The 72,089-nt window shown below is 38.3% G+C and overlaps 1 protein-coding gene across 1 annotated transcript; it reads left to right on the top strand.

Moving 5' to 3' along the window:
- The first annotated feature begins 54,763 nt into the window (after positions 1–54,763).
- OPRM1 (opioid receptor mu 1) lies at positions 54,764–71,108 on the top strand. Its single transcript, XM_026680291.2, has 3 exons — positions 54,764–54,972; positions 66,704–67,056; positions 70,449–71,108. Exons 1-3 carry the CDS (start codon positions 54,764–54,766, stop codon positions 70,973–70,975), a joined length of 1,089 nt encoding a protein of 362 aa, XP_026536076.1. The 3' UTR covers positions 70,976–71,108.
- The last annotated feature ends 981 nt before the right edge of the window (positions 71,109–72,089 follow it).

The following is a 72,089-nucleotide window of genomic DNA, read 5'->3' as shown; positions in this document are numbered from 1 at the left end:
GTGGCGGTGGCATGCACACGCATATTCAGTGGGGCTCTTCCAGGCAACCTCTTGCATGGTGGCAGAAGTGGCTCTGCATGCCACTTCCAGCACGCATGCCATAGGTTTGCCATCATGGATATAATTTAACAATTCTTAACTACTTTTACACATTAAGAATTGGCCATTGAATATGGTTCAGTTCTTCCATTCAGGAAAAAATGCTTTGTTTACAATGCATCAAGAATAAAACTCATGGGAGCTTTCATTGAGGAAAAAGTATTCTAACATTATCTTGCAAAAGTGTATACTGCTGAGTAGGCATTTGGTGGAAAGTTTATCTAGTTGTTTAAGTTGGCCTAGAGATAGAATTTCTCAGGGGTGCTGAGTTAGCAGTAAGGTGGATAGTTTAACCTATTCTTGTGAACTAGATGATATTACAAGAGAACATGAATTTCTACAGTAAGAGTAGAGGAAGCTAGATATTATCCAATGTCCAAAATGTCTAAAGATGGGGAGGATGATATGTTGTATTATTATATTAAAACCCTTTTTCATTTGTTCTTTTGGAAAGAAAGTTTTGCTCACTCCTTTTCTATTCTCTAATTATTCTTGACAGTGAATCATAAAGAAAAAGACAATATCTTGGAAACTTCTCTGTTTTATAAGTAGAAAGAATTGTCATTCCTTCCATAAATAATGGGCTGTGGATTATGGTTGGGCCAGAGGTGGTATTCAGCAGGTTCTGACCAGTTCTGGAGAACCGGTAACTGAAATTTTGAGTAGTTCGGAGAATACCACCTCTGACTGGCTCCACCCCCATCTATTCTCTGCCTCCTGAGTCCCAGCTGATCGGCTGGGTTTTCTTTTGTTGCCCTGAACAGGAGAACAGAGCTGGAAAGCAGGTTAGTGGGGTTGAGAGGGAATGAGATTTTTCAGTAACCTTCCTCCAGGAGTAGGGAGGGAATGGAGATTTTACAGTATCCTTCCCCTGCCATGCCCACCAAGCCATGCCATGCCCACCAAGCCACGCCACACCCACCAAGTCACGCTCACATAACCGGTAGTAAAAAACTTTGAATCCCCACTGGGTTGGTACTGATTCTGTTCTAATGGTGCTTGTGAGATGTCATGTTTGTATGAGCAATCATCTACTACTTGGACTCAGAGATCTCATTGTCAGAATATATTCATGAACTGGAATAGAGCTTAGTAACACGGTCAGCCAATGAGAGCTAAATTGAGGGCTGAAATTTAAAGAAATAATCTGGGGTTGGTTTATCTCTGTTCTGTGCTCAGCTCCAAAGTGAACGAGAAACTAACTTGTTTGGTTGCCTGCTAAACTAAAATAAAACTGATGTCTATTTCTGAGCTCCTGAGTTGCTGTTCTGCTCTGAATTGTAACATGTCTGCTTGTTTGCTCCATGTTGGAGAAATCTACAACTGGTATTGTAAAATTTTCTTTATATGTTTATAAAGAAGTTAAATGAAGCTTCAGTCATCTGTGTTTCCTTTTCTGGTGCTGAATTTATGCTGCAATACTCTGAACACTCATAATTTAAGGCAATCTTCAACCAGATAGGTTTTATGACTAAAAGTCTCAGGGACTTTCTATCCAGTTGAATTAACTGTATTGGGAGCTCCAAAGCATATAGACAGGAAGTTTGATTTGGAAAAACAGGATTTAAAAAGGACCTAGGAAGTGTGCATTTTCTTTTCTAGTATCTGAAGGCTGGAATGAGATTCCCTCTTGAGTTCTGGAATGCTCCCACCCTGGGGGCTTTAAAAAACTGATTCTTTCCCAGGCTTTAGATCAGGCTGCTGGAGTTAATTCTGGCTGTGTTTCATATGTTCTGTATTGTTGGCTGGATTTACCATTTTGTTTCCTGTTTTTTATACGATAATGGGTTGCCACAAAGAAGAGGCAACCCCAAACACCTGAAAGCAGGACAGGAAGCAATGGATGGAAACTAATTAAGCAGAGAAGCAACCTAGAACTCAGGAATTGGATTGGAGATGGGTTGTGCCTAAGTCAAATGAATAAATTAACAAATATAATTCATGCATCCATTCCCCAACTCCCTTTTTGTGTAGCACTGTCTCATATTTCAAAATATCACATTTCTTATCATTGAAATCAGTGAGAAAAAAATCCATGCATTAAATGAATATAGGGAGAAGTAGGGATAATAATACCATTCTTTATGGCTGCTTCACTCTTTGGGAAGAAAACCTAGATCCACTCATCTATCTTCATTTTGTAAATAAAGTGTGCAAGAAAGAAACACAGAAGCCTTGCAAAATACAATTTAGTTTTTAGTGGAAAATGAAATAGGTGGAGTGTAATGCAGCTTTGAATATCTTTCTTTCTTTCTTTCTTTCTTTCTTTCTTTCAAATTTAACTTTAAATGGCAGGACCAATTAGGAAAAATATTATAAAAATGAATTCAGTAAATCCACTGTAAGATTTATACAAATAAAACAAATATTATGCCATCTTTTGAGAGACAAAGTAACAATGGAAGAAATATGGCATTATATGAAGATATGAGCATTATATTTACTATATATGTAATTTTGGAAGATCAGTATATACATTTTGTATGTATGCATGTATGTGTATAGGTATGTGTAGGTATGTGCATGTAAGTGTATACACATACCCAAGATACACACACACACACACACACACACACACACACACACTCCTACACACACATACCTATGGACTAGATAATAAAAATAACTAGACCAGTGTAGAATATTACATTTAAAGAAGAGTCATTGCTGTTTGGGATGGAGACATAGTATTTTGTGTATCACCTGCAATGGAGTGGAATATTAAACATTCAATAAATCAACAAAAATTCTGCATACTGGACATTATTATCATTTGCAGGTGGTTACATCCTTTTGTATGATCTGCAACTGTTCATTGTAGAAGATATAATACTTTAATTAAGCATATGGTTGGCATTTCAGCAGGCAGAGCCCATAAATCCCCCACTTAAAGCTAAGTTTGAATTAAAAGTTCATAATGCTTCTAAACATCCAGATGAATGATCAAATATATAAGTTTCCACTTATGCCTCCAGAGTTCACTGGGGCTAGTTCCTCAAAGGGTTGTTAAGCCTCCAATTCCCCCAAAGCCCCAAAGCAAAAAGGCCATTTTAGATATGGAGAGTTCAAGCAGTTCCCACAATCACATCTGCACAAAGATTATTGTTTTTCTTGAAGTCTTGCTCCTTTTCTATCACTTTATTTTGGCTGTATTTTGTTTTGAACTTTTGTCCCTTTGAACATACTTTCAAAAAAGGCATACTTTCAAAAGCTGGTCATGTTGCTGCCACATTTTGGCCACATGACCTGGGGATACTTTGGGGCTGCAAAATGGAAAGATGAAACAAGTCATGATTGGCCTTACCTGTGACATACATGAAAAGCACAATCAGCTTTCCAAGGTGCTGAATGTGAACTATGCAGGTTTGTAAATGGGATTTTAAATTCCTCACATGTGCAGTGGTCTCTAAGAAAAATATTATCCCTTCATAATTAGGAGGAAATTATTATTTGCGGCTGGTTCAGCATGGGAGGAAGGAACTTGTAATCCCCTTTCCTCAGACCTATATAATCAGAATATTGTTTTCTTCCAGACACATAGCTATTTATCAAAAGCAACCAAGCAAGCAATCAATCTAAGAAGAAATTCTGTACTCTAATCCATAAAATAGGGTCAAGAATGTCATGTATCATCTCTTTTCTCCACATCTCTTTGTCTCCCTGAAATACTCTGCAGAACTCCATATTCAATTTAAATTCTCCTATTTTTGACTTCAGTCTACTTCATTTGGGACATTTACTTCATTGTACAGGTATTATGCAATCTTTATAATTACAGTGTCCCTATCTTCCTCTGCTTAGGTAGGCTGAATACCTAAAGGTTCAATATTCTGAGTAACTTTTATAGAAAGTTAGCACCCACCCCTTTCCTAGAAGAATGAAATATTTTAAGAAATATTAAAAAGGCAGAGTATTATATTTCCCCAAAAAGAGAAATAAAAATCTTAAGGCAGACAGAAACTCAGACCTTCAGTTTCCAGCCCAATCGGATATTTGGTGCCCATTGAGAAGGACTGGGCCAGCCTATCTACAAAACAAAAGACCTTCAGTTCCAGGGTGATGGGATTAAGACATGACCCTCCAAGACATAATAGGATTATCTAGCAGCAGGACTCACTGCATTACAAAAATCACCTGGGGACATTACATCACCCTCTAGGCTTCAACCAAACTTGATTCAGGCAAACATGACCTCACATGGCCCTATGGGAGTGTGACTACAGCCAATATAATACATTTCTTGCACAGGAACAGGAAGCTCAAGGGCAAGGCCCAAGAGATGGTATAAATAACCCTCACTCTCTACTCCATGTGTTCAGCTACACCAAGACTTCAAACCCATGTAGTCTTGTTCATCAATAAACCATCTTTCCAATCAGCCTCCATGTTTCCATTGTCTTTCTCCCAACTTGGAACTGAACCCAGATGAATATTTCTTCCAACACTTTAAAAGACCTATCACAATTTCATTCTTTGCTCTGGTAACAATTTTTTTTAGGCTGGCTTACTTACTTCATTAGGAAATAGGAATGGGCCCAAGCTTAACGGTAGAATTCTGCATTATAAACAGAAAATCTAAAAAGTTCTCTTTGTAATCTTCCTAAGTTTCCATGGATCTAAAAAGGACTGAGAATAACAAAAACTGTCATCAGATAAAGTAGATAAGGAACCTTCATAAAAAATATAATCAAAATCTGTTTATATCCTGCATAACTGGATAGAAGCATTCCTGTCAAACAGACAACAAATGGTCAAAATTGGGAGCGTCCTATCAAATTCTGTGCCTGTCAACAAACTTATGTAATGCAATTCTTCTGTAATATGGTACCCATAACCATGGCAAGTTTCCAAGGTCTGTTGCAAATACGCTTTCCTACTGTGAGAACATGCCTTAGATTATCATACGTGAGTTTTCTATCATGCTGAGACCATTGCAGTGTTTGTGATGCCCTCAATTCAGTGTCACTGTGTTGGAAAGATGCTGTTACCTTATGCGAATCTCTCTAGGTACTATTATATTCTTTAATAGGTAAGAATCTTGTTTGGTGAGCTCCACAGCTAAAACACCATTACAAGAAGATAGTGGAGAAAAACACAGTTCTTTTATTTAATCGCTTATGCAGGTAATATTTCTCATATAAGCCCAAATGTATCTTATAAAGTTTGATCCAAGAAGGGCCGAAAAGTTCAAGAAATGGATGATCTTTCAAAGTCAATACTATCCTCTGTGAGGCTTTCTCCCACTGTGTGATTTATACTATAAAATCTAAAGCATTCAGCCCTAATGATAGGCTGAGGCTTGTGATGCTATGACAAGGGTTTTATAACTCTCAGATATTTGGACTTTATGGGCTTCACAAGAGCAACAAGCATTTTCAGAAGGCTGTGTGGCTTTGCAAGTAAAGTAGGTAGGGAAAAAAAATGCCTGTCCTCTTTTTCTGAACCATTTGTAGCTAGCCCTCTCTCAAACTTTTCTAACAATAAAACTCCTCATGTCAGAAAATTCTGGAGCATGTCCAACAGCAGTAGTGCTCATAACTCACTGTTGTGAAGCAAAAAAATCTTTCAGATAAAACTATCCTGGAACTTTCCATTGAAACACTGTGAACTGCAGCAAGCAGATGGTAAAAAAAAAAATCCCACCCTTGTTTCCAATGTGATGTTATATTGTAGGTGTATCTTTGCACGTTCCTTTCAACTATTGCTGAAGGGAGAATAGAGTTAGCAATGAAATGGGAAATCTTTGGAGGCAAGACGTCTGGTTTGATTCCCCTTTTGTTTTTCTCATTCCTTAAATTATTTGTTGTAATGAAACAGATAATTGGTAAGAGTACTAGTAATTTTTCTTGTCTTTTAATGACCCCGTAATTCCTTGCGGACCCCTTGGGTGGAGTTGAGGCAACTAAATGGAGCTGAGTGTTTATTGGCTGGATGCCCTTCCTGTCGCCGATGCAGAGTTTGCAGCCAATATTTATTCATTTTGCCCAGAGAGAGAGAAATATCTGCTGCTACCTAGGATCAAACTCACAGCCTCCTGATTGTGAGACAAGAGCTCCACCCTTAGGCCACTGCATCATGGTAAGAGTAATATATGATTAATATCATATAAGACGAGTAATATATGATTAATATTGTCTCTGTGGGAATTAGCCCAGCATTATCCAAAGTTGTCCAGATGTCTGTCAAAAACTCACTCAAAAAATGTAATTAATGATGATTATACCAATGCCTGGTACGTCAAACAAGGACTGCCAAATATACCTGTCACTTTATTATGAATGATTATCCAACTTATTTATTCTGAGTTTAAAAATGTAGAGATCTCTTTGAGAATAATTTTAAAATATTGAGAAAGCCATTGTTATTTTAGTCAATGAAATAGAGATTTCATCCTGGGTTTAATACCCATAATAAATGGCTTTCAGCCAGACTAATGAAAAAAATAAGCAGGGAAAAAGGTTGTCAGATATAGTATTTTCCCCCAGCTGCATATCCTCAGATAACCCAACTACCATTTTCAGAAGTCTCAGACAATGTCCAGTTTGGATGAGGAATGTTGAAAACTGCAGTCCGTACATCTGGAGGTTGGTCAAACTGAAGACATTTATGTTTAAGTGACCCTTAGACATTTATATGGAAGAATGCTCTATGTAAATAGAACTGACAACACTGTTCATAAAAAATAAGCTATACTGTACTTTCACAGTTTCATCCTGAGTGCATCCAAAAAGAGCACTTTAATTTTAATGGAATAATGTCGTGAATTTATTTCCAGAACTAAAATGATGGCTTCCCTACTGAGCATTGCTAGGTATACCTCCAATTTAGGAGAAATACCATAGTTTGGGAATCAAAATGTGCAGCTTCAATTCTACACCATACTGTACTCATAGTCCTTTCTTGGACAGCTTAGTTGTCTCAAGAATAAAATTTCCGTCTTCCCCATAAGTCTGATTTCCAAAGTACAAACCACATATTTAAGTGTAGATTTATGGGAAACAGCTTCTAAAATCAGAATACAGTTTTATGGGGAGAACTGTATTTTGAACTACCATCTTCTAAAACGTGAACATTCATTGAATAATTGGAGATTTTACTTCTAAGTGCATTGACTTCATAGTTAAAAAAATATTTTGAGATCACTTTTATGAAAGTGGAAAGGAGACAGAGAAAGAAGAGGGGAGAGAGAGATTAATTGAAGGCTGAAATAACAGAAAAGCTGCTTAAATTTTTAAAATAGAAAACAATAGATGGATGTAAAGATATTTTTTTGCTATCTAATGGTAATCTTTGCAGGCCAGATATGATATGCCTAGCCACAACTGCATAAAAAGTGTAGTAACCAAACTAGTTCTAGGACATTAAATCTTGCCTCTTTATATTGTTTGTCAGCATTCTGAAGAAGAAAAAAATTAGAGACAAAGCAATCCATTTGTGTCTCAGTAAAATACAGCATTAATAAAAAGTATGTGGTGAGTGGAAAAAATAGATTATTGCATAGGATATGTTAAATGAATTGTCCTTTTTTATGAAGCGATATATTTTAAACAATCTTTCCTAGTATATGATGTCTTCCATATGGGTTGGGAATAAAACTCCCCTCAGCCATGCTGGCTAATGCTGGCTGGGAAATTTGAAAAGTGTTGGGTTGATCTGGGTTATTTTATGTCTTCCATTCTGCACATTGCTAAAGGTCAAAACTTATCAGGAAAATTTTTGTGTCTGTTTTTTTTTCTGCAGATATTGATTGCAACTGTCCACATGATTATGTTAGGAAGTGCTTGACTGATAGTTTGCTGCAATTACTTCTCATTCCACCCTGTGTAAAATGTGACAGGGAGTTGGTGCTGTATTAACACAGGCCAGTTTGTAATAACTACTAATTCCTACCCTGTTTCTCCAACAATATGGCCTCCCCCAATAGGAAGTCCCAGCATGTTTTATAGGCATGAAATTAAATTAAGCCCCTCCCCCCAAATTAAGGCCTATATTAAAACATGCGAAATGGCGGGGGGGAAATGGCGGGGGGGCTTGCCGTTAGGAAGCACTTTTGTTGCACACCCGGATATGGTGTTGACCCCGATACAAAGTGCCCCACCAACGCCGAGATCAACATCCAAGCTGTCACCGCCCACCCGCCCGAAGATGCAAGTGGGGGGAATTAAGTCACCCCCGAAAAGACGGCCTAGCCATTTTTTCGGGGCTCAAAAAAAAATAAGACCCGGCCTTATTATATGAGAAACACGGTAAGTCAGTTGAGTTCCATATGGGATGTGAGCTCAGTAAGAAGTTGATAAAAAAGTGAAATCTTTGTAAGATAAGTACTAGTAAAAATGAAATCTTCTGTTGCTATGAGAACAGCGAATGTTTTTACTTATTCTACAGTTTCTGGATTGATAGAAAATTTCACAGCAGCTTTTTAAAGTCACTTCTTTTTGGAAAAAGTCCCTTATATCATACTTGCTTGTTTAAAACTTTAGAGGTGAAGCAGGTAGGAAAGTAACAGATTTTTCAAACTACACTGAAAAGTGCCCTTTGCAATTTATAAACTGATTATTTTGTTCAAAACAAGGAACAAACTAAATGCATAGAAACTCTCCTGATTCCAGCATGTTTGGCAAAAAAAAATTGAACCAAATATACTATGAAGATCATCAAGGTCTATGTTATTTTCCTTTCTCTTTCCTTTAAAGGCTTTTGTTGGTGTAGCAGTAAACACGCTATATTTCATCGGCTTAGACCAGGGTTGTCAAACTCACACGTTGTCACAGTGTCGTCATGTGACATATCATGACTTTTTTCCCCTTCTCTAAACTGGGTGTGGGCCTGGCCAGCGCATGGCACATCCAGCCCACGGACCACGAGTTCAACAGCCCCTGGATTGGATTCAGATGGAACACTTTAAGAAAATTTAACCAACAATAAAGATTGAAGTCCGTTTTAGGTAGGTAGAAAGATTGTTTCAAAGAGTTTCAACAAGTTTCCTAGTCTCGACATTTAAGGTTAGTAGTATAGGAGTACAGATGGCATTTTACTGAATACTTATTTAAAAATGCAAACCTTACCCATACTCACTACTTTAAAACAGCAAACACTGTATAAATGAGAAGAAGAATAAGCCATTGAATGAACAAATCCTTGAACAGGGGTTCTGAATCAGAACTAACAACCACTTAAGGCTGATGATTGTGATATGGATATATTAGCACAGAATGAAGTAGAGACATATCAACATTTGGCTAATTTCAAAAGCTGTTTGCAAGCAAGCAGTTCACACTTCTGATTGTGAACTGATACTCTATTCCTGCCTTTGTCGCGTGCTCAGAAATGCAGAAAGAGACAAAGAGAAAGGGGAAAGTATGTTGTATACCTTTTTATTTTGGGCCTGCCCATCAGTGAATTTGGTCCTACTCCACACAAAATGTCACACAGACACCCAAAAAATACACTAATCTGAAAGGTAATCTGGAAAAACAACAACCCTGAAATGTCCTTAACAACTCGTAAATGTTTTTTTGTTTAAGATCGCCCTGTGTTTTAGACTTCCAAAATCATGATGTCTGACATTGTATTTAAAATGTACTAAGAAAGCACAGTAGGTGCACAATATAATGGCTTGTTAAGTGGTGCTAGCCTTTGGGAACATCTTACACCTGTGCTACAGACTCTGCACCAGTTGCCAATTGGTTTCCAAGTGGAATATATAATGTTGGTTTTAACCTATAATACGGCTGGATGCTGAGCTACCCGCAGATGCCTTCTCCAACAAAATCAACCCTTCACCATGTCCTGGCAAGGTGAGAGGAATGTTGATGGTCACTTATTTCTGAAAAATCAGGAGATGTCATTTTTTCATCACAGTACTTGTGCATTGGAGAAGCCTTGCTCTGATTTTAATAGCCTTCTGGAAGATACTCAAAGCAGCTTTTTTTTTCCTGGAGGGCTTTCTTAGTTTAATGGAATGATGCAATTCTACCCGGTCATTTGATGTTGCTTTGGCTGTTTTTAGAATGGATGTTGATTTTCTTTTCTCTAATTACTTACTTTGATTATGAGGAATGCTTTATGATGTTTGATTATGTGGTTTGCCTGCTTGAGTTTTGTGACTGCAGTGGCATAAAATCTCACAACTTCTGTTTAAAATCCATTTACTTATACAATATGTAATTTTTATTTTATGTACACTGAGAGCATATGCACCAAGACAAATTCCTTGTGTGTCCAATCACACTTGGCCAATGAAGAATTTCATTCTATTCTATTATATATTTGTATTTACCTTTTTTAAATTAATAAACAAAACAACAGCAATACAAATAGTTAAAAACAATCCCAATAACAATCAAAATGCAGTGCAGCAGAGGTCCAAATTCATCTTTTACAGACAAACAGCAAATAGCTAACCAATGGAACTCACCTAATCACCCAATCCCAGTATTTGGGAAAAGTTGGGTCTTTCAAGCATTGCAGGTAAGCAGCAGGGTCAGGGCCATCCAAATCTTGAAAGGATGTGGTATAAATACTGTATCACAAATTTTATGCCATGACCGAGAGGGCAGTAGGATGGTACTGCTAAATGGGAGGGGGGATGTATTTGTATGTGAGAAAGACCTTGGGCAAAGAGATGCTGTCTAAGGAAAGATCGATTAGGTAAGACAGGGTACATCATGTAGCTGCATAACAGGTGGAAAAAGAGGCTCAGGAGGGATCCTCCATAAATTCTCAGCCTGCAAAAGAAATAGCAAGATATTGGTACTTTCAGATTTGCAGAATTCTGTTAATGAAGCCTTACTTTATCTGGTCTATTTCCCATCTGGGAGAGGAAATGGGTAGATTGACAGGCCCTGAGCATCCCCACTCTGTCAGCGTTGGATAAGCAGAGACAATCACAAAGAAGAGTCCCAGAAGCTGAGTTTGTGACAGGCAGGGCTTTATAGATGACAGTACCTGGAATTTGTGCCAGTAATTCACCAGGGGCCTGTTCAACCCACAGAGCAATGATATTACATGGGCATACTTTAAGTGCATTATGTAGGGAAGCAGTGGTGGTATTCTACCGATTCGGCACGGTTTTGATGTACCAGTAGCGCCAAAGAGCAGCGGAGACCGAACCAGTTCTCTATGATGCTCTGCTGTTGGGCCTGCTCACCCGCCTGGGTTCCCATACTGATCTTTATCAGAGGTGGGATTCTACCAGTTCACACCTATTCGTTAGAACTGGTTGTTAACATTCTAAGCAGTTTGGAGAACCGGTTGTTAGAAGAAATTACTGGCCTAATCCTGTAAGGAAGTCAGGAAGGAAACATTCTGGTGTTGCTTACAGAAACTACCTCTCCGTTAACCCTTATTACATTCTTGGCAGGACTAGACTTCCTGTCTCAGGAAGTTCTCTGGAGTTTTTTCCCCCTCCTTTGCTGGTTCTTTGCTTGTGTAGAGTGACCATTCAAAGTTACAGTGGTACTGAAAAAAAGTGACTTATGACCATTTTTCACACTTATGACTGTTGCAGCATCCCCACAGTCATGAGAGACCAGGCGAGGAAATGCGTGCCTCGATGTGAGCAATATTGAATTGGCCATGCCCAGCCAATAACATGACCACCAAGCCACGCCCACCAACTAAGCCATGCCCACAGAACCGGTTGTTAAAAAATTTGACTCCCACCCCTGATCTTTATGTCCTGCTTTTGAAGCACAGCTGCTTTGCGCAGCACAGCTGATTGCCGTGCGTCAGCTGCTGAAGTGACAGGGAGAGTGCAGGATTGCAGGTGGTGAGTCGGAAAACCTCTGCGCCTGCACAAAGTGCACATTTGGCACACGCACAGTGTGTGCACACACGCAAAGCACGTGTGCACACACAAAGCGCACCCACAAAGCCATACCCACCAAACCAGCAGTAAACTTTTTCGAAATGCACCATCCAAGTATTAACTCTGACCAATTCTGACTAATTTTCTAGATCAACTAAGAACTGTTAGCTATTATCACTTACCATGTGAAATCAGAGCATTTCTTCCACTCCCCTAATAACAATGATTTATGTACATTTTCATGAAAGACCTAATTCACTCACAAAATAATGTTGGTAAAAGCCTATTAACAAAAGCCCTAATTACTGATTTTACTTAGGACAGTATAAAATGCCATTTGAACAAAATAATACTTTGACTAACCAGTTGTTGCTATGATTCTGAAATTATTGCTAGGAAAGCCATTAATTCCTTTTTTTAAAAAAATGTTTTGAAATAGAATGATTGAAGCAGACGTTGGTGAAAGAAAAGAATTATGGAGCTTGTCAGAGTAGTTTGCAAATCTTCAACAATATCTACTTCGTTAATGCAGTATCTCAGTGTGCATTTATAACTCTGTAGGGAAGCTGGTTTCCAGGATTGGCCTAGAAATTAGGCTATGGTTTTCATCAAATCAAAGCTTGGAGGGCTGTGGAGTAAAATGGAAAAATAAAATAATTTTTTTAAAAAAACATATTGGAAGGAAGCAATGGTAAACCATTTCTGCCCTATGCCAAACACACACACACACACACAAGTTGGTTGTAATCAAGGCACTTGTGCTATTTGATTTGGGAAAGGTGTTACAAAGCCTTATAACACATTTTTTTAAGCCAACCCAAAACATCTGAAAAAAGATTTCCAAACATGTTTTTTTTTTTTTTTGGTGGCATCAGCTCATTGTATCATACCAGCATAGTACCAACAATCTGTTGCTAAGATGTGAAGGTTTCCATAGCAATACCTGAACCACTTAGCCACTCTGCCAAACAGAATTTTCTCTTTCTCTATTAACTTTTCCCTTTTTCTTTTTTGCCCATTCTCTTACATTCTGTCTCTCCTTTTAGACATGCATATACACACAAAAACACTCCCCACCCATTACAGTGTTATTAGATGAAGAAGAACCAAAAACACAGCAGAGCTGATTACAACCTCTAGTTTGTTGACTAGGACACATCTGCAAATCCAATTACTGTAGTGAAAGTTCTGATTAGTGGGTTATAAAATAGGGATTTAATTCATCCCTGGGAATAATATGCAGTTGTTTGATATGGAGTCTGACTTCCAATAGAGATTGGGTTGATTATATATATTATGCTTGCCAAATAGCAACAACCACAGTCTTTAAAATCAGAAAGCACATCTAGTTTTTCTGCAATGAAAATAGGTTGCTGGGAAACCCTGATGTTCTCTTATTGCTCTCAGTGCTTCGTTGTCCCTGGACAGCTTCAGAATGTCCTCTCACTTCTTGCAGCATGTCCTGTGAACAAATGCAGAGCTAGCATGATTACTGCCTGTTGGGTTTGACATTGTAATTACAGTATTGTGAACAGAGCCATGCAAAACGTATGAAAGGTGATTGCCCTTGTATCTCCTGCTTTGTAATCATTTCCGCCTCATAAGATTGTAATACAATCTGCAAAAAAGAAAGCTTCAGACCTTGCTTACAATTGCACTGGCTGATCTCCAGATTGGTAATCCAAGTGAGCAGCCGTCCCGTCTTGAGTGAAAGCTAAAACAGTCTGGCAATTCAGTCATGTGTTTTGGGAATATGAGGCTCTCTCTATTTGTGATTTCCATAGAAGAGGAACCAATGATAGTCTTCCATCCAATGCTATTTCTTTTGGCTGGCAACAACTCTTCGGCTCTGATTCTTTCTCAGGCTATCTATTCCTTTTCATCCAAAGTACCTGAACCTGAATCTGCTTGCAATCTAGAAATAGAATTAAAATGACCAGCACACGATGTCAGTGCACACTTGCACTGAGCTTCATATGATGGATTACCCTCTTCAAATCCTTTGTTCCAATTCATGAAAGACTGAGTCACAGCAGCAAAAAGTGCAAAAGACAAGTAGGTTTATTAATACTCTAGAATTGCCTTTCTACTTTCTAACACCTTCAAACCATGTTGAAGGACCAAATATAAACTTCGTAGGAACACCCAAGCCACAAATAAGTTTCACATCTAAAAATTCTGCTTATCATGCAACAGCTGAAGCTAGAATAATTTTTTTTAACCAAACTAAAAAGATACTAGTTTACTCAACAGCATTCCCCATAATCCAGAAATTTTGTCATTTACTTTGACCAAATTTACTTTGGTCAAAGGGAGTCTGACATAAAATAATTGATATTTAAAATAGGATGATTTTTCTCCGATTTTCTGAGAATGTGATAAGAGATGGAAGCAAAGTATTTTCCTCCCCTTTTCAGAAAAGGGGCTCACCTTGAATTCAGATCAAGTAAAGATGGCATTTTGAGGTACAAACATTGAAGGGCTTCCATAAGAGGTGAGAACCAAATTCAAATATCCCCGCTCAATTGTCCTGAAATATTCAGTATTTTCCAAATATTGCTCAGCAGTACAGTAGCTTAAACAAGCAAGGTATAGTAGAAAAATGTATCATAATGTTTATGTGAGGAAAATAATGTATAATATAGTAGAAAAAAGTGTTAGCCAAACATGGAGAGCCACAACTAGGAAGGCACAGTAATGGGATAAAACTCGCAGTAATGGGGAAAAGATGTGGCCATCTATTAGGAACTGCTGTTACTGTTTTGGTCCAGTGCTAAACCTACCTGTCTCTCCTGATCAGCTGTATCCAAAATTGGAAAACAACTCAGCAAAATAAGCTGTGGATTATGGATAATTGGCAGGAGTAATGTTGCCCATCATCCATAAACTTCTTTCAGTGCAGCTATATTTGATATACTAGTATTATGAGGAAACTTGGAAAAAGTTTATCCTGAAAAACAAAGGCAGCAGAGCGATAGCAGTGGTTTGTAAAAATGGCAAATAAATATTCAAGAGGGTAGGAGCAGAAGTCATGGGTGTAAAATGTAATTAAGCAGTGGAAGAAGATATAATAATAGTAAATGTTCTGAAACAGAATAAGGATTCTTAGATGATGGATTCAAGCATGATTGGAAAGTTGTTATACAGACCTACATATATTCATAACTATCTTGCTACTTTCTTTCAGGCCTGGTAGAGGAAGGAAGGAAGCAATAGTATTCCCAGGAAATGGAAGGTCTGAACTTTTTTTCCTTTCTGTTCCATGTCCATTTTTCCTAAGATTCACTTTTGATATGACCAATAAATTTTGATCTTGGATTGCTACTATATCCTTCATTAATTCTTTCAAATTTTCCATCATAAACAATCAAATCCAATGCCCTTTTAAATTTAGCTTCACTCTTTCATCATGTGTACTTATGAATACATTTACAATATGCTTAAAAAGCATGTATTCAGGCCCAGAATAAGCATGTTTTTCTAAGCAGATATTCACCAAATAGTTTCATTCACTTTTGGCTCTCCAAATGGCCCAATCAGTATTTCTACCCATTCATCCATGTTTCCTAACTGAATAAACATTTTCCGTAGATTACATTCATTCAGGGAGTTCTGGATTTTTCCCCAAAAATAATTTCTGGCTGGTGGGGGAAGGGAGAGAGGTTTGTTATCACTAACATTGCATGTTATTGGAATGTAACATTTAATTATTTTCAAACTATGGATTCTTATTTTCAGGCACAACCAGAACTTACCTCAATGGTTTCTTACAAACATTTTAGCCGTTTCATTCATAATAACTCTATACATTCAATTCCGTTCATGTATTCATTAGCTGCACTCCATAAGATCACACATCTTCACTCAATGAAACACACCAATTTTTCTTGCATTTGTTCATTCATACATTTTACCAGTCTGGTCATAATCTTCCACATGCCAGACACCAGATGGCCCCATAAATACTGACTATTGCTGCTCATCATGGCTTTGGCCAATGAAGGCTTTCACATAATGCATTTATGAAGGCAACAGCTTTGGTCATCCCCATGCCACATGCAGCATTTTCTACTAACAATAACGATATGACCGTCCAATTTTGGCCCATTTGGACAGCATACCACAAGTACAACCAAATTTCATTTATACTCCAAGCTTATTTATGCTGTTCTATGACAGCTAGGATTTCTAATGCAGAAGCTACCTTGCAAGCCAACATGCTGTTGCTTATATCCCACCAGTTCAGAAACATATGTAATGTACTGACATACACTCAGGATAACTCAGTCATCTGTTTTTGTTGGAGATATCCTATCATCATCCTGAAGCATAGATTGTACATGGGTCAGGGAGTTGGGCTACTCATAAGTGAGCAACTTGCACTGTAGAAAGTGCAGTTTCCAAGGCTACAGGAGTTCTGTCCATCTTTCTCACTGGCCAGTCTCTGATTTGCTTGGTAAACCAGCTATTTTCAGTGAGCTATGAGATAGGAGAGGAATGATACATCTAACATGGTTGTGTATGGCTGCCCTTGTATGTTTTCTGCATGTATGTCTAATGCAGCAGTCTCCCAATGTTTGGGGCACCAAGGACCTAATCTGTGGAGAAAGGTTTTTTTGCAGACCAGAAGGGGTGTGGTTTTCTGTGTTGCAGGCTGCAGTTTCATTGTTTGCATGGCCCAGTTTCAGGGGAATGGGGAACGGGGACCTCTGGTCTAATGTACACAAAACAAAGGTACACCCACAAATTCCACATGTGTGTAGCTCTCAAAGAACCTGATATTGTTATTAGATTGTCAAAGTCCTTCTGATTCTACAAATACTGCCAGATACAGGATTGAGGGATCAAATCTTGCTGTACATTGCATGCTTTAAATCAGAGGTCTCCAAACTTGGCAACTTTAAGACTTGTGGACTTCAACTCCCAGAATTCTCCAGCCAGCAAAGCTGAAGTTGAAGCTGAGTCAAAGTCCACAAGTCTTAAAGTTGCCAAGTTTGGAGACCCCTGCTTTAAATGCTTGCATTCAACAGTAAATGCAGGGATATTGATTTGTGGTTGAGTTTCTGGTTTTAGGTTTTAAAAGATGGTCATAAGCCTTCTTATAAAAAATGGTCACCTCCATTATGATGGTTGTATACATTTGATTAATAAAATAAATGTTGCACAATGGAAACATTTCTTCCAAACAACAATAATTCATTCTACCAAGTTAGGATTAGCACATTCCAACACATTGCTTGATAATTCTTTAATTTAACTTTGAGGCAGGTCTTTTTTTTTTTGGTCAAATAAATTTCTTGTTTCAGGATGCTCTTATATGTACCGAAAAATTATGGTTACAATTTGCTCTTGAAATGACTTGAGAGAACCATGTGTCTCTATCTTTCTGTGTATGTCCCTGTTCTAAATATTCTAAGCATATATTTAGGAACAGTGGCTAAATATTTTCACCATAAAGTGCATAATACAGTATGTCTATTTGTATCCGATTTCAATATGCGATAACATTTGTTTAATGATTATTTTTAGGCATCAAACCAAGTTTGACAGTGTTCGTAATGAGTTTTAATGAATCTAGAATGACAGTGTCTCATTCTAGCATGCTAAAAAGATACACAGGTAGTCCCGGGGGATTAATTGGGGCAGAAATGTTGGTTGAAAATTGTGACAGTCATGAATTGAGGCAGCTATATGACTAAATCCGGTTTTAAAGTATTTTTATGATCATCATTAATAGCAATAGCACTTAGAACAGCACTTCCACCAAAAACATTTTGGAAGCTGTAGAATGCAGCTTCCGAGATCTGCAAGTGGGCATCGAATACCTCCCAGAGGCTACCATACGAGAAAGAAAGCTAGAAATAAGTTCCCTGAAAATGGGCTCCAGCTTTAGTCCAAAAGCTCAGAAACCAAAACCTTTGGTCCCAGTGACCGACCTGGATTGGAACCTGCAAAAGCACTCAGACTTCTATACCACTTCACAGTGCTTTTTAGCCTCCTCTAAGTAGTTTGCAGACTCAGCCTATTGCTACCAACAATCTGCATCCTCATTTTACCGACCTCAGAAGGATGGAAGGCTGAGTCATCATAGTGTCAGTGAGGATTGAACTGCTGGCAGTCGTCAGAATTACACTGCAATACTGCATTCTAACCGCTGCACCACCATGGCTCTTAAGCCAATCGCACAGTTGTAAATGCAAAACCATTCTTCTAAATTGCCATTTTTTTGCTGGAAACTGGTAAAAAAAATGCCAGAAACTGTCAAAAAAACCATTGTAGCTCATAATCACATGACTATGGGACACTGCCACCAGTCATAAATGTGAGCCAATTGCCATGTGATTATGAGGGGGAGGTATGACATTTTATTACAGCCAGAAGTATTTTGTAGGCTGATAAGTACCCATTACAAGGACATTGTAACTCTGAACAGTTGCTAAATGACCAGTCATAAGTTGAGGACTACCTGCATGCTTTTATCTCATATCATTGCCGGGTGCTGTTGTTAGGAAATTTTAAGAAGCAGAGGGGCAGCCTTCCTTTTGAGCTGCCAAAAATTCCCATTCTTGATAGAGTATTGTGTATAACACAGCCTGTTCTTATCTCCTAAGCTAGTGTGCTGTATTCTGGTTTGCTAGAACATCCTGTTTCTTCTTTTCCATGGAAGTATCTTTTTATGTCAACACTAACCAGCATTATTTTCACGGTTAGTAGGAATGATTAATGTAGCATGGTACAGCTAAGGTTGTTAATAACCTAGAACTACTGTTTCATTGAAAAGCATTAGATGAAACAGAAGACAGACTGGAAAACAGAAGTATATTTGCTGGGCATAATCCCAGAGGATTATGATATAGAAAATGCATATTTAGTTTTACATATAATGACAGCAGCAAGGATTAGCTATGCAAAATTCTGGAAAAATGAGAATACCCCACCAGATGAGGAGGTAATCAGGAAAAGTCTAGAATGTGCTGAGATGGACAGATTACCTTTAAAAATAAAATAAAAAAGAACACTCAGAATACTATTTGACATGGAATAGGTTTTACGAGTAGTTAAAAACAAGGGATAGAAGTTAGAGGGGAAAAAATGATGAACGATCTTATTAAAAACAGAGATGGTATATAACTATAATCACTATAAGTACTAGAAATATGAATGAGCTAAACACAAAGAATGGGAATTGTACTGTATGGGAACTATCATAGCATTATTAGAGCTGTTAATTTATGTGTTATTATAATTATTAGTATTATTATTAGTAAGTGGGACAATATTTTTTACAGTATTAGCTATGTTTTTTGTTTTTTTGTAAATAACATACCCGGACAAAATGTTGTATTCAAAAAATGTTTATGAATAAAATCTAAAAAGAAAAGAAACAAAAGAAAAGCATTAAGTGAAAGTCTCAACTGACCAAAAGTATGATGAGCAATGTCTGTCAATATTAGTGGCCCCTTCTGGTTCCCTGTTCTTGTCGGAGTTACCATTTAATGCGCTTCTGATTTGAAAGTATTAGCCGGAAACATCACCATTGCTCAGGGAATGTTCATGGGGGCTTTTTGCGATGTCCCAGAATATATCAGAAATATAACAAAACCCAAAACGTAACTAAAAGTCCTTTAATGCCTTCAACTTGGCTTCACCATTTAATTGTTCACCGTGGAGGAGTAAACTATTTTCAAAATAACATTTCAAAGGAAAGAAACACAGTTCAAATTCAAAGAGCCAATAACGAAGCAAAAACCAAAAACAAACTGCACTGCATAAAGTTCCACGACAGACCAGGATAGATAATTGCCAACCTCAGGAAGATAACCAGGGACAGTCTGTTGGAAGAACGCAAACCAAGATAAACTTTCTATAGGAATAAAACACTAATTTGTCTCCAGCGTCTGTTAGCACGCAGGTCCAACCTTTTATGCAGATCTCACACCTGCAACCCATAAAGAGGATCATGGCCCTCTCCTCCTGAGTAGACCACATTTTACCCTGATCCTCTCCTCCCTGCATGCCCTAGGATGGCTAGGGGATGGGCCTGGGTCCTCCTCTGACTGCTCAGTTGGCCTCTGCAGTTCCCCAGCCTCCTCCACCACCTCTGGAGCCACACTTCCACTCCCTGTTGGCTGTTCCTCCTCTTCCTCAGAGTCAGTCTCCACCAGGGGTATGACATTCTTTTTATGTCCCTGTCAAGGAGCTAGACTAGAGCAAATGTCAGGAGCTTGCCCTGCCACAGAGCAGCAGTCAGGTCTCAAACACAGGCTTGCTAACCTCCAACCCAGCATCTTTATGTGAAGTGGTGATCACTAGAGATAAGAAAAATTGCAGTATCTAGCAAATCATTGTATGAAACGATATTTATTTTGTTGTTTTAGAGAAAACATATGGATTATATAATGTTTTGCATAAATATGGAGCTGAAGGCTGATTATCAAATGGAATAAAGCTAGGGTATTATTTAAGGAGAGGATGCATGAGACTAAATCAAATACTTATTAAATGATTGTGCATGAGCACAAAGAAAGACATGAAATACATTTTTGATTATATAATGCATTTATGGAGAAATGAATAAGAAATGCTTGTATTGATGGTACAGAGCATTGATTAAAGATAAAAAATGTGTTTCTATTTTTTTACCTAGTTATCGCCATGTTGTTTTGTGAAAACTGAAATGAATTGCAGTGAACTTTAGGCAGATTGGTCAAATTAAGGAAAGGATCTTAAAATGTATACATTAAAGACTAAGGTAGTTGTGCTTGACAGAAAAAAAAATGCAAATTATGTATAAATAGTGAAAGCAAATAGATGAATTAGTGCATGTTGATAGACTGTTTACTAAAGATGGGAAGATTTAAAGGCGTTTGTTTTGAAGTTTGTAGATTGTCAGTAGATAGTGCATAGATTGTTGAGAGCAATGTCTGTCTGTCAGAATAACCAACTGGCTATAAAAGCAGGCTTCTCCCCGGGAGAAAGTTGGGTATGTTGGGAGAAACTTAATAGAAATGTAATGCAGTGGAAATGAGTCACTTATTGAGTTGCCAATCCTGAGAAGAGATAGGAACAATAATAAATGAATGTCGAATGAAAATAGATTGAATACAAAAATAAGTATCCAGTTTCAAAGAAGAACGCTATAATGGTTTGATCATAAATGATTTTCAAATAGAAAAAGCAACATAGGAAAGAAGAAAGAATTGGTCCAAAGAAAAGAGACAAGACAAAGAAAGTCATTGTTGGATGGACTTGATAAGATCCTCAAAAAGAAAGATTTGAGAAGTTTAAAGGACAAAAGGCAGGGTATGAAGTAGTTATGGACATAATGAAAGCAAAAAATACTTGAATGAACTGAACTAATGAATTGAACTAATGAATGGTGTTGATGTAAACTTGTTTTAGATACGTTTCCTTTTCTTTTACTTACTCATTTGTTATCTTTAGCATGAAGCTACATGTTCAAAGGGAATCACATGGTGGATGTGTCCGTCTGTCTCCCTTTCTCTCTCTTTCTTCAAAAAGACCAGTATTGTTGCTAAGTTGGTATCAAACATCTTTCCTGTTCATTACTACCCATTGTAGAAATGTAGAACCTAGAACTAAGGAGAAATTTCCTGACTGTTAGAACAATAAATCAGTGGGAAACCTTGCCTCTAGAAGCTGTAGAAAGTTTTTAAGAAGAAATTGGACAACCATTTGTCTGCAATGGTATAGGACAGTGGGCGGTTAACCTTTTTGGCATCAAGAGCCCAAAGCGCACGCATGTGCACAAACCCCCAAAATGCAAAGCATGTGTGCCTCCCGTGCATGCACCCGGCCCTCGCGCACACAGGGCAGAGACCCCAAGACCAGCTGACTGGCAGGAGGCATGCATGCATCAGTGGCGGAGCTGAGCTGGGGCAAAGGCTTGCATGCCTGCAGAGACGGCTCTGCGTGCCACCTCTGGCATGAGTGCCATAGATTCGCCATCATGGGCATAGGATATCCTGTTTGAGCAGGGGATTCCAGTCACTAGTCCGGGTTTAATAGTCCTCCAAGGTGTCTTGCAATTTGTTATTATAACAGAATAATAAGGCTGCTGGATTCTGTTGTTGATCTCTCCAACACTTCAGAATTAGCTGAAAGCTAGATTCAAGTGATGCCATGTGGGTGTGGCTGAGTGTGAGTGTGTCTCAATGGCATAACGTTCTCTATGGAGTGGTTCTGCTAACATTGCCATTTACATCCAGCTAAATATGAGCCAGCAGTGTGCAGCAGCAGCCACCAAAAAAGCTAATGCAATCCTAAGTTGCATTATCATAGGGATACAATCAAGATCAAGTGAGGTATTAATACCACTCTATAAAGCCTTAGTAAGACCACACCTAGAGTACTGCATCCAGTTTTGGTCACCACACTAAAAAAAAAAGATGTGGTGACTCTAGAAAAAGTAGAGAGAGGAGCAACCAGGATGATTAGGGGACTGGAGGCTAAAACATACAATGAACGGTTGTAGGAACTGGGCTTGGCTAGTCTAGTAAAGGGAAGGACCAGGGGAGACATGATAGTGGTCTTCCAATATTTGAGAGGCTGCCACAGAGAGGAAGGGGTCAAGCTATTTACTAAAGTGCCTGTAGGCCAGACAAGGAATAATGGATGGAAACTGAACAAGGAGAGATTTAACCTGGAAATAAGGAGAAACTTTCTGACAGTTAGAACAATTAACCAATGGAACAGAAGTTGCCCTCGGAAGTTGTGGGAGCGCCATCACTTGAGACCTTCAAGAAGAGATTGGACTGCCATCTGTCAGAAATGGTGTAGGGTCTCCTGCTTGGGCAGGGGGTTGGACTAGATGACCTACAAGGTCCCTTCCAACTTTGATTATTTGTTATCTGTACACAAACCTGCTTCAAAACTGGAAGTTTGTTTCTGGGTTCACTTGGAAAATAGTCCAAATCAAGGATTGCTTAGGCAGCATTTCTTAAAGTGTGGTCCAAAGATCCCCGAGACTCCCCCCCAAAAAACCCTCTCAGGTCAGGGGTCCTGAAAATCAAAATCATTTGCCAAATGTTGAGAGCATTTGCAAAAATTTAGAACAATGATATTCTTCTCATTATTTTTCTATTTGTTAAAAAATACAGGATTTTTTTCCGTGAAAAATATTTATGTTAATATCGAATATCTATCTAATATCTATTATTTTATATTTCAATCAATATTTCTACAGATGCCTAGGTTTAATTTTTAAGATTGTAAATATTGATACATATATAACTAATACAAACAAAAGCTGTTGAAGGTGTCCTCCGTAATTTTTAAAAGTGGGAAGAAATCCTGGGACCAAAAAATTTAAGGAATAATGGTCTGAGGAGTAAGCTGTCCTGTCTTATTCCTAATCAATGAACATGGATTGGGAAAACATTTATACCTGAAGAAAACATTAAAAAAATGGCTACCAATGTTGTGTTGTTTATCAAAATAGGAGGGAAATTTCAGGACTTAATGAATTTTAGAACTGGATAAAGCATGCTTGATTCTATAGAAACTAATACATGGATTTTTGAGCAATATTGCTTTAAATATTTTTTTAACTACAGGGTTCTTTTATCACACTGTAATTATATTTATAAAGAAGCTGCATTACTAGTAAGGGGTGGACATGTTAAAATGCATGGAAATTGATAGAGAAGTTTTCAAAGTATGCGCTTTTAAATTCTAGCTTTAAAATACCCATACCTTTTTTGCTTTGAAGCATAATATAATAAAATATGAAACATAAATGAATCTTATGTGAGAAACATCTTTGTTAAATTTCAGACAGATGGGTTTTGTGCAAAGGGAAGCAGTGATGGCTATATCTAATTATTTCTCTTCATAAATGGACTGGAGCTGACTGTCAGGAGTTCAGGAAGAGAGAGCAATGCAAGTTATTAACTCACTTCCATTATTCGCAAACCAAAATGAATCTTTAAGCCAGCTAAGCAGATAAAGAGAGTCATAAAAGAGTGGCTGCGGTTTTTTTTTAATTTTTTTAACAACTTCTAGGGAAGGGCAGTGCAAACAACCTGTTAAGGAAATGGTCAAATTAAACAAAGCCTCTCAAGTTCTCTCTACTTCCCATCACCACAGTCAGCATCAAATTCTGTGATTAGGAAAACTTCAAGAAGCCTGATTAGAAAGATTCTTTGGATGTGATGGCGGTCCTGTCAATCATGGAATCCAATGCTCCTTCTTTCCACCAACGCAGGTTGGTCTTCTGCATAGCTGTCAAACCATCATGGAAGGAAGACTTCTGGGAGAATTTGAAATAGGAGGTAGGGCAGAAAGAGCTTTCAATTCTCCCTTAGGAAATTAAAAATTTGCCCTGATCTATATATATATATAAAAGTGAAATACCCCTCATGCATCGTCACAAAATCTCCAGAACTGTAAAGCCTACAAACTTGAAATTTGGCATGTATGTTCCTCTTGGCTTCTAGGTGCTCACTAAGAAAGGATTTTTTGAAATGACCATCAGATCATTAGTGTTGCATATATTATTATTATTATTATTATTATTAACAGACTCTGATCAGTGGTGGGATTCAAAATTTTTTACTACCGGTTCTGTAGGCATGGCTTGATGGGCGTAGCAGGGGAAGGATACCGTAAAATCTCCTATCAGAGGTGGTATTTGCCAGTTCTCCAAACTATTCAAAATTTCCACTACCGGTTCTCCAGAACTGGTCAGAACCTGCTGAATACAATCTCTGGTTCTGATGCTAAGAGTTCTACTCCCCCTCCCCACCTGAAAAGAAATCTGTTCCAAATGCAAAACACAAGCAGAGAAGAGGAGTTTCAGTTTCAGTTTTAGTTTCACAGCACCAAACAGCTTTAGTACAGAACAGTTGAGCCAAGCCATGCCCAGGCTCCTTGCTGTCTCCTTCTTGCTCACATAGTAAATATTGTTTCAGTTTCCAAACAGCACTCAACTCTCTCACACACTGACAGGATGCTAACCAGATGAACATCAATGGATGCTGGTAGGCAGAGGCAGAATTTTTTCCCTTATTTTCCTCCCAAAAACTAAGCCCGACCACATAGTTTCATCGCAAAGCACAGGTATTGAGCTAGTCTGTAAATAAATGGGGGGAGAATATTGGATCTTTGTATATTCTGTCCAGGTGTTGGGGGTAAGCAGAGAAGGAAAACCATAGTCTAACTCTAACCCATAATCTAGGGTACATAAGACACTTTCAGCAGAAGGAAAACAGTAAAGCTTATCCCATCTGGTTATAATTCAAAGCTGTTAATAACATTAGCAACAATCTACAACAAAACTTTGGGGCAAAACAAAACTTTGACCAATAAAAATATGTTCTATAAAACACACAAAGCAAAATTATCCCCTAAGATCAATAATTCTTAGCAACTATTTGGGGTGTAGCTTACATATATTGTAGCAAAATATTGCTACTTTTAGAAAAATGAATTTATCTTGATTGTTTAACAGATAAGAGGACCTGACAAATTGAAATAAAAAGGGGAGGGAGTCATCTACTGATAGCAAATGTCCCTGTAGAACTGACAGTACAAAAGAACGTGGGCTATGATTTGTATAGCACCCAGGCCATAAGGGCAATATTGGGTTTCATATGGGGTTTTCCTATATTTCCCTTCCAAAGCTGTGGGGTGGCATTAAATTAGCTAGAGATTAGAAAATGGAAAAAGGTAAAGGAAATCCCTGTGGATTTTACTCAGCTAGTTGTTGCCAACTGTAGGGGTGGTACTCATCTCCGTTTCAAGACCATTGAGCTAGCACTGTCCAAAGACATTCCTGTGATCATGTGGCAACATGGAGTACTGTTACCTTCCCATCGTGGTGGTACCTATTTATCTACTTGCACTTGAATGCTTTCAAACTGCTAGGTTGGCTGGAGCTGGGATGAAGACGAGAACTCTCCCCATCACATAGGTCTCAAACCTTTCCAACCAACAAATCCAACATCTTAACTGCTGGGCTACCATACTACTACTTAGCTAGAGATAAGTCTCTGCTGAATCTGGGGGTTGTAATATGAAATAAATGTGAAGTTGGTTTAAATACTAAGTTTTGGTACAGAATATAGCCAAAACATGAGTCGACTCATAAAACATTTTGTATACTTTTATAGTTGACAATAGAAAGAAAGGGGGGAGTTTCAAAGAGCAGGTAATAGTGTGGAATCGAAAGTACATTCCATTCATATTTTCTTCAAAGACTGATTAGATGGTTGAAGCTTCTGCCATGAAAAAATCTAATTGGAGAGCATGATTGATAACTCTTGGCTATGGATGTTTTTTGTTGGATGATACACCCAGAGGAGTGGGGGGAAAAGCAGGATCAAGGGTGACAGTGAATTACATATCTCAGAGTTGGCTACGCCCAGGTTAGTGCCAGATGTAGAATGGTAGCTTCAAATAAATCCTCTTTAGTTTTGGGAGTGTGGCTCGAGGCTCATGATTTAATTGGAGTAACTGCCAGAACCCTGACAACATGTATAAATTGAATGAATCAATAAACAAATATTTTGTTCAGCACCGGGCAGGTTCAGATGAAGATGTCTCAGCCTCCTTTTCAGCGTTAGCTATCTGCTTCAGACATAATCAGAAAACAGGGCTCACTGAAAATTACAAAGACTTGTGTTGACCACTTATGCCTGTGGACATCTTCTCTTTGATTTCTACACACTTTTCAGCCCTGGGATAATCAATGTATGTCAAAGACTCAGAAGTTGTGCCAGAGATTGTAGCTGGGAGGTTGAACTATCAGGTCTTTGCTAAATGGGAGTTTGGTTCTTAAGGGATCCTTGGTACTGTCTGAGTTTGATGGTTTTCTTGCAGACATTTCATTACTCATACTAGATTACATCATCAGTGCTAGGACTGATGATGCTACCTAGTTTAGATAATGAGATATCTGCAAGAAAGCATCCAAACTCAGAGAGCATAAAGGACTCCTCATTTCAATCCTGAGCTACAAATATTCTTCTTTATTAGTTCGGTTCTATCCCAGTCCATTTGTATGCTGTTTGGTCCATCCCTCCAGAACCACCCTTACCTTATTATCCTTTTCAAGGAGAAGCCATCCCATAGAAGCCATTTAGCTTATTCTCCTTTTCAAGGAGAAGTCATCCCGTATTAAAGTTTTTCATCTTTTTTTGTGTAACTCTGGAAGTCTCTTTTTTTTCTGCCTAGAATTAAAATGGGAAAACGTAGAAAAATTCAAAACAATTACAACATCAGCTCCCTAAATGTGACAGGAAAATTATGCAACAGAAGCTTAATCTGGAAACACATAATGCTTCTGCATCCAGTAATCGATTCAAAATCATTTAAGTCAATGCCATTAAGTCATTATGTAAAATCCATATCCTGGGTACTTTGAATGCAGCAATGTACACTTCTCAATTTTTAAAATAAGTGAATGCTTTTCACTCAGATCCAGACTGTTTGCTGTCAATATGCAATAATGTGAAATACAATAAGATATTTGTGTGTCATTCCCTTCAATTTCCTTGCCTTCTTTACAGGGGTGGGATTCATTTTTTTAACAACCGGTTCTGTGGGCGTGGCTTAGTTGGTGGGCATGGCTTGGTGGTCATGTTATTGGCTGGGCATGGCCAGCTCAATATCACTCACATCGAGGCACGCATGTCCTCACCTTGCCTCTCATGACTGTGGGGATGTTGCAAGTGTGAAAAATGGTCATAAGTCACTTTTTTCAGTGCCATTGTAACTTTGAATGGTCACTCCACACAAGCAAAGTACCAGCAAAGAAGGGGGAAAAACTCCAGAGACGTTCCTTAGACAGGAAATCTAGTCCTGCCAAGAATGTAATAAGGGTTAATGGAGAGGCAGTTTATGTATGCAACACCAGAATATTTCCTTCCTGCCTTCCTTACAGGATTAGGCCAGTAATTTTTTCTAACAACTGGTTCTCCGAACTGCTTCGAATGTTAACAACCGGTTCTAGCGAATAGGTGCGAACTGGTAGAATCCCACCCCTGCTTCTTTATTCTTAAAATGTTTACACGGGCCTTTATATTGATTATCCAATTTTTCCAAGCCACTGTCAGGATCTCATACACCCATCCCCCATGCCTTAGCATAGTTTGCTTTTCCTAGTCTTATAATCAGTAAGATTAAATCAAGAAGAAAGGAAGGCAGTGGTTGTAACACCACACATTATTCAGCAAGGCAGTAACAGGAAGTGAAAGAAAGCAGGAGAGAGAAAGGATGGCAGAATATCATCTTCTTCTGCCCTTAGTAAGTCCCAAGACATAGTAACAGATATTGACTAAATTGTTTTCTATTTATCATCCTGTGGTATTATCTGGGTCTTCTGATGGAATGGCTGAAATAAGGGCATCATTCTATTTGCATCCCACTTAGTCCGTCTTCCTTCCTCCTGTTCAGCTTTAGCGTATTGGGCAAAGAATTGTGTAACAGCATCTTTAGTGGACTTGACACCTCCAGCCTTGCCCAGCCAAATCATAAATCCATGAGATACAGAGCAAAAATTGGTTTCAATCCTGCAGTAAAAGTTTATTACTAAGCAACTTAAATGAAAGAGATTCCTCACTTCAAATACAGCTTGCAGCAACTGATGCTGTGTTCATTGTGATGGTTAGGATTTTCTTTACTTGCAGAGGCCAGGTAGGTGCTCCATGGAAATTTTCAGGAACTTATTAGGATGCAGGAGAAGTTATATATTCATATAAATAGAAGTCTTTATGAAAAAGGGTATTTGTTTTGTAATTTTCTGGCCATTCTCTTATATATTAACATTGAGAAAGCCCTCTAATGGTGAAGCCTAGATAATTAAAGGAGGACATTAAATGTTTAAAAAGAAGAAAAAGAGAATCCAGAGACCTGCAAAGTTAGCCTCACTAATATCTGGGAAGGCTGTAGAGCAGATCATAAAGAGATAAATCTGTCAGGGCTTTGAAAATAGAGTCATCATTAATTACTAGGAAGCCGCAGAGTAACTTATCTCTATTTAATCAGATATGAATAATACTGTGGCAATAGTACATCCTGAATTTCATGAAGCATTTGACAAAGGTATCCATGACATTCCTATTAGCAAATTATTAAAGATCGCAAAAGGAGCTCATTTGACCCTGGGGACGCTCCAGCCGTCGTAAATGTGAATCAGTTGTCAAGCAGCCACATGTAAATCACATGACCAGGGGGATGCTGCAACGGTCAGGTGTGAAAAATGGTCATAAGTCATTTGTCAGGTTTCCAAGTGATGAAATCCATTTTAAAAAGAAAAGAACAAAGTCCATCTTCCAAAACAAATTATTTTATTTAGGAAAGCATCAAATTGGCAAAGTCCATGGTAATTCCGGATCTGACACAACTCGGAAATACCCCACAATATTAGAAGTTATAAACAACCCCCAAAAGTCACATTCTCCAATAGAAGTAATTCAATGTTGCTTGATGTCATAAATCTCCACCTCCAGAGACCCAAGCACAGACAGCTCATTTCCCACGGGAAGAAAGATCACCTAGCCAAAACAACTCTCTTTATCTCCACTCCTTCCCACTTAGGAATGTGGCAAGCCAGAAACCCTTCCCCCCATGACTGCCACAGAGAAAGTAAGAAAAAGAATATATACTAAGCCTAACTAAAATGGCTACACATATGTCAATTTCAGGCTTGACATCATTTTTTTTTCAGTGCCATTGGAACTACAAATGGTGCTCATCAGTGGTAGTTTGTTAAAGAAAGGGCAAGTGTCAAATGAGGTACCTCAAGGTTTAATCCTAGCCCTGTTCTTTTTAATGTTTTTAACAATGACTAGGATGAAGTGGAGGGAAGGCTGATTGTACTTGTGAGTGACACAAAAATGGATCAAATAGCTAATATCATATGGGACAGAAATAAAAACAAAGAGGTTGATGATCTAGACAGGTGATATCAATCAGCTGAAAGAAGCGAATTTTAAGAAAAATGCCAAGTTCATCACTTAAGAAACAAAAATTAAATAGATAGAATTGGAATGGGTGACCCTTTTGGAAAGTAGTTAACTTCAAACTGGTTATCAGTATAATGTACCAAGGGGGAAAGATAAAATTTAAGCTGCATTACCAAAAGTATGATTTTCAAAGCATGGCAAACCATAGTTCCTCTTTAGTCTGAGTTTAGTCTGAGACATAACTCAAGTTCTCTTTCCAATACTCCTACCATACTTTAAGAAGAATTTGAAGGAACTGGAACAGATTCAAGGAAATCAATGTTCTGTGAAGAAGGATTGAAAAAAAATGTATGCTTAGCCTTGAGAAGAGAAGATTGAAAGGTTATCTTGGCCCTTTTCAAATATATGAAAAATGCCGCTCAGAAGGGGGGACAGTCTCTATCTTTTCAAAAAGTAGGTCACAAAATAATGAATTTCAGATTCAAAATAAAATCAAAAAATGTTCTAATCTGGATTTGGCATTGAACAAAGTAAGTCTACCAAGAATGAAGAGGAAAGTTTCAATATGCTTCAAGCAGGAACATCAACGTTTTCTAAAGAAGAAAAATGTTTCAGGAAAAAGAGATTGAAGGCAACCCATAAGCATGGAAATAAACAAAAATGGGCATGCCTTCTTCAAAAACAACCTAACAAGCATATTCAGCGGTCATAGGGTCCTAAATATAAAGCCTTAGTAAGACCACACCTAGAGTACTGCATCCAGTTTTGGTCATCACACTATAAAAAAGATGTTGAGACTCTAGAAAAAGTACAGAGAAGAGCAACCAGGATGATTAGGGGACTGGAGACTAAAACATATGAAGAACAGGTACAGGAACTGGGCTTGGCTAGTCTAGTGAAGAGAAGGACCAGGGGAGACATGATAGCAGTCTTCCAATATTTGAGGGGCTGCCACAGAGAGGAAGAAGGGGTCAAGCTATTTTCTAAAGCACCTATAATGGATAATGGATGGAAACTGAACAAGGAGACATTCAACCTGGAAATAAGGAGAAACTTTCTGACAGTGAGAACAATCAACCAATGGAACAGCTTGCCCTCAGAAGTTGTGGGAGCGCCATCACTTGAGACTTTCAAGAAGAGATTGGACTGCTGTAGGGTCTCCTGCTTAGATGGGGAGTTGGACTAGATGACCTACAAGGTCCCGTCCAACTCTATTAATTTAAAATCTATAAATGACTTCTGTAAGAGATGAAAGAGAAGAGAACACCTTTCCAAAGTTTGTCATCTTCTAAATGAGAACTTGCACAGGTCTCGGCAATGGCTTTCCCGGCAAGAAAAATTCAGTGGGAATCATTTCTTCCTGGAGAATTCCCATGATGCAGCTGACTGAGATAGAGTACTTGTGAGAATATACCAAAAATAAAACAACAGACTATGATAACCAGAGCCCATAAGATGCTTTATTATATAAGGTATTGCAGGACCGGACCCCTAACCCCAAAAACAACCGTTTTAGGAGAAAGGAGACACTCCCTTCCAATACTTACAGTCTTATATAGGTTTATCACATTTAGAAGATTACATAATACTTCCTGGTTTTCACACATAAATGTTATAGAGATTTTTCATAAGAAACTCCTCCCATGCCATGTGTCCATGGGCTTCATTATCATCAGATATCCTGTTTTTTTCACTTAAAAGATTACACGATAGATCATTAATAACTTCCAATGTCAGGGTGACCTCTTATGAATCTCAAACTAAGCCAAAAACAGGATATTTTGCAATTCTGCATAACTTTTAGCAGTAAACATGTTGCATAAATGTTCTGATCTCTGAAGAGTTCAGATAAAGAACAAAAATGGCTCTTTATATTCTTAGGTGTACTAACCAAATTTGCACATATAACAGTACCCTAAAAGGAGGGATGACATGTTGGATGAAACACTGAAAAGCAGCACTCCAAAGGGAAGGCTTTTGCTTCTAGAGAAACTTGGCAAACTCTTGACAATTGTCAACTTCTAGTCAACAAAGATTAAAGGCATAAGGTGCTTGAAAATATCTATGGAGATTCTCAATCAGCCAGGTCATGGTTGTCCCAAAGATGCTTTTTTTCTCAAAAGGCAACTGTCAGACTGTGCTCCCTCTAAATCCCAAGAAAGAAATACTCAGACTCCATGGTGTAGAGCAGGATTATTCTTTTACTGGAAATTAAAGGGGAAGCGACAGAGCCAATTCCGAAACTAAGAAATTGGCGGGTAGAACACATATACAAAGGAATAGAAAATGCTCCCACCCCCCAAAGTTCAAATGATTCTTCCAATTAAAACTTCTGAATATGATCATGTGGTCATCTCCAGGTGATGATGAGGCTATTGTCAGTTGACCTTGACATATTTTGATAAAAGTTCGCAGTTGCGCAAAAAGGGACAGAGGCTAGCGAAGAAATGGAAAGTTAAAGAAAAGAATCCCCCTCCCCTTGCTAGCCCAGCAAAGGAATGCAAAACACCTCCTGCCTTCTTCCCCTCCAAGATTCCCCCCTCCCACCGTTTCATGACAGCCAAAAGAAGTAAATTAGCATAGCAGCAGATATGCAATAGTTAGAAGACAGAATATATTAATAGGAAGATATCTTGAGGCTGACAGCAACTGGACTTTGTTTTTTTTCCAAAGTCTAGTTGCCTCTGCTTGAAAATGGTGTCAGTATGGCTTGTAGCTGCTGTGGGTCACCTGTGGAATCCTTTTTTAAGGATAAAAATAATAAAAATCAAATCAGCATGACAACATTTAGATTCAAAACCTGATGTCATACTATAGGTACAAATTAGGTGATTGTTGTGCTCTGCAATCCTATAGTTAAGATAGCTAATCCTATTGACATGTACAGATATGCTGGGCAGAACATGCCATTAGAAGAAAAAATATAATTTTTTGACAGCTGGACCCAGATGTTTTCCGTTGCCATCTAATATATACAGATAATCAGAGTTGGAAGGGACTTTGTCGGTCATCCAACCTCCCTGCTTAAGCAGGAGACCCTACACCATTTCTGACAAATGGCAGTCCAGTCTCTTCTTGAAAGCCTCCAGTGATGAAGCTCCCACAACTTCTGAAGGCAACTTTTGTTCCATTGGTTGATTGTTCTCACTGTCAGAAAATGTTTCCAGGTTAAATCTCTCCTTGTTCAGTTTCCATCCATTATTCCTTGTCTAAAATATGAAATATGAAATAGATGCAGCTTTGACAAAAAAATGAACTGGGCTTGTTTTGCAGCACTGCAGAAGCTCTGTTGATTGGATCCAAACTGAGGGTTGCATCTCCTTGCTTTCCTTTATTGTTCATCAAGCACATGCTTGCCACTGTGGAGGATTTGAGAGAGAAAATGTGACTACTCCAGCCTTCCACTTAAAGTTTTCTCAGAACAATTACAGTTCCCCTGTTTGCCTTTTAAATGGTATAACTTTTTAAATAACGAGATCCACAGCAGTCCAGATTGTATTCTGAATAGCTTTCCAGCAGCACAGACAGGTGTAACTTACCCTCAGGGACAGCTCCAGAGCCCATTGAAGTTAATGAGATTGACTTCAACAAGTTCAAATGAGGAATGTAATGTAGGGGGAAATGAGCAGAGTACTAACAGGGAAAAGGCACATCAGATTTTAAAATCAGAAATTGGGAAGCTTTCCCATGCCTTAATCACTAGCTTAAGTCCAGCCATTCCCATTACTTTCAGCTTTTCAGCGGAAACGAGCAAAAATATGTTGCAAATTGATTTGCAAAGCAAGCCAACAAACCGTCACTGCAGTTTGATGCTAGGACACGTGCCCACATAAATGGAGGCAAATCCTCACCTTCTGACTTGCAGCTGTGCATCCCAGGCCATCAAATTGGAAGCCCAGTTGCTCCACTGATCTGTCACTGATGTAGGCTGGATGAAAACCGAAGCCCATCAGCCTAAGCTGTAAATGCTCTTCAGCTCTTGCAGGAGTAACAACAGCATGTCCCTTACTGGGGTTTCTTCCTCAGCCATGCCTAAAACCAGCCAGGAACTGGAGTACATGGGATGTCATCTGCTCCCTTGAATTTATTATAACCTTTTCCCACACTTTACTTCTTTTTTACTGACTTTTTAAAAAATATAAGCAGCTGAAAAACAACAGCTGGCGATGAAGAGCTAGACATAAGCACTTGTGGAGGAGAAAGCGTGAACAAAAGAAGTTGATTCCAATCAATTCAGAAGAGGTCTGAATCAAAGATGGGATCCATCAAAGCTGCCTAGATGAAACCCTGAACTTTTCCAAAAAGTTCCATAATGATTTATCATTGAAGGGTATAGAAACCACAACGTTAGCTTTTTTCTTTCATATGAATATGTGGAGGGCTTCAAACTGTGTAGACAGTAGGAAAGTACAAGGAACCTTTCTCTTTCCTTTCCCTTCTTGCCTTCTTCCGAAGTGCAGCCATCCCCCTTTTTTTTTAAATTAGGGACATGTATAGGTGGTCCTTGATTTACAACAATTGAGCCCAAAATTTCTGTTGCTAAGTAGAACAGCTGTTAAGTATTTTGCCCTTACTTGCCACAGTTGTTAAGTGAATCACTGCAGTTGTTAAGTTAGTAACACAGTTGTTAACTGAATATGGCTTCCCCATTGACTTTAGAATAAAATAAAATAACAGAGTTGGAAGGGATTTTGAAGGTCTTCAAGACCAACCCCCTGCTTAGGCAGAAACCCTATACCATTTCAGACAAATGGCTGTCCAATCTCTTCTTAAAAACTTCCAGCGTTGGAGCACCCACAACTTCTGGAGACAAATTGTTCCACTGATTAATTGTTCTGTCAGGAAATTTCTCCTTAGTTCTAGGTTGCTTCTTTCCTTATACTCTCATTGAGAAGCAGTAATTAAGGCATTATTACAGTTAAGATTTCATTGCAGTCCCCAGCAGTACATATAAGAAAAATAAAAGAAACAATAGGACAGGGATGGTAGGCACATTGGTGTGCCTATGCATACCCACTACAGACCTCTTAGGAAAGGGGTGAGGTCAATAGTAGACAGTCTAAGGTTAAAGTTTTTGGGGTTTGGGGAAGAAACCACAGAGTCAGGTAAAGTATTCCAGTCATTGATCACTCTGTTGCTGAAGTTGTATTTCCTGCAATCAAGTTTGGTGCGGTTTACCTTGAGTTTATATCTATTGTTTGCTCTTGTATTGTTATGGTTGAAGCCGAAGTATTCATTGACAGGTAGGATATTGTAATGTATGATTTTATATACTATGCTTAGATCGGACCGAAGGCGGCGTAGTTCTAGGTTTTCTAGGTCTAGAATTTCAAGTCTGGTGGCATAAGATATTCTGCAATGAGTAGAGTAGAGTAGAGTAGAGTAGAGTAGAGTAGAGTAGAGTAGAGTAGAGTAGAGTAGAGTAGAGTAGAGTAGAGTAGATTATCTGTTAGGTCAACTAAGTAACAAAGCAAACTGAATCTTTGTGTATCAGCTGGAAATTCATCTATATTAAGCTTCTGTGTGACTGGATTCCTACCTTTTCAGAATGTTTGTCATCTGCCTTCCTAGTTCTGCAGGCTGATGGTATCTTTCAGGATTGCACTAACTCTCATAAGCGACTTCTACTGTGGACAGAATTATCAAATTGATTCCATGAGAGTAAAATATAAGCAAGAGGAGCTTTCAGCCTAATTGCATTTAGTTACAAACCTAAAATGAAATGTCAATCTTTAGTATCCTCAATTTAAGAAAAAGAGATGTGGGGGTGGGGTGGGTAACAGATTTTTCTGAACAAAGAACGGACTTAACTTTTAATGGCAAGCCATATATTCCAGGATTTGGCAGACGGGGCCAAGACCAAAATTATCATCTATTTATTTAATATCCATTTAATTAGGATTAAATATCATTAATATGACTGCTAGCTAATCAGGTATTTGACATTTGTTTCATTCTGCCACCTTAAAAATAATACAACTTGGAAAGTTCCCCTAGAACCGTGTTGGCGAACCTATGGCACGTGTGCCAGAAAGTGGCATACGGAGCCACTTCTGGAGGCATGCAAAAGCTCACCCGGAAGAGCTCCACTGCGCATGTGCATGTGCCACTGCCGCCCGACAGCAGATTGCCGGGTATCTGGGGTGCATGTGCGGGGGACATGGGAGACATGCATGCATGCACAGAGATGCGCAGCGCACATGGGGGATTCAACATGCATGCACAGAGGTGCATGGCACACAGAGACGCACAGCGTGCTGCAGGTGAATCGCCCGCACATGCACAGGGGGTGAGGGGGCCAGCACGCATTGCCTTCTGGGTGCTGGCACACCAGCATGAGCGCATGTGCAATTATCAGCACAGGAGCCAAAAAAGATTTGCCACCACTGCCCTAGAAGTCTCTGGCGGAAGTTCCCAAAGTGTTTATGAACACCATGCAGGGTGTCAAGGTGTCCAATTGCAGGGACAGTTATCAAGTTTGACAGTTTAGGAAAATATTTCCTTTAATGTGAATAATAAACTGGTCCATCACTGATATTTGAATAATAAAACACATATCCAAGGATGTGTGGTCTTTTTATCACACAATATTCTTATTAATTTTTTTTAGCCCATATTGTGGGATATAAGGAAATAAGGCGCAAAACACTAAAGAAATCCTTTTTAAAATCTTAAAAGCTGACTTCCGGTTTGGGCTTCTTAGGCAACGAACCGAAATCACAATCATCCGCAGTTTTGATCCGTGCTCGCCGCTGGAGTGCCACGAGCTGCTCGGATTTGTTCCACCACCCGTAGAGGTGGTGAAGAAGGGGGAGCCATCAGCAGGGTTGAGGAGAGCCGCATCTCTCCTCCTCGGCTGGCCATTACTCCCTTTCCCAAAGGCAGTTGCAGCAGTGGTCAGAAATGGCCACCTCAAAGAAGAACCCGACCGGACAAGATTGTGCAGGAGGAAGTTTAAAGGAGAAAGTTTGACTGACCAGATTGAATGGAGAACATCTATATAAGGTACCTGGAATCTGAATTTTAAAGACTAATACCATTCCTAAAAAAGATTTTAAGCTGCGAAAGAGAAAGGGAAAGGAAACAGAATTGGCTTTTTTTCCTCTAACATCGACAATTTTAACTGACTTGGAACATTAAGAAGAAGAGATTTGAATAAGAAATTGATACTAATCCACTTTGACATTAATAGGCTATTTCTAGCTGAAAATAAAGTGTCAAAGGAAAGATTCTTGGATAATTTAAAAACTTTCATTAAAATAAAAAAAAGAAAAAGAAAGAAAGCAGTGGAGGGAAAAAGGAAAAAGAGGGTGGAATCTGGAAAATGGAGGAGACCACCTGGAACTTAAAAAAAATTGATAGTGGAATTTTAACAAGGCTTGCAAAAGATAGATTGCAGCTGGAAATTTATTACAAGATAACAAAGCCCCTGGAAAGAGAAAGTGAGAAAAGAAGCAAGAAACATTTTGGATTATTGGATGATTCCTGGAACTTTAGATGGAAGATCCTAATGAAATGAAATAAAATCAACTGGGGGTTGTTTAAATTTTTTTTAAATGGCATCACTCCTTGAAGAGTTAAAAATGAGACTATAAAGAACAAAAAGAAGAAGCACAAGACAGAAAAGGATCTTTTGGCTTCATATTTCAATTTTTAGAAATGGAGATCTTGGGCAATGAAAAACAACAAGAAATGTTGGCAGAACAAGAAGGGCAGGACAATGAAGAAGCCATCTTTAATGACCAAGCAATTTTAAGCGGGGTAAAAAAGGGAAAGGGGGGAAAGGGAGTTAAAAACTTAAGTACTGAAGCAACAACCAAAAAAAAAAAGAGTAATTTGAAAAGCAATCATAATATCAGGAAGAAGCAGAAGGGAGGATCACAGAAGAGAGAATCAAATAGAAAAGGGAATAAAAAGGGGAGGGAGAAGAAGAGAGGGAAGAGGGAAAAGAAAAGAAGCTACAAAAGACAGAAACAAGATATAGAGGTACAGGAAAAATGTACAAGAATTAAAGGTATAAACCTATTTAAAAGACACAGAGACAATGGTTAAAATTTAACTTGAAAGGATTCTGCAAAGGTGCATGGTATAGCATTGTTATGTAATATGTTAGATGATTAAAGTGATAGAAAAAAATTATATTGATGTGTAGTGGAATATTTGTTTGTAAAGAGAATAAGGCTCTCAATGATTTAAAAAGAATGTTTAAAAAAACTGAAAAGAAACATGGAAGATTTTTATCAGTTGATAAGGTGAATTTTAATAATAATAACTTTATTGACTACTGTTAATAACTATTGTTTGGTTTTTTTATTTAAAGACAGTAACAAATAAAATATGAAATATACATGATTAAAGTGAAAGACAACTGATATTACTAGGTAATGTTTGTTAAAAGAAATAGAAATGTAAAAGATTTTTATTAATATTAATGGCAGAGCTATACTTGAATAGAATAATTATTCCATTTACTATTGTTATACATATATAGATATATATACATATATACTTTTTAAAGAATTTAGTGTGTATTTTAAGGGAATGTACCAAGCAGAATTCAATTGAAAATAGGTATGCGTTATAAAATAGAGGTTAGAAAATTAATGTTATAACTGTAAGGATGTAACTTAAATTTTTAAATAAGATTTGAAAAAAGATACAAAGGTGTTACACTCCAGTCTAGTAATTACAGGGGAAATTTTGTTTTATGAGAAAAGATAATATGAAATTGGAAACAGGACAGACGAAAGTATAAAAACATTGATTAGAAAGATTTTAAAAATTAGAAAAAGATATGTAATTGAATTAAGAAAGGAATGAGATAATTTAAAATAAGGCTATAGGAAGTAAAGAAAGGGAAAAGCTATTGAAAAAATTGTGAAAATAGTTATAAGATATGGATTAGAATGTATAAGATAAATATGTATTGAGTTCATGTCTGTATGGAGAAGTGATAACCCGGGGCCACGCTGTTCTCAGAAAAAGATATTTTATTGGTATTTGTATGTTTTGTGAAAACTTAAATAAAGCTTTTATTTTAAAAAATCTTAAAAGCTCACAAGCAATGATTTTCAGCATTTATTCAAAAGCCATTTGTATCTGATCAGTTTAAATCATGACCAAGAGCAAGCTTCGTAAGCTGCTGAGTAAAGAAGTTCCTATTTGCTATACAGACCACTCATGGTCCCTACTACCCTTACTGGAGGAATCACCATTTTCATGCTGACAGCATTCATATTTCATGTTGTTATCTGCGGAAAATGCATTTCAAATAAAAAGGGGGCCTCTTGTTATTCATGCAGCTAGCAGCTACAAATCAAACATATGGAGTTAAGTGCACTTCAGGCACTTTATCATTAAAACTAATAAGCTTAAGAACATGAACTGTTGTGCTAAATCAAGGCCCTTTTGCTGAACTAGGTTAGAGCCCACTCAAAGTCTACTTGAAATATGGTGGATGGTTCAGATAAGAACACATCACACACTTACAATCATTTGCAATTACTTGCAATTATAAATGCTTATTTCATTTTCCCCACTTTGCATTTGATTAGGGAATGATGAGAGTCATTTTTAAAAAAGAAAAAAAGCATACATGTGAGCAATTTTTTTTTCTATAACTGAAAGGAACTACTATATGCCCTAGATGTTGGGCTATGATATTCTGGTTATGTCACTCACCTGCATTTAATGTTAATTTGAAAGAAGTTGTCAGAAAAAAACATTGTTGCAAAAGGAAGACAAGAGGTAATTTTATGTTATTTCAAGAAAAGTAATTATTGAAAATGGAAATTAAATAATTAACATTTCATACCTGAAAATATTATAGTGATTAGAAGAGGCAAAGTATGTAGGTCCCTGGGAAATATGTATCTTTCAAAATAATGTAAATAGCACCATCCTTTTAATACAAAAATTCCTTTCCTCTAAGATCATTATTGTCAGCGTAGTCATAAGAATCACTACCCTGCCCAATTATTCTGTTAATGTACACCAATTTCTGTTGATTTAAGCGTGCTCAGCACTGAGATAACTATGTTACTTCAGCCAGCAAAAGAGAGGTTTATAGTACCTTCAAGGCTGATTTATTACAATGTTAGTGCTAACCTATTATCAAAACATTTTCTACTGCAGCTTTTTATATCTCCTACCTGTTGCTTACATAGATGCCACCAATTGTGAAATGCAAGGTAGACCATTCTGATTACTTTTTATCTGCAGTTTCTGCCATGGTTGCTGTTAGAGAATTGTTGTCTTTTTTCCCCAGAAAGATTATCATTTACTCCATCTTCACATATGTACTAGTTGACTTAGGCAACAGCAATATTCAGCAGTTACTGTTGTTTTTGCCCTAGTTTTTTATCTAGGCAATGAGAAGTCCAGGAATAGCACTACTGACTATCCAAGGATCATTTGGATTTAAAAAAAAAACCAATTAGAAATGTATATTCCCTCCACAATACTTACTTCATTTTCCAGGGTACAAGCAGAATTTAGAAGAGGTAAGATATGTTCCTATGGCAAACAGCATAAGTAATAAACGTTCACCAGTTTCAAGAAAATATCCCAACACTGTAATTCACCTACAACTCAACTCAAAAGAAAAAATAAACTCCCTTTCTGAGTGCTTGGCAATCAGTTGCTTTCAACTGTTTCCATATCTTTTCTTCAAATGAATGTTCAATGGGTATTTCCTCCCCAAGATTCGAGAAATCATGAAATACTAAGATTCTTTTGTCAAAATTGGCAAGTAGGGCAGCTACTTCAGCACAGAGAATTAAAGCAAGTCAAACTTAAAATTATTTACTATTTTCAGGGGAAACTACCTACTTAGAAGTTGTCATGTTTTAAATAGCAGTGATTATGGGTTCCATGTTGTGTCCTCTAGGCTTAAACTATCTTCTTGCAAAAGTATCCTCGAAAAGAACTGAGTATTAAAAGTTGAAAATAAGGTATGAAAGTCAGACATGTCTCTGTTAGTATTTTTTAGTAGCTATGGTCAGAGGAAATGTTTTGTTGTTTATGTATCCATAGAAAAAAAACAGGAGAAGGTTGTTGAACAAGAGTGTCAATCATTCATTCACTCAGACTCTTCCACAGGATTGGGCTATTATTCATTCATTGCTTTTGTCTCAATTCTTATTATCTACTATCTTCTTTTGGTTTTGTTCTTACCATGTTCTCAGCACTGAGGCGCTCTTCACAGAGATCCAGAGCAGATGCTATAAGGTTGCAAAGCATCTGATAAAACAATGTTCAAGATCAACCATTCTCAATATGGCAGCCTTGAGATATGTTTGATGATCACCTGAAGATAATTTCTTGGACCCCACAAATTAACAAGTGGGTCACTGGCTAACTAGCTAAAAACTGGCCTAATTCATTTTGTCAATATTGATTACAACCCTTTCTAGATCGTTCAATTCTGTTTACCTCGGTTATCTTTACTGTTGGAGAACATTCCTGAGACTATTCTAGATCAGGGGTATCAAACTGATAGCCCTGGGCCAAATACATCAGACACAGGCCATGCCCACCCCAGGTCTGCGAAGGGGAAAAACATTGTGAAACATCACATGACACAGCAAGTTTGATACCCATGTTCTAGTTAGCCGAGAAAACAAACAACGAGATCACAGAACAAATTGATGCAGAGTTTTCAGCTGAAATATAAATAACCAGTCTCAAATTATAACACTTTGGACACATTAAGTAAAGGCTGGGTCTCTGGAGAAAACTAGAGTCCTAGGAAAGAGGGAAAGAATGATAAAGTGAGGGCAACCATCAGTAATGTAAATGGATACAACCTGTGGAAGAACTGAAGGAACAAGTGGAAGGGACAGATCATCCTGAAGATAATTAATCTATGCAGTCACTAAAAGCTGACACAACTGGTGACTAATTATCATCTGTTTCAATTATAGTTGCATTGCTATTATGTGTTACATGTGGGGTATTTATGTAAATAGTCTGGTAATTTTAACTAATCTAGTTGAAGCAGCAATATTTACTTTTACATTGGTGTTTTTTTTAATCTATGCTGCAGATTTCATGGCCTGATTCAAAGATCCATTAACTTTTAAATACTAGAGGAACTAGAGCCCAGTTACTTGAAAAATCTTTCTGCCCTAAAAATGAGTCCTTGCCTAGATGTCCCAACTTGATAAAGTAAGCTGAATAAATTAGTGAGAAAAGAATCAATGAGCACAACCTTAATTGTGGAATGTCCTTCCTTTGAAAATGTAAAATTCCTTCTTGAGCAGTGATTTGGTCCAAGAAAGTATAAACCTATTGCTATTGAAAGAAAGTATAAACCTATTGCTATTGGAAATTACCACATTTAGACCTCATGATTTGAGAACATACTATGCAGTAAGATCTACCTTGCCATTCAAATGGACAGGCCTGATTTCTTAATACTAGGTATGAAATAGAAATAATTGGCCACTCTAGTAGAAAACTGGAACTGAAAGGAGGATGTGTGAGTGTGCTGGTTTATCAAAAGACACAAAAAAGACAAAAACTGCAACAGAGTATCCCTGCCAAAATGTTGCAGACACTCTAGAAAAATACCATGATTGATGTACTGAAAGCTATTGACAGTTCAAGGAGTGTGAAGACGGATGCACTACCTCCATCCCAATTCTGCCACAGGTCAACAAGTCCAATCAATGCTATCTTTGTATTGAAACCCGGTGGAATCCCAGTGAAACAGATCTTGACAATCTTTGAAGATTTCTAGAACTGAAGCGCAATTATTTTTTCATAACATTCCCTAAAAAGAGAAGTTTCAAACTGACAGAAAATTGTCCAGGAACAGTGTGCTCAGCAACAACGGAGATGGTATTCAGCAAGTACTGACCAGTTCTGGAGAACCAGTAATGGAAATTTTGAGTAGTTCAGAGAACCAGCAAATACCACCTCTGACTGGCCCCGCCTCCATCTATTCTCTGCCTCCGAAGTCCCAGCTGATTGGCTGGGTCTTCTTTTGTTGCCCTGCACAGGAGAACAGAGCTGGAAAACAGGTTAGTGGGGTGGGGATAGAATGGGGATTTTGCAGTAACCTTCCCCCAGGAGTGGGGAGGGAATAGGGATTTTGCAGTATCCTTCCCCTGCCACACCTACCACACCATGCCCACCAAGCCACGCCATGCCCACCAAGCCACACCCACAAAACCGGTAGTAAAAAAATTTGAATCCCACCACTGAGCAACAACTTCTTAAGGGGAGGAATCATACTTGGCTGACCTTCAAATAGGTTGCATGATGGTAAAGCAGGACAAGCTGGTATTAAAGCAAAACAAATAGTTGAATCCACAATCAAGCTTCCATACCTTACTTCTTGGATATCGCCAGTACAATTTTAAACATATAGTGCTAAGTAGGCCAATCATGCTTTTACTTGCTGTTTAACAAGCCCCCAAACCCACATTGTCTTATGGCTTGAGGTGGGGTGCTGATGTCTGTCAGACTTCACACCATACTGAGTCATAAATCTCAGGACTCCATAAATACAACTCCACCTTCATTAACTAACTAACAGTAGAAACTTCACCGCTCCGATATGCTAGATAAGTTGCTTTACTGCAGATAGGAAACAAGTCATTCATACCTAGGAGGTCTCCCTGCTGCAGAACACAGACATCAAATCCCATATATTGTATCTTGGGTTTGGGTTTTTGATAATTATTTTGATTTGGGTTTTTGTTGGATTTTTTTTTCTTTTAATATTGTATATCACCCAGATCTGATGATAAAGTGTGACTGGGTCAGGATTTAAGTACAATCAGTACTCCTGCCCTTTCAAATTAATGAACTTTGGCTATTTTTCCCTTGCTTGAACATAAGACACATTTGCATTAAGTGTATGTAAGAACTTTGTCTGACCTGAAATTTCCAGCCTTACCAGATTTGGAAGACATTGGACAAGCTCTGGTGGCCTAGAGATGGAGCTCTTGCCTCACAATCAGGAAGCTGTGAGTTCGATCCTAGGTAGAGGCTAACATTTGGAATGGGCTCTCCTGCTCCAGCAGGGGGTTGGACTAGATGACCTCCAAGATCCCTTCCAACTTTGTTATTCTATTCTATAAGAGGCAGAATAATTTATGCATGGTGACTACACATCTAACATTAGTCTAATTACATTTTTATTGCAGGATCCAATCCGAGTTGGTCACTGGGACCAGAGGTTTAGTCTTTCAAATTTTCAGTTTTGTGCTGAAGCCCATCCTCAGGGAACTTCTCTTTACTATAATGTGTGCTTTGGGTTATGCTATGCATTGTATTTATGTGGTGTCTGATTGGGTGTATCTTATTATTGGTTGATTGGGGTGTTGGCTGTTGTTTCCTTTTGCTGCCAAGTCCTTGGCTCCTAAGAAAAATAAACTGGTGGTAAATCAACACTCTGGTTGACTGACAAGGGGCTCGTTACCCAGTCTTTAATCATTTCCCTGGCTGGTTTTGTACCTGCTCAGCCAACAATCTTAGTAGCTGCAAAATTGAATGTATGTCCTTGTTCATTCCAATGTGAGGCTACCAATGAGTTTGGCTCTCCTCATCTGACCTCTTGCTTCTGTTTTTGCAATCTGGTGGTTAGCAATCCATGCAGGGGATCCAGTAGATTATATTAGATGTTCCGCTATCTCCCACCTCCAAGTAACCTTTACAATGCATGATTTGTCCTCATATGCCCACTTGCAAATCTTGGAAGCTGTGTTCTGTTGCTTCCAAAATCCTGGAACGCGTATATTTGCCTACATTTTTATTGTTGTTGGAGATGGTGTTCAAATTTTTGAAATCCATCTTCATTTATATTCTCTTTATTCCATCATATTCTCTCTTTTTTTTAGAGTTACTGCCTTCCTTCCTTAAGATACTTTAATGGTCACCCCTATTTTAGATGGAGACATACAACTGTTCACAAATGGGCCTACATCTGGCAATTCCACTTGGATTCTGCACTATCTGGAGGCAAAGAGAGCTAAGTGTGCTTTTTACCAATTTGGTCCATAGGCCAATGGATTTCCTGCTGACAGATCTTTCTTCAGTTAGTTACCCATCACTTAGAAATATCCAGCTGCAATGTTCTCTCAGAAGTGCTTTTTGTACTTTATGAAAGGGCAAGAACTATATACAACACAGACAATGCAGTATAGAAATTTTAAAAAGCTTAGAAATTTGTGCCAGAAAGTTGACTAAGTTAGTCTGTGGTCTTCTTCTCTGCTCCTCTATTGGGAGGAGGAAAACCAACTCTAAATTAAATGTCAGCAAAGAACCCTTCCTGCAAGTCAGGTGTATATTTGTCTTTCTAAAATGGTATTCAAATTCTTTGGAATATTGCAGCTTCAACTGATGCAAAATGCAGCTGCCTAAACATTGCCAGAAGCATGAGTTCAATCTGATCAATACAATGGACCAGATGCAGAGGTGGTATTCAACAGGTTCTGACCAGGTCTGGAGAACCGGTAGTGGAAATTTTGAGTAGTTCAGAGAACTGCCAAATACCACCTCTGACTGGCCCTGCCCCCATCTCTTCTCTGCCTCCCTAGTCCCAGCTGATCGGTTGGGTCTTCTTTGGTTGCCCTGCACAGGAGAACAGAGCTGGAAAGCAGGTTAGTGGGATTTTGCAGTATCCTTCCCCCAGGAGAGGGAATTGGGATTTTGTAGTAACCTTCCCCCAGGAGTGGGGAGGGGATGGAGATTTTACACTATCCTTCCCCTGCCACACCCACCAAGCCACGCCCACCAAGCCACGCCCACAGAACCAGTAGTAAAAAGATTTTAATCCTACCACTGACCAGATGTGCTGCTGGTTACCTCCAGTAAGCCTTTCCAGTCTTAGAAATGTTGACCCCAGTTGGCTGAAGAATCATCTTCACCCATATGGGTACTCCAAAGTCACCTCATATGCCCATCTTTAAAAAGAAAGCAGCCAGGAAACAATAAGGAGTAAACTCCTCAAGGGTCACCACCATGACTGCAGGATGCAGTGTTCAAGTATTAAAGAGGCTCCACGTTAAGAGGCTTTTTGCGGAAGGTTTTTTAAAATAGGCTTGTTCTTGCTATCTCTTTCTCAATTTTAGAGGTCCCTGTACCTCTTATGTAGGGCAGGTACTACAGACAAAGAGGTACTACAGACAAAATCAGTAAGATACTACACAGGCACCACATCAAGACTGCCTTCAAAACAGACAGAAAAATAGCAGCCATCCTTAGAAACCCCAAAGATAAAATTGACCTGGAAAACCAAGGCATATACGAAGTCCCCTGTGCATCATGCCCGGCCACATACATTGGACAGACCAATAGAAGAGTAAGTACCCGCCTGGATGAACACAAAAATGCAGTCAAAAAGCTGGAACACACTTCCTCACTAGTCCAACACATGAAGCCACAGGTCATAGCATCAACTTCAATGGCACCAAAACCCTAGCCGCTATAGAAAACCCCAGCCACAGAATGATCAGAGAAGCCATGGAGATTGAAAAAAGACCTGAAAGCATGAATAGAAAAGATGATTCCACCAGACTGCCAATCATTTGGAAGCCTGCACTCACAAACAAAAAATCTCCACACCACTAGCCAGGCAAACACCTGGGCACAAACAGATCCCCCTGATACCTCCAGCTCAAACACACCCCAACCCAGATGAAACCTAGCTTCCTAACAAATGATAGCCATCCATTTACTCGGAGCCAAGCTGCACTAAAAGCCTCCAATACAGGAACACAATGTTGCCAGCCAACCAAGACAAAAAAAGCCACAAAACAGACAGAAGATATTAGAAACACCAATCAAGCAGAACACAGCAAACTCCAAGACCAATAAACACAGACCAAGACTCCCAACCAATCAGGATGAAGAATATATATATACATACACAGAGAGAGAGAAACATACATACAAGTAAACCTTTACTGAATGCTCTTCTAAAATGTTCCAGGCACTGATAAGCACTTTCATTGTTTTTCATTACTGCTAGTGTTTTCAACCAAATGGGCAAGACAGAAGGTTGAATCTCTTTAACTAGAATCATTTGGCCTTTATTCAAAGAGGTAGAACAATTTTTTGCGGATTCTATTAACCCATTAGAATAAAAAGCAAAGTGTACTGTACTTTAACAAGAGAAAAAAAGAAATCAAATGTAAAGTTAGACAGGCGAGTCTTGATAATACACATTTAGCTGAAGATGCATGGAACGCTGTTCCCTTCCCACCAAAGTGATCCCTATTTTTCTACTTGCATTTCTACATGCTTTCGAACTGCTAGGTTGGCAGAAGCTGGGACAAGTAACAAGAGCTCACCCCATTATGCGTGCTAGGGATTCAAACCACTGAACTGCTGACCTTTCTGATCCACAACTTCAGCATCTCAGCCACTGAGCTGCCACATCCCTTATTGCTTAAGGATAGACTCCCCAAAACACAATGATTAGTGATTCATCCTTGCAATGCTTGGCTAACCCACTCATTTTGAAACATGAGTGTGTATGGAAAGGTCTCTAATCATGGAAAGGGCACTCCAGATACCCACTAATGAAAGACTAGCTTTTTAAATTTCTCCCTGATGGACCATAGCTCCAGAGAATCCTCCAGTGTCCAATATGGCAGTCTCTAGCAACCATAGGGAAGAAAGGTTATACCAAGGACTGTGGTTAACACTGTGAAGAGAAGTGAAGTGCATGCTGGCTGGGAATCCTGAGAGTTGAAGCCCATCCCACTTAAAGTTCCCAAGGTTGAGAAATACTGATCTGAAGCACTTTTTGGAATCAGCCCTCCATCCAAGCATGTTCACTTGATGGCCCTAATGTTTACCATCCCTGAGGGCAGAAGAAATAGAAGCACAGGCTTGGTTTATGACTTTGCAGAAATTATCTATTACTTATCCCTTTAATCACAGATTGGTGGGGTCCATCTGTTTCACCATCCTGGAAAATGATCCAACATCTTAGTTAATATTGGAACCGTGTGTGTGTGTGTGTGTGTGTGTGTTTCTATACATGCATGTGTGTGCATGTAGTCTATAGTTTAAATCTTTTATATATGTGTCTGAACATTTGTTTTATATTTTGTGGTTCTGGCTCACTTGGGATGACGATAGCTAAGGCTGCTGGATACAGCACTGAACCATTCTTATCAGATGAAATGCCAGAGTGATTTGGCAATGCTGCCAGCAATGGTGAGTCACACATGTATTTCTCGGCAAAACAGTCCTCAAAATTTTCACTCTGGGAATTGAATTTTTATGCCAAAAGATTATAAACCTCTTTATGATTTTGGATTTTCTGCAAAACAAATCACTCCCTGAGGAAGAAATGGGATTGCAGGACCTCCTGAAGGGGAACTGAAAAGGGTTTGAAAAGGTAACGCTGCCACTGATTGTGACTTACGTAAAGAGTAGTTTTGAATAAACAGCATCTACTAAATGAAATTTTAGCAGCCTTTTTCCTGGCGACTTCCTAATTTTTCTCCGTGGCAAGAAAGACTTGCCAGATATGCTCCCAGGTTTGTAATGAAACTAGTCCAAAGCAGATTTCCAAACACATTTACTGGTAAATGTTGTTTGCTTTCTTAGTACATTCTCATTTTTATACTCATTTATCTTTTCTAGTTTACAGAACTCTAAGACTTGCTAGCTAAAAAGACCATTGTCTTTTTAAATGATTAAATATCTGTTTGTTATATAAAGGTTAGGTAATAAAAACAGATCTATAATGAAAAAAAGCAAGACATAATAAGGGTCCCAATAGCATTTCTTTAAAATTCTTCTAAGGTTGCTTTTGAAAAAGTCACAATCAGAATACATTTACTAGCAATACTTTGCAACTGGATTTAGAGGCATATTACCTCTGTAGAAAGTTAGCACCCACCCCTCTCCTAGAAGAATGAAATATTCTAGGAAATATTAAAAAGGCAGAATATTATATTTCCCTAAAGGAGAAACATGCTTTGGAAAGCAGCCTCCACTTTTCTTACTAGCCCCAGCAGAACTGGGCCAGCCTATCTATAAGACAAAAGACCTTCAGCTCCAGGATGATGGGATTAGCCCTCACTCAAGATCCAAATAGATGGGGAAGAAATTGAGGTAGTGACAGAGTTTGTTTTCCTGGGCTCTAAGATCACCGCAGATGGGGACTGCAGCCAAGAAATTAAAAGACGCTTGCTCCTGGAGAGGAAAGCTATGGCAAATCTAGACAGCATACTAAAAAGCATCACCCTGCCAACAAAAGTGCTATGGTCTTTCCAGTTGCAATGTATGGCTGTGAAAGTTGGACCATAAGAAAGGCTGAGCTCCAAAGAATTGAGGCCTTTGAACTGTGGTGCTGGAGAAGATTCCTGCGAGTCCCTTGGACTGCAAGACGATCAAACTGGTCAGTCCTAGAGGAGATCAACCCTGACTGCTCTTTAGAAGGCCAGATCCTGAAGATGAAACTCAAATACTTTGGCCATCTAATGAGAAGGACTCATAGATAAAAGCCTAATGCTGGGAAAGACTGAGGGCAATAGAAGAAGGGGATGACAGAGAATGAGGTGGCTGGATGGAGTCACTGAAGCAGTGGGCGTGAGCTTAAATGGACTCCAGAAGATGGTAGAGGGCAGGAAGGCCTGGAGGAACATTGTCTATGATGGGTCGGACATGACTTTGCAATTAACAACAACAAGCTCCAAACCAGGACAAAGTCATTAAGATACAATAGGAATTGCCCAACACCCAGCAAGCCTCTTCATTACATCATCACCCAGCAAACTTCAGCCAAGCCTGAGAGTTCAGACAACCTACAAAGTAAGCTATGACCCCTACAGCAGCCAATAGAATACATGTTCTTGCACATGTATTGAACTTGAGGAAGCTCAAGTTCAAAGCCCAAGAGAAGGTATAAATAACCCTCACTCATAACTCCATATGGTCAGCTGCCCAGGACCTCAAACTCATCTGGTTCTTTTAATCAAGAAACCATCTTTCCAATCACCCTCCATGTTTCCAGTGTCTTTCTCCCAGCTTGGAACTGACCCAGATGGATATTTCTCCCAACACCTCTAATAGTATTAGTGGCTTGAAATGCTGAAATTGTGATAATGATCACTGCTGGCCTTGAACTCCACAAATGTGATCTGATCCCTATGAAAATTCACTTTGGGAAAATTTACCCAAATGGAAAATTCACAGATATAATGGGAGATATTCTAGAACTATGAAGTGCAGCTACCTGGGATAGGCTGAGTCTTTTAGAAAGTTGGAAATCTGGATAGGAACCACAGCAATAAAAATGCACAGATGAGGTCCTGCCTTGCTTTGTTTTGAACCCAAATCTAGCCAGACCTAGTTTTTCAGTTGAGAAGGAAGGTATGAACATATAAAAGGGCATGAACTTGTTGGGATGAAAGGGTAAGTGAGTAGGTAATGCTTTTCATATAGAAAATGTACAATACAGGTTGTAGGGCTGACTTTCTATTTGTTTTGTATATACATTTTCAGTATATCAGAACAAGGAGGACCCTCTAGAGTTAACATTAACAACTTGAAAAAGTGCAGTCTCCCTCTTTTTCTATGGCATAGCTTATGCTTCAATGGAATTAAAATACATTATATTACATCTATCATCATCTATCCTTCTATCTGTCTATCCGTCTATCTGTCCATCCATCCATCCATCCATCTATCATTAAGAAGATGATTCGGTTTTGTCACATACACCAAGAGTATCAATTTGACCTCCTAATTAATCCAGAACAAGAGATTGTCCAATGATTAGCCTATCTACTCCCTTTTCCATTGTCAAAAGCAGTAACCAATCAGATGCCGCTGAATATACGAGCAGGACATGAAGTTTATGCAGCATTTAATATTTAATGGCAGTTTCTGTTTAGGGAGATCCCATTTAACAGCTACCAACTGTTGTTCCTTTATTCTACAGCCAAATGCTGGGCACAAACTATTCACTGTATCTGTAAGTGGGGATCTAAACTCAGGATTTTGTTTTCTTTCCAATCCTTTCAATGAATTAATGACACATACAAGAGCTATTAATTACTGTAGAATGGAATCATCTATTAATAGATTGATGGAGTTTAGGTGGAGTTTAGAATTTGGTCTTCTAAGTGCATTTATATAGTAATCAGTAATTTTTTCCTAGTAATACTTGAAATTGCCAACCTAATAGTCACCATCCACAAACATCAAGGTTTTGTCCATGTAACTTAATTTATATATTTAAAAAGTTGAAACTGGGAAACAATTCAAAATCATTCTGAAGACTGTTGGCATCACCACTGCCAAATCGCCTCTTCCTGCATGTCTTCAACATATATAGTTTTTATAAAGAAACATTACGAGGAAGCCTTTCCTAGTTGGAGTATATTCACCATGATAAAAGGCCAAAGCAATTTTCTATCAAGAGGTAATACAGTTCTATATTCTTACATCAAATCACATTTGATTTAAGAAAAAATAGGTTCCCTTGATAAATTTTGCCATGGCAAAAGGGAACAATTCTGTCCCACAGTTTCACATTTCTATATACTTCTTATACAATCCTTTTTTCCCCTAATTTTGTTCTCGTTTGATTGTTTTATTTTGCCTTAATTTTGCAGCATGAAGTGTAGTAAATAAATATAAAGTAACAAAGGAAATCAAGGCAATGAATATACATAGTACTCCTTCCTCCTCTTCTTTTTCAACAACAACCTTGTTGGGCTGAAACAGACTGACTGCCTGAAGCCATTTCTCTTAGCATTAATGCCTACAAATAATTGGGCTTAAATTATCCCTGTTTGCATTGTTTTTGCAAATAGATGCAAAAATGCTGTTGCATGAATTAGAGATGCCAGAGACTCAAAATACGTTATATGAAAAACAGTGACAGTTTGGACTAAAGAAAACACCCTGTACACATAAAATAGATGTATGATTTCTTATTTTACAAAAATAACAGTCTCTGTGACTTATATGTGTCTCATATTAAATAAAGGTCAGCAACTGCTTCTGGAAAAAAAGCATAAACAAATTATTTTTTCAGTTCCAAAGAATGAAAGCAGATTTCACGTTCAAGGCATCAAACACTTTGTGAAGTGTAGTACTGGATCAAATTCAAAGGATCATACCCAGTATCGATTGCCATCTCAAGAAAACCATAACTGAGATGAAGCAAACCGTGAATCTCTCCATTAGGAGGCCTGTAGGAAGTTGTGTTTTGCCTTGAATACCACTTTACACTTTGTGGCTTTTCCTTTTAACACATTGCCAGATCAGTGGCAACCAGATGGTTGCAGTGTGCATGACATAATAAAGCAGTAGCTCTAGGCCTCACTTGATCACTCTTGCCATTTGGAGAGAGAAAGCACAACTTCTAAAGCATTCCGTCCTACTTACATAACTCAGAGTATGCAGCTGAATGTTCTTCACTGCAGCCACATAGTGTACCCAAAGAAAACACCTTGCAAATCCATGCTAAAGGAATATACCTGATTAGAGAAGGGGGAGGGAGTTGTTTGTTGGTTTCTTTAGGAAACATTTTTGTCAATGAAATAAGCAGCTGTGCCCCCCAAAATGGGTGCAACTTGCCCTTGCCTTTGCTCTCAATTTAATATACTTTGCTCAGCAGTTCCCCCCTCCTTCAAATAAAATTATTAAATTTAATAATAAAAAATTATTAAATTATTAAGAGTGTGAAGAGAACAATTAGATCAGTGAAGTCGCACTTAGGCTGACCACTTATTTCCCTGTGTGTTTTTTCCTTAGTTAAATCTCCCCGAAGCTCCTCTTTGTATAGATAAACTGATAAGCTGCAGCTCTTTCTCAAATGCTCTGCACCGACAGTTGTTTATAACTTAAGGAACTTCTGTTATTGAGATTCCTATGTTACATCTCATTTAGCCCTCATTGTCCCCATAACTCTGTTAATGCTCTTAAAAGTCATCACTACAAAAGTTTTATTTGTGAACATCTTTGAAGTAAATAGGAATGGAATAGGATGCTGTTTATATGCATGTAATATTGATTTTATCAAACTCTGCACAAGACATTTTCTTAGTAGTTTACAGCATAGCCATTACTACCTAGAAAATCACTAACTCAACCTAATGCTATATTTCTCCTGGACAAAATTTACTGATGTGGTTAATAAGAGTTGACATTGACTCGATGGCACATAATAACCATCAATCAAAGATAATTAAAACATCAATATCTTTATTGAGGAGAGGAGAGAATGAGAGAGAAGATAGAGAAAAATTAGGATAGAAAGGGGGGGGCTTACATTTAGAAAAACAGATCACTTTCAATGCTATAGCACTGATGTTGTCAAAATATGGCATTATATCATTTTCATTGCTCCCAAATGCTAAGCAGGATTCAGACTGTGACTTGTGTACAGCACTGCAATCATCCAACTTTTACATAAGAATAATCTGTATATGTGTGAATTGTTAAAGAAGGAAGAATGTCACAAATATAATCATTTTATTAGAATAAATTGGAAATCCCAGATATGGTTTTAGCCCATAGAATCATGGATAACTGGAATGTCAATCTCTGATACTAATTAATAACACAGCTTCTCTATTGCTACAATACAGCTTGAAAGAAAATAACTAGCCTCTCATTATTTTGTTCAGTTTAGTTTCTCCTTTCAGGCAGAAGTTGTAACAAAGTTCTACATGAGTGGAAAACTATTTTGGCAGGGTAAATTGCGTACTTATTCTATTAGCTATGAATATGCATCATGTGCCTGCAAAAGGAGTTCCAAATGGAATTAATTACTAAGTCTTCAATACATTAGTAATTGTATCTTTTAGTCATGTTGTGCAGAGGTAGCTTATATAAGTCACTGAGATTCGGCATCCAGTGATCCCATTTGCACTCAGAAGCTAAGCAGAGATGGGCCCAGGTAGCACTTGGATGGGCAACCTCCACTCAATAGAATTGTAGTCTATTCTGGAAGAAAGCAATGGCAAACCATCCTCATTCTGCTGCATTGACTGTTGCAGGGATAAAGTCAGGGAAGGGAAACTCTAGACAGTTTTGCTGCCTAATATGCAACAGGCTTCTTTACCAATCTGGAGAAGTCTCCACCATTTGCTTTGATTATTCAAATGAACAGTGGTCGTTAGTAGTCAGGGCAACGTTTTGTTATCTCATTATGTCAGGAAAACTACATGAAGAGAAAGACCTAACTTCCTTTGTTCTTTGCAAAATCCAAGACAGCAGCATCTTGTGGCTGACTTGAGAGTAAGTAAACAACTGTATAGAAAAGGCTGCAATCTGAGAAAGAGAAAGCTAGTGAGAGAGTTGTTGCTCACCTGCTGGCCAAGATCTGACGCTGGGGCGGAGTAGATCGGGCGAAAAAGAGTTTCGTCCCATAACCACCCTCCTCCTCCAAAGAGGCTCCTCCTTTTCATACTTATCCCGGTCAACTTGAGCACGTGTGCGCGTGTATCAGGGCCAGCTGTGGGAGCGCACACGTGTGCGCGCGCGAGCACATCTGAAAGGGGAAGAGGCTCCAGTGGGTTTTTTTCCTGCAAAGACTTTCTTTCCACACTTTTTTCTTTCTCTCTCCGTTCTCCCCTCCCTCCACCTCCTTCTCCCTCGGCGCTCGATGGGGGGAATGCGGTGGAAACCGCAGAAGGAGGCAACGTTTCCCCAAGGCTTCAGCTTCAAGGTGCGACGGGTCCTTCGCTTCTCTCTCAGCCGCGTCAGGCAACTGCAGGGATCTCGTCCTCCTTCGGAAACTGGCTAAAGAGAGCTCTGGATGGGACTCCTGGCCTTGGGTAGCCGCCTCGCCCAGGAACGCGACTTCGCACCTAACTAGGTGATCAGCACCAGGGACAGCTCCCGGCGCCCATTCTTCCCGCGCCTCCATCCTGCGTTCTGACTCCAGGCGCTTGCTAGCCAGACGCCAGGCGATTAAGGGGAGTGAAGGTCGGCCGCGAATATGGAAGCGGAGACCTGGAACCAGAGCGAGCCCAACAGCACCCAGCTTTTTTGCGGTGGACCCAACGGGACTCTTGGGGGACGAAGAGGCAGTTCATGCTCTGGGGTCAACCCTTCCATGATCACAGCCATAGTGATCATGGCCCTCTATTCCGTCGTGTGTGTAGTGGGGCTCTTCGGGAACTTCTTGGTCATGTATGTCATCATCAGGTAAGAAGAGCCGGAGGGGGGAGGAGCTGCTGGAGTTGGGGGCCAGCAACAGGGCTGCTGAAAGCAAAGTACGCACGGAGGGAGGGTTTTGAATTTGATGATGATGATGATGATGATGGACCACCAAAGTCAAGGAAACGGTTCTGTAGTTAGCTCTATTGGATCTGGACAAGCTAAGTGGCAGAGAAAAAGATGTGTCGTTCTTCTCTTGCTAAAACTCCAAAGGCTTTTTTGTTGTTGTTGTTGTTGGGGGATGCTCTCTTACCAGAAAGAAATTATCCAGCGGTTCTTCTCACAATTCTCCCCATAAAAGCAAGCTAGATGTATTTGGGATCATATCTTACTAAAGAGCATGTCTATGAGTCTCCATAGCATTGTTACATGTTTCTGGTAAAGAGGACACATTGATTACCCCTGATTTCAGTTCCATAAGGATTGATATATTATCTCCATCCTGGCAAATACCAAAATACAAATTTGATTGTCCTCTAAGTACATTGGTTTTAAGACCCAAAGACATTTTGAAAGCAGCAGCAGTTCTTTTGGGATGGTTCTGAAGAATAATGTCTAATTATGTTGTAGAAAGAATATGTGAGTTTAGTAGGAAGTAAGAGACTGAAAATCTTTGCTTAATGTAACTAGGGAAAAAATGTGTGCTCTGGGGCGAAAAAAGCATGCTGTTTCATATGATCATTTGTGCAGCATAAGCATTCAAGGCAAGCAAAAGTTATTTCATGTTAATAAAGTTGTTTATGTGACTGAGAATAATGTAAAAAATAAGTTAAATGAATAGCTCCTACTATTTCTGCAACCAAAACCCAAGTCAGATATAATGGGTGCAGGAGGTATATAAGGAAGTGAAATATGTTAGAGAGGCATTGGAATCCACAGATATGAATTGCAGTGCAGTTCCAACAACCAGATCAGATGTCTGGTTTCCTATTTCTTTCCTCAACTGAACTTTGTGCCCCAAATCCCTTTCTTTGTATCCTTTAGGAAATTCCACTAAAAGAGCCTAAATTCATTTTCCCAGGAAGAGTATTCCTCAGCCAAAGAAATGCCAAACCGGTCTTCTTCCACAAAGATAATTATATCCATTGGAAGTTTTCTGTAGTGGAAAATCCCTCTGACTAAATTCCATATTTAAAGATTTTGGTTGTCCTTAATGAAAAGAACCGTGTTCTTTTTTAAAATGTTTTTAATAGGTGTTTAGTGTTAAATTGGATTTGTTTAATGAAGGCCAAGTAGAGAAAAACACTCAAATTTACTTCTAGCATTCCACAAATGTTTCAGAGAAATGAGTTACAGTCAATATCTATGGGAACACAGCACCATCTATTGAAATGATGGATAACAACAGGTGGAAACTGTTGCTTCTGGGAACCAAGTTGGACAGGGAAGACTTCCTTGCCTTAGGAAAAGAAAGGGAGGGGAGAAAGGGGTGTTTACTGTCCAACATTTATCTCCACTTCTATTTTTCCAGGGAAAACATCTTTCTATCTTTCTCATCTCTGTTTTAAAGTAAGGTGGGCACTCAGTCATATTTAAATACAACACATAACAACAGATTAAATATTAAAGGGGGTGAGAGTTCTTGCCATCTTTGAGAATACTAGAAGCTGGCACTTCCCAATCTGCTTCCAGCTGTTTAATTCCTTATCTTCACTGCCAGCAGGGCCATGTTCATTGGCAAAAAGCTATGTTTATTGCCTGTAGATAGCATCATCTGAAGTGAAGATGCCACCAGGCATAAGTAGCATGTCTAGGCCATTCTTTTCTGTGTCATCAATTGTCTATTTTTCTTTTCACTTGACGCTGAACATTTGGAAGGCTGAGCAGGCTTTGTTTCCCTCTGACTAAATGGATACATTTTTTTATTGCAATTCCTATCATGCCTCACCATTAAGCAGGCTGGTGGGAGTTCAGGTTCAATGACTGAATGAGTCTACTTTGCTCTTCCTGGCCTTAGATGGCTTGGGATTTCCTCAATAGATCCATAATGGCTGTAGAACTATTGACATACTCTCCTTTTTTTTTTTTTTGCAGTTAGATTACTATCCTTATAATGAGCCTTTGGATGATTGTACAGGATTCTCAATGATGTCTTGCAGTAATTAAGCTCATAGTTGACATTGCAATAAAAAGAAGTGATTGATAGAATTATTGCAGGCCTATTCCTTTCCCTCCTTACATAAGATAAATGCTTAAAAAAAGTTGTTAGGGTACCTGAGATATCCAGGTTCAGTTCTCCACTAAAAAAATGGAGTTCCCATCTAGACCTTGTTTCCTTTCACTCTTGCCCACTGATAAAGGGTTTTTAAGGATAGAATGGAGCTCTTTGGAAGTGGGGTGAGGAAAAGGGAATAAAAATATAAATATATAATTGTGAGTTTCCTATCACAGGATCTTTTTTCAGACATGAAGGCAAGACTCTGAAAGATCAGATTTAGTCTTAGATCCATTCCCTTTTCGGACACTGATGCGAAATTCATCTGTGAGACTATCATGAGCATGGCATTTTGTGTGGTTTGCAAGAAGGGAACACCAATTCTCTAAAATAAATAAATAAATAACTTCCAGTCATTAATATTTCCAGTTTCATAATCTATATACTTTACAGGAGACCCTTTTCATTTCTAATTAAACCAGGAAATCACAACAGGGAGCAATTAGAATGTCGGCTAGAGATTTGATAGCTCTCCCTGGGAATACAATTACAGCCTATGATGCTCATTGACTCTTGTGAATGTGTGCTTTACAGACTTTTAAACCATCAGTCAGAAGCAACTTCAAATGTAGGTTGATGTGGAAAAATAGGCAACTTTAGAAACATTCAGAAAAGAGTAATATTGCGCACAGTTAGTAATTATAAATCAAGTAGGCCTGGAATGGAATGGGTACCAAAAACATCTGGAAAAATATATCAGAAATGAAAGGTGAATATTGATGTGCTTAGATGTACTTTTTAAATAAGTTTTGATATTTAAATGACATGTAACACTGAATAGGATACCTTTCTTCCATTAAACAAAACAACAAGAAACCACTAGAGCTCATAGCATGAGTCATGGGAAAGGACTATTTAATGTTTCCCTTTCTTTGCCATTGCTACCCTTTGCCTGGCCAAGTTAATTTTCTATCAGTGGAAATAAATATTTGGGACTTGCATCTCTTTTCTTCTAGAGGAGAAAGCAATTTTGGAGTGGAAAAGCAGCCTAAGGGGAAAGGATGAAATAATCCTTTCTCCTTCCTTCTGTTCTAATCTAATCTCCCTTCCTTCATGTTCATCAAGCTATTGGTCTCCCATGACTGTTTTTCATAATGTTATCAATCAGTTCTACAGAGTAGCTGCATTTACAATACATTTTATCTTCCCCACAGATATATTCTAAGACATAATGCTTCACCTATGATACCTCAGCTTTAAGGTTTGCATGATGCTTAAGTGTGACTTATTTTTACACTAGCAATATAGATTTAAGATATAATAAATGTTGGCAGTTACTGTTTTATGAGTGTCAGTAACATTGTGAATATCTGAACATGTGTGCATATATATGCATACATCTAAAATTTTGTATAAATGTTTGATAATGTGCTGTCTATTTTCATTTTTAAAAATTGCTAAATCATTTTCTCATAGCCATAGCACTTGGTTCAATAAGGGCAATGCCCACAATTGCATGGTAGAACCATACTTACAGATTTATTTCTGAGAACTATGGAATGCTATGTCAAATGATTTAATGGTGATATTTTCACACAGCTAAAAATTCTATTCTGGACACTAATGAAAGGAATTATTTACTTGGTGTTTCAAATACTTGCTTCAAATTCAGCAAGGATTATCCTAACAGCCTAGCAACTGTATAGTGTGCATATTGGTTTTGTGGAAATATGTGCTGAAGTCACCAAAATTTCTTTAGATTAATGTTTCAGCTGTTTTGGTGCAATGCTGGTAAAAATTGACCCTTGTGAAAGGATGCATAGAAAGTTTGTGTCCCAGGCTAGGTGAACACTTTTGAATAATAGTATTTCATCATGTCAACTATGATTAAACCATGGAGTATGCTAATACATTCTGTATTGATCATTAATTAATTCACAGTGTTAATTCACTTTGGGGATAAGAATAACAGTGCAATTAGTCCCCTAGAAATCAAATATTATACCTTGGAACATCAATATTTGAGAATAAGATGGTAAAGACCAGTTGTATTGATGACCTATTGTAAGAACTTCCCAAAGGCAACTAGATTGCATTGACAAAAACCAGACCAGATTCCATACATCTTTGATCTAATCTAGGAGAAATAAATGATGGAAAAGGTGGGGGGATTCGTGTAAACCTTTGCCTAAATTTAATAGATGTCTTAACAGATAATAACAGATAATCAGAGTTGGAAGGGACCTTATAAATCATCTAGTCCAATCCTCCCGCCCAAACGGGAGACCCTACACCATTTCTGACAAATGGCAGTCCAATCTCTTCTTGAAAGTCTCCAGTGACAAATCTAGACATCTCCCTATTCCCTTCAAAGTAAAATAAAGGGATTTTTAACTCCTTTCCACTTCTTATACCTTGGTAATCTAGATCAAAAATGTTCAAAAACCAGGATCTGAAGTATGATAAATGAGATGCCACTTACATCATTGAAGTGGAAAGGGACAGGACTTCCTTTATTTCATCTTTGAAGGGAATGAGGAGATCTCTAGATTTATCAGAAAACATCTGTTAAACTTAGGCAAAGGTTTACATAAGTTTTTCTTTCCTTTTCCATCATTTATTTTAATTAATTGTGGTATTTTAAAAAGCATCAAACCCATGGACTATACATTGCTTATGTCTGGTTTAGATAAAAGTATCTCTGCTAGAAGCATAATCAGATGCCTTTTAAATCCTACTCACAGGGAGGATGTTGTGCATTTATTCCTTTTGCTGTGCCACTATATAGTCGAAAACCCACTCTATGCATCACACTGTTACCTAACACAGAATCGTCATTTTACATGCCCTCAATCCCTCATTTTACTTCCATTTACTCCAGAGACATACCTATGGCTGAATCCAGAGGTGGTATTCAGCAGGTTCTGACCAGTTCTGGAAAACCGGTAGTGGAAATTTGAGTAGTTCAGAGAATCAGCAAATACCACCTCTGACTGGAGATTTTACAGTATCCTTCCCCTGCCCAAGCCACGCACACAGAACGGGTAGTAAAAACATTTGAATTCCACCACTGGCTGGGGCTAATTTTATTTCTTTTAGAGCTCAGAGTTCCCATCTGGCCCAAGGACATAAGAAACACAAAAATATAAAAGCCGTCATCATTTCCTTAGTCAGGAATACAGTCTTATGGCAGTTTTCATTGTGACATTGCAACACATATTTTACCCCTTGCCTTGCTCCTGTGTGTTTCAAAGGCTCCATGTGAAGATGTCTCTAGAAGATACAAATGACTCCTTGGGAGACCTTGTCCTTGGGTGGGGGAAGGGCTTTTGAGACACGCAGGAGGAGGGGAAGTGGTAAAATGTGTGTTGTTGTTGCAATGTCACAATGAAGACTCTGTCCGTGGCATATTGGTTGGTGTTGTTGTAATACAAACATGAAAGGATGGAGCTTGTATCATGACATACACTTTTCGTTATTTTGACCTATCGTTTTGGTTGGGAACAGAACCACATACTTTGAGAATTAGACTATAATACTGCCTATTATATCTTAAAACATATATATATTTCTTTAGTAATACATAGATTAAAAAGGGAAGGAGTTGGATATTATTTCTGTAAAATCAGTAGCTCACAATCTAGATTGGCATTATATCATGTAGGCTTTTTTTAAATGTAATTCATGGCTATATTTAAAGGCAGATTTTAGCAGAACTCAGATTTTAAATAATTCCAATGATGTTTAAATGATTGGTTTTAAATTCAGTGTTGCAGCCTTCTGAGAATTCTGAACTTGATTTCCCATTATAAATTGCAGAGAATATAGTTTTCAAATACATTTGAACATCATGGCTAAAATGTCATTCCCTCCCCTTCTTGTTTTGCATGTAGATGCCTTGGCTCAAAACTGAAGCATACTAACTTGGGAGAGGAGTTCAGCTAAGGGCAGAGGATGCAAATTATATGGATTGCATCCAGAGTTCCAATGAATGAAATTCTACTCATGGGACACACCCATTTAAACAAAGAGGAAGGGAATTTCACAGATTTGTGCTTCCTCACAAATTGTTCTTGGTGATTGAATAACCTTTTAGAACAATGATAAGAGAATGGAAAGATTGGGGAAGTCATTGTTAAAGTCTCCATTGCAACTCAGATCTTTCATAGAAGTTCTATGAGTCATGAAAAGATAATCTAAGTTCTTGGCCTTCCATTAAGTGTAACATTTTACAAGTCAGGAAGATATATTGATGAGTTACATAGGCAATTTCATCCAATATTATGTTTGCAAGGACATGTATCCAAATGTTTCTTGAAATTTCACAAGTGAAGCATGATGTTTATGACCCACACTACTGATTTTATTTCCAAACGATAAGAGGGTAATTTTGAGTATAATATTTCCAGATAGTAATAGCAGACCATGGGTTCATCTTCCATCAATTTATATCATACCTTTTTAAAGCCTTCTAAGGCAGCAGCTATAACCATATCTTGTGGTAACAATTTTGATGGATAAATTCATGCATCATGTGAAACTGTTATGCTTTTGGCAGAACAACTGTAGTTTCTAAATGATGTTTTACTATTTAAAGTGTTCAGGATTCCACAATATTGTAATTTTTTTCAGAAAACAGAGTTAAACAAAATCTGGCTTAGCACAATCTTGAAACTCAAATTATTACCAACATCTCCCTCCCTTCTCCCCCCCACCCTCTCTCATATACTGTCCATTTGGGGAAGAAAAATTCAATGCACTTAAATTAAGAACCTACTAAATGCCTCAACACACACAAAGTCTTCCAAAATAAATAGGCCTTTGCAAGACTATTTAATGCAAGATTTTTTTATGAGATCTTGAAGAAAAAGGATCTGAAATACTGACTAATGAAACTGTACAGGCCCTTATACTGTGTGATACACTGTCTAAAATTGTACGGGAAGATTCTCTAAAGCAGGTCATTCCTGAAACATGAAGCACTATAAAAATAACTATTTCCAAGCACTTATTTCAAATATGGTTTGATATCTTGTTGTCATTTCCTGGGACTAGGAGACAAGCATCAAAACCTTCTACCTCAGTTTTTTCTTTTTAGTCATCTTCAGGGGAAGTTGCACATAAAGTTGATATGGATCAGCATAACAAAGTTCTTATGCCTAACCCACTACAAAAGCTTCTGGAGGCAAGATAATAATAATAATAATAATAATAATAATAATAATAATAATAATAATAATAATGATGATGATGATGATGATAATAAGTTAATTAATAGTTAATTAATTAATTAATTAATTGTTCTCACTGTCAGGAAATTTCTCCTTAGTTCTAGGTTGGACCTCTTTGATAAGTTCCCAACTGATACTCTCCCAGGTGCTTCAGAAAATAGAACAATCCCTTCCTCTCTGGGGCAACCACTCAAATACTGGAAGACTGCTATCATGTCATTCCTAGTCCTTTTCTTTGTTAAACCAAGTTTACACCAAGTTCCTGCAACCATTCATCATGTGTTTTATCCTCAAATTATTGTTGTTATTCTCTACACTCATTCTAGAGCAGGGGTTCCCAACCTGGAGTGCTCGCACCCCCTGGGGGTGCAAGACGATATTACAGGGGGTGCGAGAAAAGTCCAGGTAAATAATAGGATATTGGCTATATGTTGGCATTTTTATTTATTATTTATTTCAGAGGGTGTGAGGTTCGAGTGAAATTTCTTTAGGGGTGCGGGGAGAAAAAAAGGTTGGGAACCACTGTTCTAGAGTCTCAATACCTGTTTTTGTATCCTCGTGACCAATCGTTGTGACCAGGGAGGCATTGGCCTCCCTCCAGGTAGATATAGTTCAATTGAGGAATACACTTTAAGTTTTGTTGGTCAACCAGTTACGAATCCATCTGGTAATGATACTAACCAGCACAATTTTTTTTTTAATCTTATCACAAAGTAGGCTGTGGTCTTGGTACCTTATCAAATGCCTTGCTGAAGTCCAAATATACGATGTCCAAAGCATTTCACTGGTCCACTAATTTAGTCATTTTGTCAAAGACTTCAATAAGTTTAGTCTGACATAATCTGCTTTTGACAAACTGATGTTGGTTTCTAGGGGTTTACAGATCTGTTGCTTGATTATCTTTTCCAGGATCTTGCTGGGTTTCCCTCAGTGCATGATTGCACCGCTAGAATTGCAATGAATAAATACATTGAAGAAATATTGCCTGTCATTTAGCTCCTGTCATAAATATATAACAAAACTCATGAAACAAAATTGTGAGAAAGTAACGAAGCAAAAATGCATTTTTTAATCTAAAAACTCTGCTCATAGGAAACCCATTTTCAAATACAACTCTTGACTTCCTTATCTTTTCCTATTCTAGCCTGGCAGCAATAAAGTAATATATGCATTGCTTTACAAAGAGGAAGTCATATCTACTTTAGCAGACTGCCACAATTCTTTCTAGAGGGTGGAAGGGGAACAGTTTACTAATATAAAACAGAACAAATGGAACACATCCAAACCAATTATATAAAATGAAATATGGAGAAAATGGGGAAGAGCATTAAAATAGTATTTATCTATATATTTGTTACATTTATGTTATTCTTTTTCCTCCAGGAGCTTTATCCTACATTTTCCCCAAAAACACATTTAATAGGTAGGTTGAGCCGGAAAAGGGTTGACTGGCCCCAAGTCACCAAGAGAATTTTTATAGCTTAGTGTGGATTTCTTTCTAGTGCAAAAGTCAAAAGTATTATTGGAATAAATAGAGATGTGTCAGTTACATTATTATTTATTCTTAACTCTCAGTTATACCAACATAGACATACTTAACTACTCTGGCTAGTGAGTTGTGATAGATGCTATTCCTTTCATATTAAATGGAATTAATTTTGCAAAATACATTTGCTTGCTTGTTTGTCTTGGGCATGTAATGAATTCAGTTTTACGACTTGAGAAGGGCTAATGGAAAATGTATAATCTTGGGTCAATTGATGCAACTAAGGATAAATGCAGGACATCATAGCTTTTCAGAGTCCCAAGTAACCAGGAAATGGACATTGCAAGTAATGGAATAATGGCAAGCTTGTTAAATAAGGATTTCCCCAATTGCAGACATAATGTATTGCTCTTCAACCCACTAATTTCAAGCAGGATTCCAAGGAAAGTAGAAAGCCTCCTCCAATCCAATCTATTTACCATAGTAATTTATCTACAGGATGAGAAACAAAAAGTTTAACTTACAAGGAAATAGTTGTTGGTTGAAGAACAGGAATGTTTTTCTAATGGTAAAAGCTATTCAATAGTGATATGACTGTGTCAGGAGATGAAGGGTTCCCTTTGCTAGAGGTGTTTAAATAGAGAACTCCAAGGTCTCTTCCAGCTTTCCATTCTATGATTCTAACACTGTCCAGTAGAGAATTTCTGAATCCCACTTTTTTGCTGTGCATAAAAATGATTCAGCTTAAATATCTGATGTTTTTTTAAAAAAACCACTTCTACAGTAGGGGGAAAATTGCCTGCAAGTATTATCTAAATCTCTCAAATATTATCTAAATCTCTCTAAAACAAGAGAGGAGGAGGAGGAGGAGGAGGAGGAGGAGGAGGAGGAGGAGGAGGAGGAGGAGGAGGAGGAGGAGGAGGAGGAGGAAGAGGAGGAAATGATGGTGATAAGTGATGATGATGATGATGATGATGATAAAAGTCTCCTGTGCAAGCCAACCTACTTTTTTCTCTAAAATGGGATAGTCTAAATCGGAATGTTCTCATTCTGCTGAAAAGCAAACAAAATAAATTTTAAAAAGGTGTACTTTTCCTATGCAAGTGAAAAAAAATAACCTTAGACTTTAAAGCAGTTGATTTCTTATTGACCCACATTGAAATTGGTTGTTATTTTCCCCTTAAGGACTGAAGAGCTGAAGGATGCAGTCAATTTAATTTGCATTGGGTCAAGATGAGACAACACCTGCACAATTTAATTTGAATAAGAATATTAATGATTCAGGACAAAGCATAGGGCAATGAAACAAGAAGGATTCAGGGAAGAAGACCAAAAACTAATTTGTTAAGATGCATTCTGTATTCCTGACCCTAATTCCTATATTATAATGCAGCGAAAACAGATCTGTGGATCTTAGAGCTAGGAAGGATGAAATGTTCTAACCATAAATTTATTCTTAGATTGGAAAACCTCAGGAAACTGACAAATATACTGTTAAATAAGGCTTCATAAATATTCAGATTTTGGAATAAGATCTTACCTATGTAAATCTAACTCAGGAATATATGCATTGACTTTAAAAGTTTCTTGCTAGAAGAATATGGTGTTATCTCTGTCTGCCTATTTAAAAATAATCCATCAATCATAAAAAAAACCTTCTCATCCCTATGGGTGGTATATGCCTTCGTCACTCATGTCTTCTGCCAGAGACCAGGGAGTTTGTATCTTGGACACAATGTTGTTGGTCTTTGATTTATTGGAGTCACTCTCCCAATTTAAGAGTCACAACCCTGAGTATACTGGGACCACTTTGGCCTTTATGTTCCACAATCTTTCTAGCTCTTCTTTCAGGTCTTGTACTTCTCCAGCTTCTCGTACTTTTTCTTCCTGAGAAGAAGTCACTTGGCATCACTATATCTATCACCATCACTGTCTTCTGGTCCTTATCTACTACCACGATGTTTGTCTCATGTGGTAAAGCCCTGCTTCTACCACAATGTACCTGCCTGTCCACTTCTAACTGGAAGTCCCACATAGCCCTGTTATTCTCCGTGAACTTTTGCAGAATCTTCCTGGACTTGGGAGGGACTAGTCCCTTTGCAGATGTTCCTGTACAGAATGCCAGATATTTGGTTGTACTGTTCAGCATATGGTTACACTCTGGTGCTATTTTGGGGACTGGCTCTGAGGACTTTCTCTGCAATCTGCACCTCAGGTCCTGTCTGGTGTGGTAAAACCCTGCTTCTATAGAAGTGTTGCTTAATGTCGAGACTTGTGTTGCTGTGACTCAACATGAAGCCACTTTAGCTGTAAGAAATAGGCAATTCTGTTTCTTATTCTTTGCGGTAATTCAGGTGGCTCTGTTAAACAAATTATTTTACAGGTGGTTTTTTGTATATAAATGTGCTTAACTTTTTGTGCAAATGCTGTGCTGAGCTAAACCAATTTTTATAATCTTTTGATACTAGTTTTGCTTGATACACATCTTATTGAAGATCTGAATTTTAATATAAAGGCACAAAAACTCTTGTGAGATGATTTAATGTTAAAGTACTGTGCATTTAAGATATCCTACATTAGACAAAGGGAAAAAATTAAACTATTTCTAATTTTTTTTCCTGGCATACAGAAAGAGCTGGTACATTTATATGGTGGAAAGATCCGTCTTGTCAACTTTTTTTGTTAATTAAAAACTATTTTGTTGATTCTTTATATAAAAATACAATGATACGCTTAATTCAAGGGAAGCTCCGGCTTTTGCAGCTGAGTTAATTACTAGCCTATTGTAGCAGTTTCACTTGATCTCTGCTCACAGTTTCATGCCCCAACTTTGTTGACTTTTTTTAGATACACCAAAATGAAGACCGCCACCAACATTTATATTTTCAACCTTGCCCTAGCCGATGCCTTAGCAACAAGTACGCTGCCATTTCAAAGCGTGAATTATCTGCTGGGAACATGGCCATTCGGTACCACTATTTGCAAGATTGTAATATCCATAGATTACTATAACATGTTCACAAGTATTTTCACTCTCTGCACCATGAGTGTCGATCGCTACATAGCAGTTTGCCACCCGGTCAAGGCTTTGGATTTCCGCACCCCTCGAAATGCCAAGATTGTCAACGTGTGTAACTGGATTATTTCTTCAGCAATTGGCATTCCAGTGATGGTGATGGCAACCACCAAAGAGAGTAATGGTAAGTTAGAATATCTTTTCCTGCCTTCAAATGGACACTGAATGTTTCTTTACCTGAACGCCCATAGCTGGGTCTGGGGCAGGTTTATGAAGAAACAAATTCCTAAGGTAGTAGTTCCAAAACAAATTGGGAAGAGCCATTGTGGCGCAGTGGTTAGAATGAGTGATTTCAGGCTAATTCTGCTGACTGCCAGAGGTTCGATCCTCACTGGCTCGGAGTTGACTCAGCTTTCCATCCTTCTGAGGCAGTGGTGGGGTTCACATTGTTTTACTACCAGTTCTGTGGGCATGGCTTGGTAGGCGGGGCAGGATGGGGCTTGGAGGGTATGGCAGGGGAAAGATGCTGTAAAATCTCTATTCCCACTCCATTCCATAGGGGAAGGTTACTGTAAAATCCCCATTCCCTCCCCACCCCACTAACCTGCTTTCCAGCTCCATTTTCCTGTGCAGGGCAACAAAAGAAGACCCAGCCAATCAGCTGGGACTCAGGAGGCACAGAATAGATGGGGGGAGGGTCAGTCAGAGGTAGTATTTGCCAGTTCTCTGAACTACTCAAAATATCCACTACCAGTTCTCCAGAACTGGTCAGAACCTGCTGAATACCACCTCTGTAAAATGAGAACCCAGATTGTTGGGAGCAATTTAATGACTTTGTATACCACTTAGAGGGGGCTGTAAAGTACAGTGAGGCAGTATATAAGTCTAAGTGCTATTGCTATTGCTCAATTAGAATCAGGAACTGTACCAGGTTTGCAATTATGCTATTTATCATATTTTAAATAAAGAATTATTGTGCCTTTTGAAACTCGCTGTTTTCTAAATGTAAGCCTCTCTCTCTCTCTCTCTCTCCCTCTCTCTCTCTCTCTCTCTCTCTCCCTCCCTCCCTCTCTCTCTCTCTCTCCCCCTCCTTCCCTCCCTCTCTCTCTCTCTCTCTCTCTCTGATTTTATACTTTGCCCTACTAACAGGAAATATATTTCCAGAAATCCAGCTGGTTCTTATTTCCAAAATTACCTGCCTTACAGGGCTTGACATTAATCTTGAAAGCCTGCTAAACTCTCCAGATCAATTTACACCTAATTAAGACAGAGTTACTTTAAGTTGTTTTCTCATGCTTCCCACCTTTCCTGGGCTGTCGGGTTGCTTTTTTCAATTTTTGTGTTTTCTCCCTCCATCTTCTCAGAAAGGCATTCCTAGGTATCCCTTCAAACTGTCTATCAACTTAGGTTCAAGATTTATTTCAGAATGACCCTTCAACCTGAGACCAAGAAGTATAGTTTGAAAGGCCCAGATACTCTGCAGAAAGAAGGAAGGGAAGAGAACCAAGAGTTTCACTAATATGCAAAAATTCTCACATTACCTAAAATAGGCATTGGTTACTAGAAAAAGTCTCAGACTTGGGCATTTTCACTTGAAGAAATGCATTTCCATCTCTGCCTCCTCAATAAAACAATTGAGTTTAATGGAAATACTCCCAAGTGCTTAACTAAGTATCAGAATGCAACAGTGGAAAGGACTACTCAACCGTTGGGTGTAAATTCCATTGTGTTTGATGAGGCTTTACTTTGGACTAAGTGTATATAAGACTACTGTCTAAATGTCAGATATTTAAGAAATACTAATAGATAAACCAGACCATTTGTGCTTCTCTCAATTTATTCATTCATTAATAAAGCCATGCTATCTTGCATTAATGTGAGCAGAATTTTAAAATTAATATAACAAGTGTTTTAGACGTGGTAGGGGGGTGAATCCCTGTAGATAGATATGCATTTATTTATACGTTTATATAACTGTAGCCATATATAAATAACTATTCACATATGGAAATTTTTAAGTCCATTTTAAAGGAAGAACTACAATGCAAAATTTGAAAAAAGCAACCACGTTTCACTCCAATCACATGGCAACATTTAGACAATGCTGAGTGGTTTTTTAAAAAGCTAACCATCGTTTGGCCTGGTACTGTCTGAATGGGAGACTATCAAGAAATAACACAATTATACATTACGCTGGGAAATAAAATCACACAAAACATTATAGAAGAATGTTTTGTAGAAGAGAAAGCATTTTTATTTTGATATCCAGGAAGTCTCCAAGAGTTAAAGAGTTAAAGAGAAGCTTCTGTTTTAATTGTTTTTCTTTTAACAATATGAGTTTAAACTAACTTTGCAAAAATCAGATTTTTCAAGCATCCTTTAAAAAGCTTCTGTCTACAGTTCTCCTTCAAATTACCCAATTACATCTCTCTCTCTCCCTCATTACATCGGCCTGTCTCATTAGATAAGCCACCTGGGAAAGCCAAGGAAATCATCAAAACTGTAAAAAAAGCAAAAGTTACAATATTTTGGACATTGTGGGAGTTCAATAACCAGTCATTTCAGTGTGCAAAGATGTCTGACTGCCCAGGCAGCATTTATTACCTTTTATAGGGTTTTTACAAGTAGACAAAGGCAACATAGATACAGCATTTGGATTGGTGAATCCCCTCAACCAATCCTTAAGAATGGCGGTGATGTTAGTAAGGTGAGATCATGGACAAGTCTGGGACTTTCCAGCCCAAGATAGTAGGGAGTGAGATTGTGCAAAGAGGCCCCTGTATTAGCAGTTTGCTGCTTTCGCCATCTACAGGATCTCTATTGCTACTACAGGACATGTGATGCTACACCCAGAAAATAAAAATAGGATAAAAATAGTTGATAAAAATAGGATTGCCAACATGATCGCCAATGTCCGATGATGGATATGGCACAAGAAGAAGAAGAGTCTCATTAGATCTGGCAAGAAAAAGGTGTTATGGCCAGGGACTTGCATTTGGTAGGTCCCAGAGAGATGGGTCTTCTCTGCCATGGCACCCTCCTTGTGAAACATTCTCCCCACCCGAAGCAAGGCTTGCTCCTTCCTTGCTTAACTACTTTAAGAAATCCTTCAAAATCTGGTTATGTCCTAAGGAATTTGAGAACTGGAGACAATACTTGCTCTTTCCCTGGTTTGTAGATTTAATTTTTTTTTAAACTGATATGCTTATTTAAACAATTACTTTTTATCTTGAAAGATGGCTGTTTTTATTTGTCTGCTGTTTTATTCAATTATTGTACGTCACCCAGAGTTGCTTTGTGTGAGATGAGCGGCCACATAAATATGATTAATCAATCAATAAAGAATAGATGTGTTTTTAAATTAATACAAACTGTTTGTGTTATCTTTTCTCCCAATGGTGGCGGTGACACTTGGTTTTGTTCACAAAACAAAGATTGCAAGTAGGTTTCATTTCAAGTTACGTAAAAGCAATGGTTTCTTATCACTTGTTTTTGGGAGGGGGTGGAGGGACAATAACAGTGAAAGAAATTGTCATGATTTGCTTAAATTCATTTGTCTTCTTTTAATTTTCATAGGATCTATTGATTGCACGCTTAAGTTCTCGCATCCAGCCTGGTACTGGGAGAACCTACTGAAAATCTGTGTTTTCATCTTTGCCTTTATCATGCCCATCTTAATCATAACGGTCTGCTATGGATTGATGATTTTACGCCTGAAGAGTGTCCGGATGCTCTCTGGCTCCAAGGAAAAGGACAGAAATCTTCGGAGAATCACCAGGATGGTTCTTGTGGTTGTGGCCGTTTTCATTGTCTGCTGGACTCCGATCCACATTTATGTCATCATCAAAGCCTTGATCCATATTCCAGAAACTACTTTCCAAACCATCTCCTGGCACTTCTGTATTGCATTAGGATACACAAACAGTTGTCTCAATCCCATCCTTTACGCCTTCCTAGATGAAAACTTCAAAAGATGTTTCAGGGAATTCTGTATCCCGACAACTTCGACCATCGAACAGCAAAACTCCACCCGCATCCGTCAGCACACCCGTGAGCATGCCTCCAGTGCCCATACAATGGACAGGACTAACCAGCAGGTATGACTAGAAGTGGAGATGTCAACCTTGGAAACAAGAATTCCTCCTGGAGATGACATGAATTCTGAAGTCACGGTCTTGACTGAATTGTAGCTTTTGGAAGTTTTATAAAAATTCTTCCGGTTTATTTTTCCCTGGCTGAGGTGATCCATGAAGATGGAAAGACTTATCCAGATGCACTAGGAAGGTTGTGCCAGTCCTACTATGATCCCGGGGAAGCTAGAAAACTCTTCAAGTTGCTTCTTGTATAGCCAAGAAGTCTGGGTATCATTGTGTTATATATTCAGTACGCTGAAAACAGAAGAGATGCTTTCATTGTCTTTGCTTACTGAATGCTTGCTACTTCAGCTTTCGAGAACTTTGCGTATTCAGAAACTTCTTATACTAAATCAGAGCATTGGGCTATGTGACCTATGCGAACTAGCAGCTGCTTCATAACCAGTTCTCCAATATTTAATAGTCCTGCAATTACTGGTAGTCCTCAACTTACAACAGTTCATTTAATGACCGTTCAAAGTCACCGAAAAAAGTTACTTGTGATCATTTTTTACAGTTGAAACCTTTATAATTGTGACTTTGTAGCATCCCCATGATCGCACGTCCAAAATTCAGACGCTTGGCAACTGGTTCATACTTCTCACCATTGCTATGTCCCAGAGTTACTTGATCCCCTTTCGCAACCTTTTGACAAGCAAAGTCAATGGGGAAGCCGGATTCATTTAACAACCATGTCACTAGAGTGATTCACTTAACAACTGTGGCAAGAAAGGTCATAAAATGGGACAACACTCCCTTGACAAATGTCTCACTGAACAACAGAAATTCCGCTCTCAATTGTGGTCATAAATCAAGGACTACCTGTACTAGATACTTCTTGCAAATATATAAAGGCAGTCCTTGGCCTTACGACCATAATCGGCACCAGAATTTCCATTGCTAAGCAAGGTAGTCATGTCCAATTTTATTAACTTTTCTTGCTATGGTTGTTAAGCAAATCATTGCAATTGTTAAGCAAATGTCATGGTTGTTAAGCTAATCCAGCTTCCTTTTTGATCGTGGGAATGCTAGAACAGTTGTAAGGGTGAGTGATTGGGTGAAAGTCACTTTTTTCAGTGCCATG

The sequence above is a fragment of the Notechis scutatus genome, chromosome 1 (assembly GCF_049901735.1).
Source record: "Notechis scutatus isolate UNSWTSFEM ecotype Mainland chromosome 1, rNotScu1.2, whole genome shotgun sequence".
In the NCBI taxonomy this organism is placed as follows: Eukaryota; Metazoa; Chordata; class Lepidosauria; order Squamata; family Elapidae; genus Notechis; species Notechis scutatus.
Note: the sequence above shows the minus strand (reverse complement) of the source record. Positions and strands in the feature narration are given on the sequence as shown.

Coding starts and splice junctions, on each gene's coding strand:
- OPRM1 (XM_026680291.2), top strand. CDS start 54,764: ATGGAAGCGGAGACCTGGAACCAGAGCGAGCCCAACAGCACCCAGCTT. Junction 54,973..66,703: donor GTCATGTATGTCATCATCAG/GTAAGAAGAGCC, acceptor GACTTTTTTTAG/ATACACCAAAATGAAGACCG. Junction 67,057..70,448: donor AACCACCAAAGAGAGTAATG/GTAAGTTAGAAT, acceptor TAATTTTCATAG/GATCTATTGATTGCACGCTT.